We start from the raw sequence: 71,815 nt of genomic DNA, 5'->3' as shown, positions 1-71,815 counted from the left end.
TGCATTCTAACCTAAGAGGGTGACTGCACAAAATGTTGCCAGAGAACAAACTAAAATGCCTTAGTTACTACCTGTGTATAGAGTTATCCTGTGTAAGATAACTGTGAGACAGGTTATTCTACTTTCCTTCACAGGAGGCTGGGAGTTTGTACATTGGCAGTTAGTGTGGGAGATTTTACATGTTATTAATCTTCATGTTTTAATTGATCTACTAAGAATTTAGATGTGTAACTAGGTAGTTTGTTTTCTTGACCATGGTAGCCTTTAAAAAAAATAATCTTTCAAATCTGGAGAATTTGATAATTTGGACAGAGTGTTTGTAGGACACAAACTGCGTTGTATGGCTTCTGATTGGAAATAAGACCTGTGTCAGAATGATCCCAAGATGCAGTTTTATGTAGTTCTAACCTCCTTGGGATGTTTGCCTGCATTCTCACGAACTGTTCATTATTGTTAATTCTTTTTTATGTTGATACCTATGGATGGAAGGGTAGGCAGCAGTCATTTTTACCCACCTGCTCTTTCTGTTTAAAAATCCCAAGACTTTTTTTACAAGGTAGTAACCAGAGGGGAAGCACTCTCCTTGCAATATTGCTAAACATAGCTTTTGGTTATGAGTTGTTTAAAAAAAAAAAAAGGCATTTCAAAACTGTAAGGTTCATCTTTCACTTGCTGTATGAATTTTGATCTATTTTTGGCCAAAGTTGAGTTTTTACCTCTGCGGTCAAGTGCTGAAAGCTTTGTTTAAAATGTAATATTGTGATTTAGTGGCCATTAAAAATGTCTGCTATCGTTAATATTCTGATAAAGCACTAACCTTGTGAGCCAGCGGGCTAAATCATTCTTATAACTTCCTTCCTGTCTTAATGGAGCAGTCAGCAAACTTTTAAGCACTTCCTTTAGGCCTGTGACTTATCTCTTTACATATATTTCCCTATAATGAAATACTAATTTTAGATTTTATTTACATATATTTCCCTATAATGAAATATTAATTTTAGATTTAGCACACTAAATAAAGGGATATATGGCTAAGATCATATGCTATGCTTCTGGAATACTCCATATGGTTTTGTGTTGCTGCAGTTAACCTTGGTTTGTACTTACCTATAGCTTGCTTGTGCAAGAGGCTCGTTTCTCAACAAGAACTGCACAGCCTTCTCAAAGTAGGAGTACTGACACAAATGTCTACTCTTACTGATGAGCTTCCTGGCTTTTCTTTTGTTTGACTTCTTCCAGAATGAGAATGTACCTTTTTTTATTTGGGATTTCTCAACCTGGACTTACCATGCGGTCTGAGCTTCTCGATGTGTTGTCCACTGAATCATCCCTATTCCTCAGACTGACCTCCTCTTGATGGTTTCTGTAGGTCACAGAAGGGCAAACTGATGAAGTCCCTCAGGTGCTTGGAGGAGGAGCAGTCAGTCATCCGGCCAAGCACTGCTTCCTCTGTAACAGGGCAGGACTGGACCCCTGCTCCAGTCTGTGTCAGCTCTGGGGAGCTCACACAGGGCTGTGGTCGGAGTCTCTTGGGACTGGGGAAGGGGCTCTGCCTGCACAGTATAACCTGTGGGAAGTAGCAGCATTTTTTCACACAGTTATGATTTTTGGATGTTGCTTTTTGTTTAAATGATACATTTATAAACACATTTTTGTGCTAGCTTCCAGGCTTCATCTCAGTCAAGGGAGGAAACTTTAGGGGAAATTTATCATCAGATAACACTTAAAAGAATTGATGTATTAATTATTATATTTGCTGTCATGAATATAATTTCCTGTAAATCTTAATATTTGTTTATTGTGGGTGGCTTGAATCCCTGCTTTATATTCACAGTACAGATTGTTTTCCAGCCGTGATGTTGATAAAGCAGACAACTAAGTTTCGTAGTACACATAAACTCTCTCTTGTACTTGGGTTGCTTGATTTGCAGCTTTGATTTTACTTTATTGTACTACTTTTGTGTGTCATCCTAAGAATTCAGGATTTCATAAATCAGGATTTCATAAATCAGTATTTTGGGAGGAGAGTTCAGTGAATGTTTCTATGTTCATTGTCCTTAGCTATTGTCTAAATATAAAAACTTTCTTAACGCTTGCTTTATTTATTTGTGCTTGGTATGCTACTGACAGTGTACAATTTGGTTCCCAAAGGGATGCTATTTCCTTTACCTTGGTGACTTTTGTTTGAACATCACTTGAACTGTTAGTACATCTGCTATGTCTCCCCCACACACCTTTTCTTAAACTCCATCTAAAGCTGAGAGTTTGTGTGAAATACAGTCTTTTTGTATGCTTGTTACTGAACATATTCAAGCAGTTGTGTCTTTTTGTAAAAACACTGTGGAGCAACTATAATGTTTTGAATTTTAAGTGTTGACTGCTTGCTTGTATTTAATTTCAACTTATTGTCTCTTTTTGTGTGTGTGTGTGTGTGTGTGTGTGTCCTTGTATATGCTTACAGGTATACTTAACAAAGAGATGGTGATTAAATTATTTGTATAGTCCAACGTCTATGTGCCTGAATACGTATGTCATCAAGCAGTAACAGCTTACAGTCATTATAAGGAGTTGATCAGAAATTTTAAACAAAAATACATACCAGACATTTTCACTTACATTTTGTCCTTTTCCTTCCTCATTTCTGGCTTCCTGTGGTGTCTGAATGCCTTGGCTTAACATGGTGATAAAGGCTGGGTGTAAACCAGTGTGTTATGATTTAAATAAATGTTACAGCATTTTTATGTCAGTGTGTAATACATAGAGTAGCTAAAAATGTAGATGTGCCTGTTTCATGCGAGGTTTAGGTCACTCAAGGTTTGCATATGGCTTATGTTTTTCCTTACCCTGACACATTTGGATGTTAGCCCGTGGATGAAGTGGGCTGATTCAGTGACAGATATGAATACAGGATTTGTCATATTGTGCATTCTGTTGTATTTCAGTGGTTTCTGCTTCACTTGTTAAATTTTTGCCTTTGAGATACTTTCTCTTTCAAGTGTTATGGTATCTCACAGTGAAAGTTTGTGAAAGTCAGTTAAATGACTTAATTTAAAGCTAACAGAAATGTCGGAGGGAAGTGTTAGTGTAAAAGTGGGTTTGGGATCTGTAAATATTTGGGGAGCGTGTTACTTCAGAAACATTCTATACATAGGTAGAAGTTTGTGGTTTTTCTTTTCTTACTGGGAACTTGTATGCCTTTCTTGACTGGTAATGAAATGCAAAAATACTTGGCGTTGAGATTTTGCCTAGAAAAGGTGTGTAAGATACATAAAATATTTATTATGAAATGGTATTTTTTGAGTCTGCGTGCTTAACTGTCTTTTGACTAAAAGTGTGAGCTAAGCTTTTTGAATGGTTCTCTTTAACTTGAAACTCCTTTGATTAATCCTCCCCCCTTTCCTGCGCACTTGTGCACCAAAGGCGTCTGTACTCATCTTGCCATGCACCAGTTGCAAGTTGGAAGTAAAGAGCACCGTTTTCCCCACCCTCCCCAACATGAAATTACCGGTTTTTAGGCAGCAAACTTGAAGTGTGATTTAGTGGTGGAAGCATAAATGTGGCAGTCAAAAGGTGTGAATAGTATTTGTAGGGTTATTTTAGCAAGTCCGACTTTTTTCTGGCTTTTTCTTTCTGCAAAATCTTGATAGAAGTAAGAGTACATGAGGTTTTATTTACTCGTCTTGGAGGCCACAAACAAAAGCGAAAAGTGTTCTGGACATTAATAGCAATTTGGCTGCTGGAAGTTGCCCAAAGTACTGGCCATGTGTTCTTGTTCTTAGTGAAAAATAAAGTAGCAGTTTTATTTATTTATTTTTTTAAATAAGCATAAGTTGGCTTGGCTGCTGCCCAGCAGCCTGCTGTGAAAGTCATCACTTCTAATAGCACGGTGCCCCAGGGACGGCCGCGGGGCATTGACTGGCTCAGTTCTGACTCACAGCCTAAATCCTTGACACTGCTCATCTTGAAAGATGATGCAATTATGTCTCTCCTCCCTTGTCTGGGAAAGCATCTTGGATGTCCTCATTCATGGCTCTGGTTTTCAGAGATGGAGTGAGCCGGTCTGACTGGGGTGAGTCTTCCCTGCTTGCATATATTTATCGCTCTCTGTTCTTTAAATTCTTGATTATTTCCCAGAGATTGTGGACTGGATATAACTAAACAATTAATGGTTTTTGTCAGGTATTAAAATAGAGAATTACAGAGTATCTTGACTGCTTGTTTAGCAGAGTCATTTAGAGGTTGTTTTTCCCCCTGAGAAGTTGATCTTTTCTGTTGCTGGCTCTAGCACCTCTGGGCTGTCCTGTGTCTTGGGGCCCATGTGGGAGCACAGCTCCTGCCTGTGATGGCTGCAGCAGCATTTTCAGGTTAAGGAACACCCTCCTGCCGTCACCTCCTCATCCTGCCTCTGCTCCGCAGTCGGCTGCTCCAGGCTGTGCTGCCCACAAGCACTGATCCTGTCTGCCTCTCAGGCAAAAAGAACCAAAATCTAGGGGAGACAAATGATTATTTTTGAGCTGCTCTGCCTGCCTGTGGGCCTAGAAATGAACGAATCATGTGATGACAAGATAGGAGCAAGTGGTGGGGAGGAAAAGGAGGAGAAACTCGTTGAGCAAATATTACTGGAGATGTCCCTGTTGCAGAGCCAAAGCCAAGACCTGTGGGTTTAGTAGTTTAAAATGAGCAGCAAAAGTTTTTCCTCTCTAGATTTCTGTTCATTAAACTAATTTAAACTCTGTGTGTAGGGAGTGGAGGGTGGTGACATTAATAACATGCATTTGCTGCAGTAGTTACTTGTATTTGCATACATACCTGGTAGTGATGCTTCTCGCTTCACATGTAGGCCCTTCCCCCGTTATACTGGGGTTTGTTAGCTTCAGTGGTGAGTTGTACATCAGAAATAAGGAAGTGATGATGATGAGGCATGTATCAGCTTGAACAGTACGTAGAAAAAGTAGTGGTCATGTTCCAACCGTGCAAAAGGAATGCAGGGAACTTCATGATTTCATCCACTGTTTTGTCTTGCCTTTGCTCAGAGATACTGAATTCATTTGCTACTGAAAAAACTGGTGTTAAATGAAAGCTCCACCTGCTTCTGTAGCTGAATTTACAGCATTGATTCACTGTGTTTTTGTAACTGCCGTGCCTGTCAGTGGAAGTTGAAGGACTGATATTCTGCTATCCTTAACATCATGTGTTCTTATTTAATTTTTTTTTTAAAAAATATAATAATATTACACAATAAATTATTATTTCATGTGATATTTAAAACCCAGCATTGTGCTTCCTGCCACAGCTGAACAGAAATTCTCCTCTAGGGATTATATCAGTTTCTGGAAGCGTGAGTTTAGAGTCCAACAAAATACTTAAGTGCCAACAAAGATGTTTACTGTAATGCATTGTTATAGTCCAAAATTACTTGTATCTTACAAGCCTGGGACTACTATATTCCTAAAATGTTTTGTGAGTATTCATTTATTTTGCTGGCACCTTTTGTAGGTAGATGATGGTACTAGATCAGCTCCTTTGGGAGAGGAAAAAGGGATATCACACACTCGGAGCCAGACAGCAGGAAATCTGTGGGAGAACCAAAAGCCAGAAAATGGGTTTTGAGTTCTTTGCTTTAACCAACATGGTCATCCTTCTCATGCGGGCTTCAAAAGGTTTTTGAGGATTTGTATGTGCGCAGGATGGGAAGACAGGATTACAGGCGAGAAAAATACCTCTGGAATTTGTTATGCTTTGACCACAGGATGTGGTCATTGAAATAATGTTCTTGAGTTTTTGGCAATATTTGGATCTCAGGCCTGCTCTTAAACTGTGCTGAACAACTTCAGTGAAAGTTAAAAGTGATCAGAATTTTGAAAAGCAAGGAAATGGCTGTCACGCCAATGAAATGGGTGATCTGTGCTTCTCCAGGAGCTCCCTGATCTACCTGGTGTGTGGCCAGTCAACTGTCAAACCTGGGTTCTCTTCCCAGATGTGCTCCCGAGGTGCTTCGTGGCAAGGACTTTGGTTTTGCAGTGTGTAACTGCTTGCTTTTTCCTTGGCTTTCTATGCATAATGGGAAGTCTTTGAATTGTGGGTTAACTTTTAGGAAACTACCAGCAGGTCAAATCTGAAGACTATGGCTTAAGTCCATAATTAGTTTTTTGCTGGGCTCTAGTGTTCATAAAAAAACTTACTACCTCTGTCAACATCAAAAGATAAACTCAGGGATTTTATGGATGTTGTATAGTTTAATTACAGTTTCATTAAAAGATACTGCTTTTTCTCAGTTTTGAATGGTTACTTTCTAGATTGCAATTCCTGAATTTCTGTCACTTTTATCTTCTTTATCACTTTTCTTTTTCATCTTATTATGGCATTTGATCTGCTAATAGGCGAATAGTTGAAGTCCACTGTGGCATTATTAGTTTGGCATGTTTTCTGTCTCCTTTATAGGGTTCCAACTCCATGGTGCTTTTTACTCGGACTAGTTTTGGTGTAAATCTCTGTCACAACCAACCCCATCCAGGTAGCCATGTGAACCTGAGGGCAGTTTGAATGTGCTGAGCTTTGGCAAACAGCTTCCACTGGAGCTGGACAGCTGCAGCAATGGATGCTTTGAAACAGCCTTGTAGTAATGATATTGTTGTGTTTGCTTATTAAAAAATGTTGCAGTTTTAGATGTGAAATAGTTTAAAGAATAACTACAGTTTCCAAAGTTCTTAATTAACTTCTTGTATCAGGTAGAAAAACCCTAATTACTGAAACTGAAAAACACTCCAGCAGTGCTACATCACCTTTAGACTTGTTGGAGCAGGCAAGATTGTACCAGTCACTCTTGGAGACCTTAGCTTAAGGCTGGCTTCTGCACTTATGTGTTCTCACTTCAGACTTCTTGCGTTCAGAAGTAGTTCCTGCGTTAATTAAATATTGCTTCCAAGAGACCAGAAACCAGTCTGTGGTAGAAATCCCATTTTCTAGGTGTATCTGGAGGAGGATCTCATTTAAATTTTTAAGACAGTGGTAGCCAAGTTCAAATACAACAAGAGGTAAAATGAGGAAGGGAACTGAAGGCTGTTCAGTGAGTTGTAACATGTACAGTCAAAATGCTTCTTCATGTTGTAGTTTAGGAATTTTAAAATCCCTTTTATGGGAAACATTGATACATTTTCTATTTCTCTTGTGGTTTTCAATGTAATTTTGGAGGTGGTGTGGGAGAGGAAGTAGTGCCAGCCTTATCTAATGCTATTTGCTTTTTTTCTGACTTTCTTTTTTGTTCCCGAGCATTTATATTGTTTCTACAATAAACTGTCTTGGATGTTTCTAAATTCAGTAAACTTTAAGCTAAGCATCAGTTCAATTTATATTTTCTTATAGTATCATTTAGGATAACATGGAAGTGATTTTTAGAAGATCTGTAACTCTAAAGTAGAAAGAAGCATCTTAGTATTTGTAACAATTTTAGTTTGATTTGTGATTGTTTATTAAAAAACCCCATAATTTTAATAATTTCTGAAAAGTACCGAGAGTTGTTAAATATGGACTATATGTAGCTGAGCAGGAAATAACTTCAGCAGTGTTATAAAATGGTGTCTGAAGGATCTCCCTTTCAGGATACAGTTGAAGTATAGCATGGTATTTTAATAATACAAATCACATTTTTGTTTTAAAATACTTCAGGTACACATACCACTCTATTTTGCCCAAAAATAGTTCAAATGAATGTCAGTATTTCAGTTCAAAATATTTATTAGTGAAGTCGTTCAAAAATTAAACAATAGATATCTTGTAAAATTTACACTTCTCGGTGTAAATGTGGTTAATTTGAACTAAATTAAGGTATTTCCACAGTTGTGGACATTCGGGATAAGCATTCAAATTAGGGCTTCAGCAGTATTGGTGTTGCTGTTACACCTACAAGCAGGGTAGAATCTTGAGACTTGTGGCAACTTTATACTTTTAAGTTAATAAATAAACTAAGCAGATAACCAGAAACCCTTGGTGCACTGCAGTGTTTCTGTATGGTGCTTTGTGCAGGTGTCCACTGAACCAGTCTGAAAGTCTGAGTAAGGATAGTGGGAAAATAGCAGTCAAAGCTGTTATTAATAACTTTTACTTGTGTTTAAAAAATAAAGCTACTGGTCATAATACGAAGTATATCTCATAATGGGGTCAAAAGAAAAAAGTGAAGGGGGCTGCTTTTTCTGAGGGGGGGGAGTCAAACAAAAGCGATGTTTTGTTAACTTCTGTATAATTTCATAACCACAATGAAATCAGGATTTCCACAGTTTGTTTAATTATACTGGTGAATGACAAGTGAACAGATGTCTTGAATAGAACTGGGAATAATCAGACAATTTTGGAAGTCTTTGCTCTAAACAAGTGTACATTTGGTAAAGCATGATAAATCTGGGATTTCATAATACAAAAATAATCTGTCCTTCCATTCTGGAGTTTTTGTTGTGAAATGTTGTTTCTTGAAACTAATGAAGTCTCCCTAAAATTAATCAAAACTTTTGTCATGTCCTCATCTGCTTTGTGCTCTGATACTCCAAACCTAAACCAAAGGCAAAATCATAGAATCATAGAATGGTTTAGGTTGGAAGGGACCTTAAAGCTCCCCCAGTCCAACCCCCCTGCCATGGATAGACCAGGCTGCTCAAAGCCCTGTCCAACCTGGCCTTGAACACTGCCAGGGAGGGGGCATCCACAGCTTCTCTGGGCAACCTGTGCCAGTGCCTCACCACCCTCACAGTAAAGAATTTCCTCCTAATATCCAGTCTAAATCTCCCCTCTTTCAGTTTAAAACCATTCCTCCTTGTTCTATCACTACCTGCCCTTGTAAGAAGTCTCTCTTCAGTTTTCCTGTAGGAGCCCTTCAGGAACTGGAAGGCTGCAATAAGGTCCTCCCGGAGCTGCCTTTTCTCCACACCGAACAGCCCCAACTCTCTCAGTCGGTCCTCGCAGGGGAGGTGCTCCAGCCTCTGATCATCTTTGTGGCCTCCTCTGCACCCGCTCCAACAGATCCATGTCCTTATGTTGGAGGCCCCAGAACTGGACACAGAATCCCCTCCCTCGCCCTGCTGGCCACATTTCTTTTGATGCAGCCCAGGATGCTGTTGGTCTTCTGGGCTGCAAGTGCCCATTGCCGGCTCATGTTGAGTTTTTCATTGACCAACACCCCCAGGCCCTTCTCCTTGGGACTGCTCTCTTGAAAATAGTAATAGCCAGAGGTGTTACTAAGGAAGACTCTTTTTTATTTTTTTTTTTAATACTGTAGGGGATTTTATTCACCTTTGACCAGTTTTAGCTTGATAAAGTTTAGATACTCTTTTAAAAAAGCATGATAAAGGAGCTCTGTGCTGCAGGTGCGCATCGATCCACCAGCTCAATACTATGCAAATAACAATTTGGTAGGTGTGAAACGCAACCGCTGTTACAGCAGCAAGATGCAGTGCTCATAATGAAACTGCTAAAATGTTCTTCAGTCAAAATGAAAATGCCCTGCAAGCTGTTGCTACGGAAATAGGCGCCTGTGGTTAGTGCTGAATGCAGAGAGGTTTGTCTGTCTTACAGGTAAAAAATGGCTCAAAGTCTGCGTATCCCTTCACTTCCGGAAATGTGCTGCTTATCAGCAGACTGATCTCTGTGCCTCTGAGAAACTTCAGTTACATATATAGAGAGACTATTTCTCCCCATCCCTTTACATTTTGATGTAAAGCATTTCTCTCACTTGTTATCTTTGTTTATAATGCCTGCGTGTGACAGGAATACACTGTCCTCAGCACCTGATGCTGACAGCACTTCTGGGAGAGCAGCAGCTTGATCCCTCTGCAATAAAAGTGAATCTCGCATGTAACTATTTATCAGGGACTCTGGCAAAAGTTGTGTTTTTAGGCCCATCTTTAAAAAATAAAATATTTTTGAAAAAAATCAGTGAAACTTTGTGAATTTGCTGTAGTCTTTAATTGAATTTTCTAAAAGCTAGCTAGGTGCATTGCAAGTACACTTTGCTACAATTAAGCACCTTCAGAAACATTGAAAACAATTCTAGGACCTTCTAAAATCTCTAAAGTATGTTTATGGGATTATTCTTAAAACCTGTCACAGTACATTCTTCTAAAATGCATTGTGAAATCTCTGGGACACTCTAACTATTTGGGCATGCTCCTCATTTCGCAGGTGAATACCAGTGAACTGCTGCCTGGTATTGCTCTCCAGACAGCAGAGGTCTGTTTCAGAGGAACATGAGGCATCCCTTTGCTGCTTACCAGGTACTCATCCTTAATATTGGCTACGTAATAAGGCAAAAGTAAAGCAGCAAGTTGCTTAGGCAGTCCAGATTGGACGTGTAACAGAGGTTAAACAAAGTCTTGTTTTTATCTGCTTTTACACACGCACAGATATAGCAGATTTGTATCTGCCTTTTCAGATGAACTCTGTGAGATATCTTATTGTTTTTTCCTCTCATTTATCTCAAAGGCTGTCAGAAGACTTTGTCAGGATCTTGAACTTTTTCTTAAGAATCATCTCCAGTTTCCACTTCATTTTTATAAATACTGATGCCTGTTAGGCTTGGTAGTTGGAGCTAACTTGAGCTAACTCCTGGCGAAAAGGTAATGGGAATTGGTCACAACTGTCCCAGGGCTTAGGTATGAACTGGTCATTTAAGCCCCTGTGACAGAATGGAATGCCTGCTTTGAGTGGTGATTAAAGCAGCTTGTAGATCCTAGGAAAAAATTAACAGAAAATTACTGTAGGTTTCCGTTGAATCTTTCTGCATTTAAATACTTTGCATCCACTCTGATTTTGTGCCAGATTATTTGACAGTTTTGTTTGCCTTCCAGTTTCCAAAGTGAGTCTCTAGTGACAGGACTTTGGGGTGAACAGCGAAGTAGATGTTGGTATGTTCCTTTCCCAGCACAGCTACTTAACTTGTATCAGGTTTCCCACTGACATCTTAATTCCAATTTCCTGCTCTGGGCCTCTTCTCGTCTCAGCCATTATTTCAACACTGCTGTATAACCACTTACTCCTTTTCTTGGTTCCTGTCCCTAGTGAGTGTGTACTGGGTTCCAACAATGAATAGGGATGAACCATGCCTCCTGCCAGTGCCTGGTACCTGCAAAGATGTTGGACATATCTGAGCAGTTGTTCCCATAATGCACGTGAAGATGACAAAGCAGGAAGAGAGGAAGACAAAGCCAAGAGCTTGGTCTTCTTTTTAAGTTTGCGGCTGAAAACCTGACCATGTCTTCTCATCATCTCCCTACCTGGAGATACAGCTTTCTGTTCACAACATCCTTTCTGCTCTTGTGCTCCAAGACTAGTAAACCTAATGGGCAGAATCTCTTCATTTCCACACTAGCAGTAGACCAGTCTTTATACAGAGCCGCAAGGTGCAGAAAGAGAAGGTTTGGGTTTTTTTTTTTTTTAAATCTGCTTTTCCTGCTGTATTGTCATATTTGCTGATCTGTCATCCAAAATCAAACAGTATTTTATGCTGATTGAATTTGTTGTTTTATTTAAGTTTTTCTTCTTGCGGTGTTTTTTTAATTGTTGAGATTTGATCTTGTGTTTAATAAAACTTATTGAAAAACTTTGGGTTTTCATGATCAAGAATGCTGTAAAAGTTAGTAAAATGTTATTCTGTTTTTAGCAGAGTATCCTTTGCTATCACACAGGCCTTGCTTGAAAAGCATTGGGATCAGTTAGCATAAAGAGGATACCTCTCATCAGTCTTCAGCCTTCTCAGACATTTCCGTCTATCATTAAGTATTTCAGTCAAGTTACATTCATGCTGCAGCTTGCCGCAGTATAGTTAAGTACTTTTTCTTCTATTGATTATCTGGGTAAAAGTTTTATATTATATGGAGGCAGAGATTGAGTCACTTTTTCTTCCTTGAACGACAAGGGGAAGAAATAGAAGCACTGTTAATGCTTACAGCGGTCCTCGGAGTAAAGATTCCCTGTCTTGTTGCAGGTTGCAGGACACATCAAAAGATTTAGCATCAAGGATCATACCCGTGTGGACTGCACGCGCTCTACTGCAGGAATTTCAGAATGATTGAACAGACCGTAGTGGAGTGGAGAAATGCGGTTTTTGCTGATGAGTCCTGTGGCCTGTAATGGTAAGCATGTGTTTTTTATCAGTTGTCTCAGATTTAGGACTGTAAAACCCCAGAGTAATCTGTTATGCACAGCTTGGCTTTATAGTGCAGGTAAAAAGTGCTTTTTCAATGGCTGTGCAGTGCCCTGGAGATTGGTGATACTGATCAGTGATAACCTTCACTAGGGTACTGGCTGCATAGCTCGCTATTTTAGAAAGTGGTTTTGTGGACTTTGTTATTGCTCTAAGGCAGTAACTGCATAGATTTTTAGAAAAGTGGCTTTTGCCACATCCTGAAGTTTTGCTGTGACTATTGTATTAATTCAGGGTTTTGATCTTAACTAGTTCTGTTTTGATACTAGTTAACTGGATTCAGTATCAGCAATTCCAAAGGATAAAACTTAAGGAGAACTTAATTTAAAAGCATCTGCTTCATTTTTGGCTGCTGCCAAGTGAGATGCCCATGTTTCCCTTGGCGAGTCAGTGCTTTATATGGTGTGGGTTTCCAGAAGCCTGTTGGAGTTGGGAACCGTAGGGCTGGCTTTCAAGGAAAGCTTTGAAAATGGTTGAGATGAAATGAGAAGTGACTGGACAGGTGTTCAGACATTCTGTTATCTTAGCAGACAATCAAAACTTAGTGTGGAAAAAAAGGGAGCTCACCCAGGCACTCATGAATGCTTGGCTCAGGTGGCATGTTACCTGGATCAGTGAAAAGTATGTATACAACTTCTGACAGTTTTGAAGTGTGTGTCGTTATCAAGTGGGAATGAAAAGACAAAATTTCAGAGTTTTGCATCCCATTATCATTGTCTTATTTCAGAATGGGTCCTCAGAGGACCTTTCCTAAACCCAAAGTTATGTTTTAAAAATCGTTGTCTGTTTGACTGCTTTTGTGTGCCAAGGTAGGGTATGACTGTAGAAATAACATTGCTATTAGAAGTGTAGGTATGTCTACTTGGTGTTTTTAATACTTAACCTCTGAGGGAGGGAACTTCCTTATTGCAAGTGTTAGTTTTAGTTTTTTTGGCTGTGAAGTACAGATGTGGTAGTGTAACAAATAGTGCATGGTTGACATGAGAAGAAGTTTGGGGAAGTTGGGAAATTGTATATAGAAATAAAATCTTTAAAACATGTACATGATAGGACTTACTCTTGAAGTACTAGTCATTAAGTTAAGGGAGGACTGGATTCAGTGTCTCCTTCCTTTCCCCCTTGTTTCATAAATAGTGTGAAGGCATTGCTTTCTTAAACTTAAAGGACATTTTATAGCTAAAATAAATATTTGTACTTTAATGTCACACTGCAGTACACTGCTCCACGTACTGATGCACAGCTGTGTTTTTTGTTGTCCATCCCTTGGCCTTGGGCTGAGGCTTATTTCCAAAGTGGGATTGCCAGTAGGGCTGACCTGCTTCAGGAGAAATACTAATCTGAAGAAAGATACAGGTGATGCTGTTGAGTAAGCAGAAATTCAGATAGAAACAACTGGTTTGGCCTTTGGCAGCAGTCACAAGTGATGTTGTTCCTGCATTATGGTTAACAATTGTATTTTGGTTATGATGTTTGGCAAAATTGCTTTAAAAAAATACTTGGTTCTGTAATACAACTCTGTACTGATAACAGAGTACAGTAGGAACATAGTGCTGATTTGTGCTTTAAGTAGCCGTAAAGGTCTGTTGCCAACTATTCGGTGTACATATTGCTGTTAGTTCATCTGAAAAATTAGAGACTGGGGGGGGGAATACAAAGCCAAAGAAACTGAAGTAGTTGTTGATGTCAGTGCATTGGTTGAATTTCAGCTGCCTGTATGTATTTCTAGTCACCTCAGTAGTGTGGGAGTATTGTAGTTAGGAGAGGGGGGGATTTACCTTTTGCCTCCTCTTTTTCACTGTTTTTAGTTGGTCTGAACCTAAATAGCAAATGATTTCTTATCTTGCTCAGGCCAGGTTTTATCTTTGTGGCCCTTATCCCTTTCTGTGTTAGGATTGCACATGTCCTGTGCAAATACACTATTTACTCTAGAGGTGGGAAAGATGCATTTCTATGTTGAACTGTAACACTCCCCCTATATAACTAGGGAGACAGGGCAAAAATAAGAGTAATGTGTGATGCCCATTACGCTCCTGTTCACAGTGATTTTTTTTTTGTCCTTTTTGAACATTTGTTGGCGTATCTTGCCATAGTCAGAAGAATCAAGTTACATCTGTGTACTCTGGCTTCGTCACATCAGCAGTCTGTGCTTCTTGATTGCTTAAGTGAGATAGAAAAGTTAAGGCATATTTAAAATATTGCTACACAAATGAGAGATTTCATTCTAGATGTAATTAAGTAATTATATTGAGCTTAGTAAGTTTGTCAGCGTGAGAACTTTTGTTTGCCATATGCTTATAATTCTGTATCCTAAATTATAATGTCTGGAAAAACTCTTGACAGTTTAAAGATGTCCTTCTTGAAGTGATTTTTTTCCTTATCACTTATTTCAATATAGGCTCATATAATATTCATACTTAAAAATACTTGAAAAAAATCCAACTTCTGAAAAGATCAGGGATTTTAACTTCTTTAAAAATCAGGGTGTTCTAGTAGAAATTTTTGAGCCTTACACACATACTCCATTCCTGTTCCTGTCTCAGCTGAAAACTCTATTTTTTCTCGATAGTGGTCAAGTTAAATATTCTGTGTTTCAGGGTTTTTCTTCTCCAGTTTATATAGTTTAATATTGCAGGTTTTATTGCTATAAATAATTGCACAAGCATTATCCTTTTTATATAATTAAACTGAAATTACGTAATGAAAAGCTATCCTGACTTCTGAGGCTGCTGTGCTCAAAGACATGAGTTTTAAATAGGTCACTGAAAACTTAGTGTAAGTGGAATATTGACTTTTGTAGCAGTAAGATCAATTTTAAACCAGTTAAAGTCAGAAAAATCTATCTGTAAGATGTGACAGAGTCTGGAAATCATGAAATAATCACACAGCTTGGACTTTGGAAGATGCAAAACACAGCTCAATTTTCCTTCTGATGTAATATATCTTTTTACACCCCAGAGTTTGCTGCTTATGAAAACCAGTATTATAAAAGCACATTTACTTTTTTCCTTCCTCCCTGCTGAGGCAGACCCAGCAGTTAATTATAAGGCTTAGCAGAACTGTTGGTTGAGCCATCATGTGTTTTTACAATAAACTACTTTAGAACAGTAGTTTGCCCTCCCATGTAATTCAGTGGCACCAATCTGGTTATATGGATTCTTTTTTACTAACTTAGCTTGTGAGCTGGCCTTAAATTACAAATCTTCAGTTTCCTTAGCAATCTTCTGTCACCATTTCTCTGTCTTACCTGGATCAGTAGTGTAGAGGTTTCTTTCTGTGTCTGTAATCTTTCCTGAAAGCACATTCTGTAGTAATGGTAATATTTAAAAACAAGCAACAACCCCCCCAACTCTAGAAGCAGTATCTTGCTATTCTTTTTCTTAGGCTCTGGATCCACAAGAAGCGATGAGTGGATTTAACGCTTACTGCTGCCCTTGCTTTCCTGCTTTAGCTTTGCCTTCCCTTTCCAAAGCTGGGCCAGCTCCGGAGCTCCTCTGTACCCTCGCTGGCTGTGACACTCCATTGCCCTGACGAGAAGTGACCTGCCAAGAGCAGGTTTCTGCTGTTGTATCTGGTGAGTGGGCTCCAGGGAGAGCCCAGCAGGCGCAGGAGCTGGATGCCTGGGCAGGCCATGCAGCTGGCGTGGGACTGGGGTCCCAGTAGGTGAGATCTTCTCCTTTGGGTGGTCTGAGCTGGCTGATGGGCTCGATGTTTGTCAAACCACAGCCTCTGATACTTCACATCTTCCATTTATACCAGTGACTGAAAAACTGGTTTTGAACTACGAAACTTGTTATTCCTATTTTAAACGCTATTGTGGAACAAATGTCATGAGAAGCAGCAATGTACTGAAACAAGAATATGAATTTTAAAAGCTCAGTTTCAATAGTTTCTTCACAGTATATTTAGCACTATCATTGCCATGGCTCTCAGTGTTCAAGGGGACAATCTAGGTGATGTACTGTCATATTTTACTCTTGATTTTTCTTGCACATGGTGGGATTTCTTTTATCTCCTGGTTTTGTTCCAAATGACAGACTACTTTTTTGTGTGGATTTGTCTTTTTTTAAAATGTAAATAGTTTTGAGTGATGATGTGTTGAAGTGAGTATGCTCCCTTTTTGTAAATAAAATAGAAGGCAAATATAAGTAAGAATTTTCTGTATTGCAGGAGCCCTTCAGAAATTAAACATAGGAAGGTGAAATTTCACATGAGAACCTTCAAAGTATATATATTAAAAAAAAAGTTTTACCATTGTAAAGAAACTTAACTGTGCAAGAAATGCTTCCCACTGGTTGCAGATTGGTCATTAAAAATGCATCTGTTCTCCATTTAGTATTTTTGTATGAATATAAAAAGCTAAGGTGACTGCAGGCTAGGATTTTTTAAAAAAAAAAAAAGTCTAAAAGGAAGAAGTGTTGTCTTTAATGTGAATGGTATTTCCTGTGGTGTACATTTGGATTGCTAACATTCATTTCCTAGACTGAATTAGTTGCGGAGTCCCCTAGACTGGAGATTATTTTTCCCTGAGATTCATAATTCATTTACTCATCTCCTTCAATTATTCTACTAATGTTTATAGATTCCTGATTCCCTTTTAATATCTGCTAATGGCTAATTACTGTCAGCAGTCATTCTTGGCATGGAAATTGCTAAAGTCATTTCAGAAAAACTGTAGTCATTTCTGTGAAACAAAAGATGGAATGGGAATCACAATTGTACCCTCTGTCTTTGGTGCTCTAGTAGTTAAAGACTGAAGACCTGGTTGTGCTTCCTTCTGTGCAAAAGTTATTGAGAGGAATAAGGCAATGTGTATCACTTCACTTGGCTCTTGCTATTAGGGTTTGTTTTAATATTTTGTGGGTGAGACTGCTTTTTAGTAAACAGACAGCTCTAGGTGAGCAAGACTTGAGTCCTTGGCAAATGAATAGCCAAGTGAAAAAAGGTGTCCAGGCAGTAACTATGGATGTGTTTCTGAATACAGCAGTAGTTTTGAAATAATGAACTGAACTTTAACGTGCTCTGATCCCACTTGGAAAGGCATAAACGTGGTCAGTAACTGCTGTGAATAATTCTTCCAAGAGGAGGGAGAAAGGACGAGATTATGGCCTGTCTGCACATCCTGTTGTGTGGGTGGGAGAGGCCAGGAGGGTGCAGTGTTACCAGATCCACTGCCCAGCCTAGGACTGAGCTTCACTGAAAATGGTTCATGCTCTGCAAATAGAGAGGACAAAGAAGGGCTGTCCCTAGAACGGCTCTGTTGTTATCAGTCCGATTTTTGTATCGGGTAGCAAGCACATCATTCTTCCTGTTGCTCCACCTTGCATTGCTGGGGTGAGAATGCTCTTTGTGCCACAGTTTGGGAGAAGCCACTGTGATGGGTGGCTTTCTGCTCCCTCAATGCCTTCAGTGTTCTCCTGTCTCTCCCTCCTCCATCTGCTCTCACATGGCTCCTTGCAGACAGTTGCTGGGGAGGAAGGCGCTGATGTTATCCCATGCAACAACACCTTTGGGCAGTGCTTTAAAAAAGGAGGAAAAAAAAATCGGCCCAATGCAGTATGCCTGAAACAAATGCATCTGCACATTGTGGGGGAAACTGATGGGCCTGTGCTGCTTACTTGAGCTCTAGATGGAAAGCAGGGTGACCAAGAGAGAATTGGCATGGATGCGTGTAGAAAAGTGGCTGCTATCTTTGACTTTCAGCAGGCAGTGGGGACTAGGGACTTTCTGGAGGTGAGGCAGTTGTCCAGCCAGCAGGAAAAGTTGCTGAAACTGAAACAAATTGGTGCTGAGTAGCGATCACTGACTATTGCTGGTACAAATTGCTGGGGCCCATGGACAAGACCCTTTGGTTATTACCAGGACAAAGACTCAAGCCAAACTTCTAATATATTTTGCGAGGCAGCTTGAGAAGCCTGGATCTTCATGGCACTTGCCCATTCAGTATTGTTTCAGAGAAATAAAACCTTTGCAGCCAGAAGCTTCAAGGGGCTTATGAAATGCAAGAATTTGATGTGATTCTATTTCAAGTGGAGAGAATTATTGACTTGGTTTTTCCTGGCTGTTCAGTGCTTGCTTCATCTATGCTGTTTGGAGTATGCTCAGGTAGGGCTGAATGAATTGCTGGGAGGCAAAAATCACCTCTATCTACCAAAAATTTACATTAATTTACAGATAGTCACCTAACCAGAGAATGCAGCGTGAGGTGCTAAGTTATTTGGGCAACAGTTGGCTATTAGACTGGAAAACACGGTGCTGATGTGCCTTGGAAAGTAGTAATAACCTATTTAGAAAATAAGATGGGAGGAAGAATGTTCTGTTTAGTAATGAGCCATATTATGAAAATATAATACAAAAACATGCCTGCAATGCAAGTGGACGTGGGAAAGGCTGTTACCTAGTGATACATTGCATGTGGGCCTTGACAAGGCTGGAGATGGGGAAATGAGGGAAGTCCTTGCTGCTTTGGAGGCACAAAGAAGTGTGTTCTCACCCCATCAACTCGTTTGCTTCATCTGCCCTGAACTTTCTGCTTTGCCTAGGTAAAGGTTTGGTTTGTGTGATGCATGTTACCAGATTAGTTTTCCTTGTGAAGAGACTTGCTTCTTTGTAGCTATTTATCTTGAGCAAGCTGCAAAAGAGGCTTCTAGGTCTTTTGTAATAGGACTCGTTAGTGTAGCCCATGGTATTGTGTTGCAGTTGGTTTTCTGTAAAGCCCTTGGTCTCTTCAGGCTCTGTAGTACGGTCGTGTCTGTTCTGCTACTATGGAGTCCCTGCCAGTTCTTAAGAAAAGGTTGTGTAATGTCACAAAGCACTGTGGACAGTTTTTTGACTAGCCCAGGAGAAAAGAGGTTCAGTCCAAGCCTGGTAGCCTTGTGAAATGTTTGCTTTCATATTTTTGTAACAAAATCCTATGGCTTTGTCAGTCGGAGACCAGAGAGTTTAGTGATGCTTGAAAATGTCCATCTACGGGAGGGAAAGCATAGAGTGGTCAAAAACATCCAGATCTGGGGAAGACAGAAATGTCTTTTTCGCTTGCTCTGTGTGTGTGTGTGCAGGTCTTGCCTAGTGCTGACCTTAGATAAGCTGCTGTTGCTGAACCTAAACACAACCTTGTGGCTTGAAACAGTGGATTTGGAAGGCTGTAGCTTTTCTGTTTAATCTTCTGGAAGGAATTCTATAGTACAATTTTTGATGCCATTCAATGTCCAGTGTTGTTTCTTTCATAGTTGTTTGATCAGATAAAACTGCCCAATGTTTTTAATGTTAATTGGCATGCAGACGACTGTGGAGTTCACTCAAGTCTGACTAAATCATATTCATTTGGTTGATAGATGTTCCTGTAGGTTCTCAGTGCACTTTCCAATCCATACTGCTCAGGTTATTTCTTATATATGCTAATCTGGTTGACAGATTGTACCTTCTGCTTTCTAATTTTTCAGAACACAGTGCAGGCTTCTAAAGAAATGAGGCTTTTTCTTGATAAACTGATTATCAGAGCCCTAGCTCAGCCCCAGTCCCCATTTGGCTCGATGTGTTTGTCACTGGTGCTTCTGGAAGTGCGGTTTGGTTTTGTGGGCTGTTGCTGTTTCAGGGTTACACCTCTCTTGTGGTGCCAAAATTGCAAATCTCCAAGAAACAATGACCAAAGAAAAGCAAAAGTGATGCCATGGTGCACAGTGCTCACATGATCCTTACCTATAAACAGGAGTGTGTTAAACTGATGATTTTACTCGAGTGTAATGCCATCCATGAGGCAGAATCTCTTTCTCTCTCACAAGTCTGTCTTCTGTGTTTTCAGAAAGTTGCTGGAAATATTCAGAGAAAGAGGAAGGGTCCAAAAAGTAGAGACTTTCAGCTAAGTCTGTGAAAGTTTCTGAAACAAAAGATTATCATTGTTAATGGAAAGAGGTAATGCCAGTAATGTTGGAGGGGGGGGGAAAAGCTCTTTAAATGTTTGCAGTGGTTTTGAAGCTGAAGTACAATTCCTGTGCTAATATACATGTGCCCGTCTATTTCTGTTTTGGATTGTAAGATTGGCAGATGTTTGTCACATGTAAAAATGTATTTATGTAGGTAATGCATAATTGCATGATTCTCAACTAGCTAATTTTGTGTGTTGCAAGTAACTTACAATTTGAAAAAAATCCTTAACTTGTACAGAAGGAGTGCCAGTTGCTCTGTATTACTTTTTAAAAAAGGTAATGGCAGTGGGATGTGGGGTGAAAATTGAAGCCAATTCAGAGTTGAATTATTTATCTCAAAGTGGCATTTATGCAGTGCATTATAGATTCTTGCTAAATCAAGAAAGTAGTGTTTGAGGGTTTCTTTACCTAATAGAGTTTTGAGAAGAAAATGCTATGATCCAGAAGTCATTCATAATTACTTGTAATGTGTATCTGCAAAAATCAGTGGAGGACTAAACAAATCAATAAGGTAGCAATTTCTTTTTTTATTAAAATGGATTAAACCATTGGTGTCCTGTAATACCCTTAAATAATATTCAGAGATGGTTCCAAGCTGACATTTGACCTTTTTTTCTTTTTTCATTTTTTGAACACTAGATAACTGAACACAGCCACACAGTATAGCTCTGTAGAACAGAGATTGTCCCTGGTATTGCTTTTTCACTGATGTAGCCAGGAAAATTAATTACAGAAAGCAAGATGTGAAGTAATTTTTCTTGGATTTCAATATTAAGTAGCCCAAGACAATTACTTGTCTCTGATAATTGCAAATGTATTGTCGCTTAGCAATTAATTGTTATTTTTAGAAAATGGATTTAGTTCTGCTAACTAGAAAAATAAAGCTGCCTCTCAAAATAACTACTATCATAAAAATTACCGTGAAAATGGTATTTTCTACAAGTGTATTAATGAACTTTTTTGTTCTTTTTGTTCTGAAGGTACACTTTTAGAGGGAGCTGGGACAACAAGCCATTGTGTCTCATATATAATGGCTCACATCAAGGCAGAGTGCATTCCCACAGCCCACGCTCATGGTAAAGGAGTTCCTTGGGCTGTGTAGTGAGTTGTCTGCCTCTGCATCACAGCCATAGCCTGCCCACTGCCCAGGGTGAACTCAGATTAAAGTACTTGCCCCAGTGCACACATTCTGATAGGTTCCTCTGCAGAAAAACTGCCCTGTACTCAAGTGAAGTAATTCTGTAGTCACCTGCATGACTTGGAAAATGCACTAGGGTGTGATTTGAATGTTTCAGTTTTTTCTTGGAATTTCCTTTGTCAGTGATTTCTAAGAGGCATTCACATAGCTTTGCTCCTTTGCAAGAGCATTATTATGCTGTTATGCCACAAGATTTTTTCAGATGAAACAGGAGGCCTTATATTATGAAGAAAAGCTCGGTAGTAACAGTACAGGTGAGATATTAAATGTAACATTAACTGTACAAGGGAAAAATGTACTGAAAGATATCTTCAATTTTATTTCAGTTTTCAATACACATGTGAGTTTATTCTGGGTGTTACTGAATAGAAGTGATGCAGTATGGCCTCTTCTCTTTTTGTAATTAAGAGAAGTTTGTTATACATGCTGGGCAAGGAGTTGTAGTTAGTAATTTTGCTGCAAAAGTTCACTTCCCCTTTCCCCCCCCCCCAGTCTCAGTGTTGGTATCTCTTTGCTTGGTTGTTAATGATTGAGTAGTATGCTAGTGTTTGGCTCTATTTACATAGGCTAAATCACTCAGTATAGTTTCTGAAACTTTTTTCCTTAACACCACCTCTGGTTGTAGTGTGAATGCAGCCTAAACACATGTGTCGTCAAGCATTTTGGCTTTTGAAAGTAACTGACCAGGATTTAGCTTTTCTACAAGTCTCTCAGTGGGCTCTTTCTCCCCAGAGCAATGGCCTCGGGCACCATGGTGACGGCAGTCAAGTGGCAAAGAAGCTGTTGTCCTGTTATCAAGTTTTAATAAGACTTCTTCTGAAATCCTGTTTTTTCATGTTTCCCTCCATGGATCCCCCTGGTTTTTTGTTTTACGTCTCTTGGCATTGAGCAAACTATGTCCATGAAGCTATTTGAAAAATATTAGTCATTAGTAATTAACAATACGTTTCACTCCTTATTGTTCATTGTTAATAGAACACACCTATTGCCTTGGAAACACTACTAATTAGAGTTGAATGAAATATATAGATGTAGATGTTATGTATCTTTTAAAAAAGTGTAATGAATTTTGGGTTGGACAGCTGTAATCTCTTCTCATTTTCTATGCTTTTTAATTAAAGTGTGAAGGAATAGGAAAAGGATTTCTGAAAAATTAAGATTAATGTTTTGAAAAACAATACAAACTATGTTTATTGTGATTGAAGATTTTATGTATCTGTGTATACACACACACCCCCCGGTGTGCACATCACTTGAAAATAGTTGTTAGTATCCAGTTACACAGCATGCTCATGGAAACTATGTCATTTGCTCAGAAGGAAACAAAATATTTAGTACATTTTTCATCTGAGAATGTTTCAGTTGCTGGAGAAAGGTGCGGTTGGTGTGCACAGAGCAGCTGCTGGCAAGCACTGCCTGGGGCTGCCTCTGCGGCTGCTGGGCAGCAGTGCCCATGCACTGGGCTCCTGGGCTTCCACCCTGCCAGCAAGAAGCAGCTTCTGCTCACTGGTTGCACCGGTTAGAGCGTGCGGATGGGAAGCTTAAGGAATGTGCTTTTTTTTTTTCCCTCCTTGGACAACACTGTGTACACTTCACTGAATATGTTAATTTAATAATACGGTCTCTTTGCAGAGCTCATCCCAGGAAGAGAGATTCAAGCTTATGGAAAGGAGTTAGAGACTTGCAAAATAATAATTAAAAAAAACCCAACAAAACCACCCCAAAAGCTCCTGTCTGCACAAATGCACGTTGATCTAGAGATTCACGTGTAGAGCTGCTGATGAATTGCCTGTGGTTCTGGGGAGGCTAACTCATTTGCGTTTGGTTGCATTGGAAACCTGAAGTTCATGCTCATGAGAAGTAAAATCAGAGAGCCTGGATTACTTGGTGTGCCTAAAGATTACAGAGGCAGCAGTGAAAAGACAAAACTTCTCTTTGAAGCAGTAGCTTCAGCTGTGTCTTATTGTGTGCACTGGGAACTGAGAGAAATAGCAGCCAAGCTGGGAGAAAATGCCTGCTAAAGGTAAATACTTCTTCAATGAGAAGGATGACTGCAGGATATCAGACCCGCTCTATGAGAAGTACCGCTACACGAGTCAGCAGCATCCACTCCTGCTACTGCTGCTCTTCATTGCAATCGTCCTCTGGACTGCTCTAATTATAATATTTTTTGTCATTAATGTGAGTATACTTTTTTCTTTGTTTGATGTTTTCACAGATGATGAATAATCACTATTACAGCACACAGAACATTTCTGGCTACATAATCTTTTGAGCCAAATGGTATCAAAGTTGCAATGTTGAAAGAAATCAAGTAATTGTGTATGTAATGCTGTGTACATTTCCAGTGTTATCAGACACATGTACAGTTACTGTGAGGATTGTTCTTTCCTTCTTATGTTATGAGCACATTATAGTCTATGCTAAATCGTAGCTACAGTAGTAAATAAGTAATAAAAGAGCCAAAGAAGGAACAGGAATGTAAGATAAAATGTCCTGCATTTCTTGTATTTTCTTTTTGGAGTCCTCTAAGAAATGTAAAATAATAGTGATTCATTGATTATGACTTCTTGAGGTGATTTTTTAAAAATTATTTGTAGATATTATTTCCTTTTTTTTTTTGGTAATAAAAATACAATGGCAATCTCCCAGTACAATGGCTGGTCAGAATCAGAAGTTGGTTAGCAAAGAGCAGAGTCCTATAGACACAGGAAAGATGCAGCATAGTATGGTTTTCTGTAGAGAAATAAGGTGTTCTTCAAGCCAGATCAGTTGTGACAGCTGGTAAAAAGGGGAGTTGATTTAAAGATAACATTGTAAAAAGGTAATGAGGAAGCTGTTATAATCCTTCATGATGAGATATCTTTTAAGTCTCTCTTTAGCAACAAATCTAATCTTACCGGTTTGCAATCTTTTAGATTTTATTCCTTAAAAAAGGAAAGTAGCAACACACTTCTATGTTACAAGTAATCTGGTAAAATTTAGGAAAAGAGCTGGTACGCTCCTTTTTAGCAAAGCTTGAACTCCTTAAATGCATTTCTTTGGGTACATCTGCATTGCACAATATAGTGTAGTTAGAGCTTAGCTTAAAAGACACAACCAACCCCATTATTTTGGGAAATAATAATGATGGAGACTCATACCATACCAAGACTGGGTATCTGTAATAGTATTTATTATATTATCTCTGTATGCGTGAATATCAGAAAGTGTTAATGCTGCCACAGGTAGCCTACTTAAGAACTCAGGTTGGCGTATTTTAAAGCTAAGCTGTTTCCAGAACAGTATAGAAGCATTTTCCATGTTTTCGAAGGGGACCCTTAGACCAAATAAAACACTTTGTTTTGCTTTTGCAGGAAGCACGTTATCATCTTCCCTTCATCATTGCAGTATGTGCTGCTCTTGTCGTATTTGCAGTCATGTACTTACTTCTATGCATTGAATCCCTGTTTCGGAGGTGGCTGACATTATTTGGAGTTATGATTTGGATTTGTTTCTTAATTGTGGGATATGTGTCACTTTTTGGAAAAGGAAATGATTATCAACTATGGGAACAGGTATGTATATCTCGTTCATTCAGATGTTTACATAGGACTGGTAGTTAGTGTGGATGAAAGTGTTTGCGCTTTATTTTTTCTGAATGTTTTAAGTGCATAATAATTTTTTCTCGATATTTAAGTTCACTTTCCTCAATTGGTTCTATTGATTTATTATACTCAATTTTAGTTTGTATGCTTTATTATAATGAAAATACAGGTCAGCTGAGAAAAATGGGATAGCCACACAAATCTATGTGGGAATTGCATCTTTAAATTGTAATTGAATTGTGTTTTTATTTAAGATTTTTACTAAATGTTAATTACTATGAATTAATCTTTAAGAGATGTTTTCATTAATAATACTTGCTTTGTTAATTTACATGGGCCAGAGTAGTGCTCAAGAAAAGCATAAAGGTCTCCAGAGCTGGGTGTGCCCTAGGGAGCATGTTTTCAAATCAGTGGGAGAGGTGAAGTGAACAATAAGAATTAATGACACATCCTGGCATTGCTGGGTGTGGCTAAAGTTCATTGCTTACTATCTCTGATCAGAAGACAGGCGATTTCATGATGCCAAAAATATCATAATCTGTAGGAAACTCCTCCTAAGTTCTCATACTTTAAACAGAAGAGGTTTTAATGAAACAAAAATTACTTTTTATTTTGTTTTACTGACTCTTCCCCTTCCCCTCTTTATTTCAAATAAAGAAAGATATAAATTATCAGTTGAACAACCAGAATCTGATTTGTATTATGGCCTGGATCCAGCACCATGTGTTTGCAGATGCTATTCAGTATTTTATAACTTAAGGAAGAAGCTATTACCTTAGGAAAAAACCAGAATTTACTGTTCTTAAGTACAAACAAGTAATGAAGCAAGATTTGGTTTTGCTGCTTTCAGTGCTGCAAGGCAATGTCTTTTGTTGTGGTCAAGTGGTAATAATTCATTAATGTTGTCATAAGGCCTAAAATATAAGGAGACCCTAGATTAGAAAGTAGAAGTGAATAGGTTCATTTCATACTTTTATTTCAAGTTATGAATTTATCACTAATTAAAGCTCCTATTTCAGTTCAATTATGACCTTTGCTTGTCCATGCTCGTAAAGCTATTACAGCAGAGCGTTGTGTGATAGGGGTTGTACGTGTGGCTTAAAGGGTAAAGATGAACATGAAAAGATTACTTTTGTTGAATTAAAGCTTTTTTATTTGCTCGTTTGTCTACTCTTGTCCCAACCAACCTATCTATTCTGGCAAAGCATTTAAGTACAGTCTGGGCCTTGACACTTCCTTGAAAGAAGCTCATGTCTGGAACAGCACAGGTTGAGTTGCAGTGATGAGACGGAGCTGAGCCAGGAATGCTGCAATGTTTTCCTCTGCTCAGGGTTGTTAATTTCCATATATATGAGCTAAACACTACAACAAATCTATAAATATGGATTTAAGTTTTATAGACCTTCCTTTGGATCCCTAGCAGTTCAGTGGACCATTGTGCATTTTGTAAAATCTGAGCAGCTAAATATGTAGTTAGTGGCAATAGTGACTGTTCTCTTGTCAGCACCAGGAAGCATTGGTTGGATTTTTGGTTTGTTATCAGAAATGGAGTAAACATAAATGTGATCTGGTGGTGTTAAAGTTATTATTCTAACTTGGAGAAGGTGAGAGCTCTGTTTCTATTCAATATTGCTATCATTGCAACACACTGTTCCTGATATGTGATGTACAAAGTGCATCTTCAGATGTAATGGATAAGTTAAGGATGCAGGGCAAGGACAACTGAAAAAATTAAAGGTGATATTTTATGTTAAACTTTATCTAGGAATCTATAGCTGCTAATTCCCTCAAAGCTTTTAGGACTACCACTCTCCTTATGTTTTAAGTTGTGCTTTTAAACCTTCAATGTGTAATTGTTCAGCTTGAAAATGAGCAAGAATCGCGCTACTTTCCTTGTCGTTTTCATAGTGATTTTTGGCAGGCACCTAATAACATGTATGTGTGACGACTTTCTGTTTTGTTTTGTTCTTTCTTTCCAAAGGTGCCATTCTTTCTATTCATAATCTTCACGGTTTATACCATGCTACCCTTTGAGATGAGAGGTGCTGTCATAATTAGTGTTCTTTCTGCTCTCTCCCATATTATTGTTCTAAGCATTGTGGTAAGCATGACTTCTGAGGAAAATAAGGAGTCCTTTCTATTTCAGGTAAGGAAATACTGCTTGGTTAAGTAATTAAATATCCTAGTCCTACTACCATTAGATACCGGCATAACTGTCCTGTTTAGATAAGTTCCGAACTCCCACATGGATGTTCCAAATTCATGGATTTGGAGCTTGGGCCCAATAAGTTTTGCATGTTTTTCATATAATTGCAATTCTTTTACTCTAGAATGTGTTTTGGGTTTTTGATCTAAGTAGAAGCAGCAGGATTATTATTTAAATTTTTAAACTAACTTACTCAGAATATGACAGACTTTGTCACAACCGATCTTCCCAACGTGTGCTGTTTCAGATGGATTCTATCGAACTTCATCTGACACTGCCTACAGGGTGGATCAAAAGGGCCACTGCTGCACTGGGGGGTCAGCAGGGCTGGGAGTGCTACTGGGTGCCTTCAGGGTTCCCAGCACTTATTAACGGGGTGTGTGCGAAGGAGCACCACAGCCCTTTGGATTCAGGTGTGTGTCAGACTTCACACAACGTGCTGATGCATGAGTTTGAAGACTGGTTTCTCCCTGAATCAAACACTGGTGCATGCAAATAAATGTTAAGTGACATAGCAGATTTTTCCGTTTCATTATACAACTGTGTGTATACAAGAATGCCCATGACTATGAAAGTTAGCTTATATTTTTCCCAGGTACATCCTAGCTGATTGCAATACTATGATTTGGTGTGTGACAGGGTAAGAGTGATGAATGTGGCCTGGCATAGATTGGTTTTAAGGGCCTAGTAGGTCTATTAGTGAAATATCATTGACCATTCTGCAGTAGGTAATTTTTGTTTTTCTCTTGTGCAGCTACTCGCCAATGCTGTCATTTTTCTTTGTGGTAACTTGATGGGTGCATTTCACAAACGCCAAATGCAGGTTGCTTCGTGGGATTTGTATAGATACACATTAAAGTGCGTTCAGGTCCGAATGAAGTTGAAGATTGAAAAGAGGCAACAAGTGAGTGAACTAATTAATGTTATGAATTGTTTGTTTTAATTTCTAAAGTCTGTACAATTTTATAAGGTTGGTGACTAATGCACATTGAAATGCTTGGTCCAATCTTTGTGCTACCCACCTAGCATCCAAAACAAAAGCTGTGCCATTTGTAACAAAAGAAGGAAGTTAAAGGGAGGATGCTGTTCTCTGTGGCTTGTCTATATGAAAATCACAGTATCTGTAACGGGAATGTAGTTGCCAGTTATTTTAGTTACTTTTTTCCTAGTTTAAAATGTTACTGGGATTGGCTCAAGGTAACTTAAAAGAGCGTGTTCTTAATGCCCTGGAAAGTACTTGTGAGGTAACTTTAACAGTTAGTGTCTTGCTTGCCTTGGTTGAATTTCTTTGTTTTGAATTTCAAAGTATTATTTGGTTTTGTATTTTCTTGCCTCTCAACCTATTTTCGTTTTGCTAGAAAGAGAAAATTGGAGCCTAAGGGAGAAAAATAATCGTATAATAGATTATAGTGTTCAAGTGTGACACTTTTTTATTGCCATTAACTCCAGTGGTATTTAAAGAATAAGCAAGGAACATTAAGTTCTTACCGAGGAAGAAAGGTAAAGAAGTATCAAAGCTGAAAGTAGGGTGTTTTTCCTCTCTCATCTTGGTATAAGTATGGTTAAGAACAACAGCTCTAGAAGGCTGATGTGTACTGAGTGCTCTGCCCACCAGTTATTAGATAAAAGGAAGGGGCTGAAAAGTGACTGACTTGATCAAATTGAAAAGAAGAAAATGCCACACTGCTAGTGTGATCTGTCCTGTGATGCTAGTCTTGTGAGATGAGATGACAAATCTGCATCAATGTCCTGGCAGAATGTCCCCATGCAGGAGCCAGGGAAGCATCTAATCAGCTTACACAGGCAGTGTGCTCTTATTCTTTGGGTGATGTAACTTGCATGAGGTTTTTTGATGATTTTTTTTTTATGGTTGGTTGTTTGAACTGTAGATCCATTTAAGTCTATGGAGAAATTTCTTTTCCTTTCATCTGTGTTTTAATTTGTTATGCAATTTTGAGTCTCCTTTTTGCCACCCACTTTTTCTCTGTGAAAACGATGTGAGAAATGCTGTTCAGGGTTTATCATCACTTCCCTGAAAACTGTTTAATGTGTCAGCCTCAAACGGCCCCCTTACATTCCCTGGGGCTTTGCTCTCAGTTTAAATTGGTCCCCAAGGTTCCTGTATTAAAGTGCTGGAGGAGGGGAGGGAGGTATTTCTGTTTCTGGGGCAGTCTCACTCTAAATGCCTGTCTATACTTAGTGTAGGCCAGCACTTTGATGCTCAAGGACCCTTCCCACTGTGATTCCAAGGCATTTCTTTTTGGTGGCAGGCACTGGTTAAGTAACCCTGGCAGCTTACTGCCACCTCTGTACCCTGAATCGGTTATTCAGGAAAATGGGACAAAGATTTGGTCCAAAGGGACAGCATTTTACGCAGTCACACAATGTGTTGACTTTGCTGGTGGTGTCATCTGAAAAAGTTCCTGCTTGCAGCTGCTCCACACAACATTTCTTCTTCTGTGGTGACTCTGTGGGGTGGTAGAGCCTTTCCTGGGTTAAAAGTACTCTCTTTTTGTCTTCCTCTTCTCCCCAGCAACTTTACTGGGTCTTCTTTGGAGAATGGGCTTTTAAGTCAAAGCCAGTGTAAAACAGTACACTGGGCAGTCCAACACTGGGAGTGGTTTTTGAAGAGTCTGTATTCTCACTTGGTTCAAAAGACTGTATTTCAGTGGCATCAGTTCCTGGTCCACTTAAGCTATAGCAGCATGTTATTGGCACTTTTGTATCTGTTGCAGCTTTTCCAGCATTTGAGAATTCACAATGGTTTTTAATACTGTAGAGACTGTTCTTTATAGACTATAAGCTTTTACAGAAGCTTTATCAGGTGATGCTAACATAACACTGAGATTGTTGGACAAAATCAGTTTTCATTTATCCAGAAATTGAAATACTGAACGATGAACTCTTGTGGTTTTTTTCATGGTTACAGAGATGTCATATCTGGGTCACAACAAAAACAAGGAAAAAATATGCAGCACCTTTCCTTAACTGTAAAACTGGTGATTTTGCGAACAGAAATGCAGAAGTCTTTTCTGGAAAACCTGACATGCGTTACTCAAACAGCTTGAATAAAAGGCGGCTTATTTTTTTTTAATTCCATCTTGGCATCACTAAAGTCCTGCAGTTTCAAATTTACCGTGTTAAGAATTTAGCATCATTAACTTTTTCTCTCTCCTTTTAGGAAAATTTGCTTTTATCCATACTGCCAGCTCATATCTCTATGGAAATGAAGCTATCAATCATAGAGCGACTGAAGGATACTAATGATAACAGGCAAATGCATGACAACAACTTCCACAGTCTGTATGTAAAAAGGCACCAAAATGTTAGGTAAGTGGAAACTCTAAAGTAATTGCATTAATATAAGCTGCCGATTCTTAAAGGTTTATATGATCCAGTGCAATTAAAATCTGGAGGTAGACTTTTGGGCTGAAGTGAGCTTCTTCCCTGGTGCAGAAGGATAATGTGTCTTGAACTGATGTGACGTCTTCTGAGTCAGTCGAGATACTTGAACCCTTTTTGCTGGAGTTCTTTTCCAAAGAGAGAGATGCTTTCTATTAAGTGCAATTCAGTATTTAAGCTGACTGCAGACCAGACGTATCTTCATATGTCAGTTATGTTGTTTTTTACTCTTGTTCTTGTCTAGCATTCTTTATGCAGACATTGTTGGATTTACTCGCCTTGCCAGCGACTGCTCTCCAAAGGAACTAGTAGTGATGCTGAATGAACTTTTTGGAAAGTTTGATCAGATTGCAAAGGTAGGTGTTGTAGTTTGTTCAATAAAGGCCGCCATTGGAAAAACAAGAAGTCTTTTCCACAAGACAGAAAGCAGTTGATGTTATTGCTTCTGAAGTCAGGAAAGAGAGACTGCTTTAGCTTTAAAGCTGACTCGCAAAATCACATTAGAACAAAAAAGGGAAATTTAGAAAATTGTTACTGTAACTCCAGTTCTTGAGTCTGGAGGCTTGTCTGCATCGTTCAGGGAATTGTCTGATGGCAACAAATGGTTGCAATAGGGCTGTAAGAGGTATTGCATAACAAGCTTTATTGGGGAGCTTCACTGTCTTCAGTTTGACTGTTGGTTTTACAAATAGGGAACTCTCAGGCAGATACTTAAATTCATAAATTCAGTCATACTGCATCAGACCAAGGAGTTCTTTATCTCAAGAGTGATAATTAGTAATGAGTACTGACAGAAAAGTGTAAGAACGGGAAGTAGATTAAAATGGTCCTTAGTAAGACACACCCTCACTACTGACCCTTCAGGCTGGCAGTTCTTACCACTTCCAAGTGCTGCTTGAGGTTAATTTTTTTTGCCACTGTAATAACAAACTCTGAGTTCTCGGATGTTAGGGACTGTATCATATACATGTTTGTACGATTCCCTCTGTGGTGATTTCTGTTATCCTCTAAAACTGACCCTAATCTTGGACACATGTTCTGTCCTGTACACTGATTTTTCTGTCAGTATTACGAGGCAAATATGGCTTTAGGAAAATAATTGCTATGTTTTGTTGCATCCTTTGTAACACAAAAAACCCCAAATACCAACTCAAATTCTGGTTCTAGAGATGTAGCATTGTTAACGCATGAGTCAAGACTACCTTTTGGTTTAAAGCTTTTGGTTTGATTTCGTAATCGACTATATTTGAGTATACTGAATGCAGACTAGAAAACTAATGGACTTGGAAAAGCTTGGTTTTGTGTAATTCTAAAAATTCTTCAGAAAAAGTAGAAAACCTAAAATTATTAATATAGCAGAGGAGTGAAATTGCTTTAATTAAACCTTTGTGGATGTCATTGAATAAATTACTAAATATATCACTGATTAAAATCTGGCTAAAATCCTAGTCAAACTTTTTGATTAAATGGCATTGCTGATCTTTGTATTTATATTAAGTAGGTTGCTCTTAAAATGTCAAGTACTGGTAAATAAGAGTCATACTAACGGTACTGTAGTTGTATTGTTGCGAAGCAGCTCGTGAGAACACACAGAATAAGTCACTTTGTCTTAGTTGCCATGAGCCACGGTAGAAGCTGAGGTTAAAGATATTTGGTCATTTTTTGCAAATGTTTCTCAGACACAAAAATAGAGAAGATTTCAGGTTCTGAGCGGTATGTTTTAACTTCTCACTCCTGTCTGCAAATTGCACTGTTTAAAAAATGTCTGGATTTAGTGAGTCAAAGTCTTTTGCAACATTGTGGTTGAGCTGTAAGAAGAGATCCTGTTTTTTAGGCTGTTTTTGTTCTGCCAGGCAGTATTCTCGGTCATTGTTTCCATAATGTAAAAACATTGTAGGCTCCAGTTTACCTAATAAAAGTTGATGGCTGACCTGGACACCGAAGCCTAACAGCTCTAATCTAAAGCCAGGTTCTCCTGTTGATCCCTGAAGCTGAAGCATGTGGCTATCAAAGCTCATCACTTGCTGCAATGCTCAGAACCTGCGGGATGGCTTTAGATAGTGGAGGATGATGGATGTTCGCTTAGGGCTTTGGCTGGTGAAGGAGGAAAGCTTAGTTTGGTAAAGTGCCACTAATTTGGGAGCTGATGGAGGAATTGCTGGGCTGTTCCCACAGCAGGAAGGGTTGGGCAGCTGAAGGTGTCACCTGGCCCAAATTAAGCCAACCCTACCCACCAGTCAAACACTATACAGCCTCACAGAATTAGCCCTAGCTTGCGTGCAACCTTTGTAGTTAAAGTTCTTCAGTATTGTTTTTACGAAAGTCAGTTTGAAGAGCTCTTTGCTCTTTCTCTTTTGACTCTCCAGCCAGTAATAGACAGCAGTATCCTCTGTTGCACAGTAAGGAAAAAGTTTTCAGCTGCCAGAGAGTATTCTGGTTTTTTTAATTAGTGATAGCAAACTGTAGTGTGTGCAGGCTTCCTCTTCAGTCATTCTTGAAACAGAAAAACCCATCTTGCTTCTGCAAAGCTACCAGGTTGGGCGTCTTAATTCATAACTTCTCCCTAAATTCTGTGGAGGTTTTACAACACTACAGTGTTACTTAGGAGGCTGTCATGCAAAAATTGAGGAAGAGGTGAACAAACTGCTTATAATTCAGGTGTTAATAAAGCCAAAGTTTAAAAGATAAATCAGTACATTTCATCCTTTTAGATGCTAAATTCTGTGATAGTTCTGGTTTTATTTATAGTTTCCTAATTGCAAACAGTTCCAAGAATAAAGTCAGAAACGAGTAAGATTATTTAATTTCAGAAATGCTTGAAGTGGTCATTTCTGTTACCCACCAGTGAGCAATGGCCAGGCATTTGGATGCAGGAAAGGAGAAGTAAGATTTGCTTCAGCAAGGATTGAATGAAGCCTGACTTTCCCAAAATGATACAGACAAGTCCTAGTTTTAGTGGCATTAGCCTACTTGTAGTGCACTTTTTCCTGTTAAATATGTTTGCCATAATTTCACAGGAGAATGAATGCATGAGAATAAAAATCCTGGGAGACTGTTACTACTGTGTCTCAGGCCTACCTGTGTCCTTGCCGGTTCATGCCAGGAACTGTGTCAAAATGGGACTCGACATGTGTGAAGCAATAAAGTAAGTATAGCACAGAAGACCTTTTAATATACCCAGGCTATGAAGATACTGAATAAAGTAATTATTAGTTTTCTTGTCAACATTCAGAATTTATTTATTAGCTGTAGTTGGATAGTTATGAATCAGGTCATAAATCTGTCTCTTGTCTTTGCAATCATTAACGGATCTGCAGGAGTAGGAGAGAAAATCAAAAGTGTAATTTATGCTGTGATACCTTCCACTCCCTCCGCAGGCAGGTGAGAGAAGCCACAGGAGTGGATATCAACATGAGGGTTGGTATTCACTCTGGGAACGTGCTGTGCGGTGTGATCGGCCTCCGGAAGTGGCAGTATGACGTCTGGTCGCACGATGTGTCCTTAGCAAACCGCATGGAGTCTGCAGGCGTACCTGGGTGAGGATCTTCCCTGCTGGTGCTGATTCAGTCTGGCATCATGGTTTTCGTAGTCCTGGTTTATGAGTCTGGAATTTGTAACTGTGCCATGACACAAATCCTCATAGTGGGCTGATGAAAATAGGACAAATGTGTACTTACCAGAGCTATGAAATGTTGATATTTTCTCATTCTGTTTTCAGTGAGCTATAAAATTCTATTCTTAGGCAAGTGAGTGCTGTTTGACCTTCCCTTCATTGGACAAACCTGTGCATCTTCAGCAGTCCACTACGTTGACTTAGTTAATTTGTGCTGTGCACAAGGCTAATACTGCATTTGTAAGTTTAGCTAAAGAATGGATACGCTACTTATCTTGACAAGGCAAAGCTGTATACTTACTTACTGTTTCTGTTAATATATTGATCAGTCCCACTTGATTTATATTAGCTATATATTCACCACCACCGCCCCCCAAGAAAACACAGCTCAGAAATAAGGGTGCAGCCTGATGAAGAGCATCCAAGCAAGGAGAGTTTAGAGCTGTTGGTTGTTGGGTCCATAGGAGGGCCCTGAAGATGATCAGAGGGCTGGAGCACCTCCTCTATGAAGACAGGCTGAGAGGGTTGGGGCTGTTCAGCATAGAGAAGAGAAGGCCCTGGGAGGACCTTATTGCAGGCTTCCAGTTCCTGAAGGGCTCCTACAGGAAAGCTGGGGAGGGACTTTTTACAAGGGCTGGTAGCGACAGAAGAAGGGGGAATGGTTTTAAACTGGAAGAGAGGAGATTTAGACTGGATATTAGGAGGAAATTCTTTACTGTGAGGGTGGTGAGACACTGGCACAGATTGCCCAGGGAAGCTGTGGATGTCCCCTCCCTGGAAGTGTTCAAGGCCAGGTTGGACAGGGCTTTGAGCAGCCTGGGCTGGTGGGAGATGTCCCTGCCCAAGGCAGGGGGGTTGGCCTGGGGAGCTTTAAGGTCCCTTCCAACCCAAACTATTCTATGATTTGAATGTCAAATTATTTTCTTGCATTGGTGACTGAAACAGAAAGAGAACTGATTGGAGCTTGGTTAACAGTTACAATACCATCCAGGCTGTGTGTTGACTCAGCATGAATTCAAAAGAATATACGGCGTTATAAAGTTTCTTTTGTTGGTAAAGCAAACAACATGACTCTGAATATGGCATGAAAACATTTTTCTTAGTTGTGTTTAGGACCGTTGCCAAATGTTGAGAACTGATTATTTAATTACGTTCTTCATGCTTATATTTGATAATCTGTTAAAAAAAAAAGCTGGTTTAGATTGGCTTGCTGATTCTGAAGCATGACACTTAATACTTCCTGTATCTATACGTGTCTAGCACTCGCTTATCGGATATTTCAAAACTAGCCAGAGGAAGGCTTCAGTTCGTGGAAGACTGAGACTTACAGGGAGGATGGGTTTCTATTTGTTATGCAAATACTATGTTACATTTGTTTCTCCTTCTGCAGAAAAGTGATGTTTCTGGGATTACCCATGCCAGTGTTAGATAGTTCTGCTCCTTTGGAAGCAGAAGTTTTGTCATTAGGAACAGTCTGACGTTTTAATTTAAAATATGAAGGATGTATGTTTTGGGTTTCTGTAAATGAAGGCATTCTAAAGACTTTCAAAAGGATGCAGGAAAACTTCTGGCTTTATAAATATTTTATTTCCATTGACAGAGTATCCTTGTTCATCTTCTTCCTGATTTTAAAAATTATTTGCATTCATAACAACGTCATACACTTGTAAAGCAGAAAGGACTAGCATAAAACCAAAATTAAAAACACATTTATGACCAATTCTCGCTGGTATGTGTGTGCCTGCAAGATCGGAATACGTTATTCTCAGGCTTGTTAATCTGGGAACTAGAGTGCAGCACGTTAGGTACTCTGTGCTAGCATAGTGAGGGCAGTAGTGCGTGTTACAGCTTGCCTTCGGGAGGCAGCTTTAGCAGTAGCAGCGTCTGGTTGTGTGCTGATCCTGGAATCCAGTGAGCATTAGTAACTGCTGCAGAATCATCGGCGTAGTAATTTAAATGGAAAATCTGAATGTGTGGCAGTGTGTGACTGGGGAAGAGGAAGCTTGGTAAACTGGTGGATAATGAGCAAATCCTTTTGAGGTAAGTGAAAACCCACAGAAGACTTGCTGCAGTACATGACTGTTTTAAGGCTCAGGTAATACAGACGTAACGAATATGCCTCGGTCCTTATGGCAGAAAATTGTGCTTCAAAGCAAGCTTTAAAATTTCAGATCTGAAGGTTTGCCTCAATTACAAAAATGCATAATCAAGGTAACAATTAAAAAAAGAGTTTTTGAGACACTTACCAGTAAACAACTAAAAACATGTGTCCTCTGCATTCCAAAACTCTTACCTTTGGGCCCCAAAAGGATTGAGGAATTTTTTTATTCGTCCTCGTGAGAAGCCACAGCCAGTGGTCTCTGGCTCTTGGCTTAATCCTCTTTAGGCAAACCTACACGCAGCATCAGGAAGGAGAGGCGAGTGGAACGGTGATCCCCTTGCTCTCTGCAGTGAGACAGGAGTGTTGTGCACTGTCACCTCCCACTCTGGAAATGTTCTGTTCCCAGCTCTCTGCTGAGGGATTGTAGGACTGACAGCACAGCGTTTAACCCCTCTGTGCCAAAGAGAAGTAAGAAAAGCTGTGGGAAGATGAACAATGAGAAAAGAGAATATAAGAAATGCTCCTTTATGAACACACTAGAGTCTCTTGTTGATAAATTCTATGGAAAGATATTACTTGTAATTTATATAAAAATATGCAATTTGGGATACTGAATTAAATTATGTTTAAGGGAAAGTGTGACGAGCTACAGTGAAATCCTAGATCTTTCCCTTTAGAAGTGAGTTACTGCTGTTGCTGTGTCATGCTCTGTTTAGAGTCAGAGAAGACACTTTCAGAATTATCCTCCTAGCTGACAAGAAAACCTTTTTTTTTTTTTCTTCCCAGACTCTGTAGCCACATCTTCCTCTCCTCATGCATTTCCAGCATGAGACAGCCCTCACTTGTGTTTTATTTGTGAGCTTTCCCTGCAGCTCTTGCCATCTGAAATGGCCTGCCTATGAGTCTGTCTGTCGTGTCAGTCATTGGGTCTCCTTTGATTGCTTTTCATAGATGTCTCTGCTTATTTCAGTTTTAATTTTATACTGATAGCATCTCATTCTGGGAAGTGTTTTTCAGCATACTTGCTATGAAAGATGTGCGACAAAGAATTGCAGTAAAGGGTTGCAAATACAGTTTTCAAGTACTGGCAAGACTTTGCAGTTGGCTGCCAAAGCACAAGATAGCTGAAAAGCAGATATGTCAGCAGTAGCCATTGAAATGTAAATTAAATGCTTAATGTGACCTTTCTGTAAGTGTTTGGGCCTCTTGTTCTTTCTCCCCTTCTCAGCCGTGTACACATCACTGAAGCAACATTAAATCACCTAGGAAAAGCTTATGAAGTAGAGGAAGGGAATGGACACCTGAGGGATCCTTACCTTGAATCCATGAATATCAAAACCTACTTAGTGGTTGATCCAAGGGTATGTGTATGTTTTTAAACATGTCTATTCAAATATATGCGTAAGTTTTAAGTACATAGGTGTCTGTGGTGCACCTTTTTAATTCAGGAATGGAATTAAAGCATGGCACGAGTGATCCGAGTAGCTTGGGTTTGGGACTTAAGATCTGAAAGCACGTCCTACTGTTCTATGATGGGACTGTTAACTTGAAGGTAATAAGTGTTATGCTGAAACCTCTTATGGAGGTCCACATAGAGTGAAAATACAGATCTGATTATGTATTTGCGTGAAGTCTCTCACAAATCCAGGTCAAAAGGTGAGATGAAGTCATGAAAGAATACCTATACAATGTGGCCACTTTCAGATAAGATATTCCCTGTAAAATGGCTTCTGACATCATTTTCCTCACTATCTTAGATGTGAAATTTGCCCTTTCTTTCCAGGTGTAAAGTTGTTTTTTTGCAGCCATTGGTTGCCCTGTTAGAGCCTGGTAACTGCAAACACTTGGAGTATTGCTATTTTGAATTGGCTTGTGGTTGATGAGTAAAAGATTTCAAAAAATAAAGAAGGAAAATCACAAACTTCTTTCCTTCGGGATCTTTACAGAAAGGAACAGTATAGAGCCACTTATAATTAGCAAGAACTCAATTGTATTTTTGTTGCATGCTTTATGTGCTCAACACTGCAACCTCCCCACGTGTACACAGCACATACTCTCAGAATGACGATCTAAACCTATTAAAATGATTCCTGCTCACTTGAAGATATCTGTGAAATGTTAGAGAATAACGAGTCATTGCTGTATCAGTTTATTCTGACCTTTTAGCTTCCTCTTAAGACCCACAAGGGTATCGCTGTGCACCCTGCGTATACTGCCTGACTCTTAACCTGTGATGTAGGGATATAATCTAATGCCGAGTCTGTAATTTGTGGGATCTTCTCCCAGCTACTGTTTTGTTACGCCTTGGTTCAGGAATTGGAAATTGTTTTCCCCTGCTGTTGTGCTGACTCTGAGGAAATTGTATCTGTTTCTAAGATCCTGCGATCTCTCGCATAATCGTAAACAGGAATTTTGAATCTTGCAGTGTTACAAGTGAAGGCTTGTAAAGTCAGCTGAAGCAAATTCATTATGTCATGATTTACTTTAGTTCACATTAATTAAATGAGATAAAGGAATTGAGGTTGGCTGACTCATTGCTGACATATGCTTTAGTCCTACTAAATAGCTTGATTTTTATAGTGCTAAACTACTCCAAGTACATTGAGCTTCATTTCTTTGTAATTTGTATAATTTTCTGTTTTCTAAATGAGTGTGTTTTTTCTGTTAGTCCAAACAGCGCCTATCAAATAATCATCTTCCTAAAACAAGAGTTAATGATGGATTGAAGATGCGAGCATCCGTTCGGATGACCCGATATTTAGAGTCCTGGGGAGCAGCCAGGCCCTTTGCCCACCTGAACCACAGAGAAAGTGTGAGCAGTGACTCTTCAAGTTCACAGGGAAGGCGAAGAAAGGTGAGGTTTGAAGTAATGCTGGTCAGCCTACAACTGCAAACGCTCTATGGTGTGAAACTTGAAATCTGACGTGGGTTTTATGGCTGAATTTCTGCTACTGCTCTTGGTAACAGACCTAAGAAAGTATCTGTGCAGCAACTATTCCTGTCACAACACTGTTCAAACTCTGCTTAATCTCTAGCACGCTACTCATAGTAAACCTTCAAAGTAAAACTATCCTTTTTTTTCCGTTATATTTTTCCATCTTGCGGTCCTGCTTGCTACAGGTAGTTTTGGAGAAAAGATAATTTATTCCAGCCTCCCGATGCATTCAACATTGACTTAAAATGTATAGAAAATAAACAGTCTCTCCACATGCTCTGCCTGCAACAGGATTTTATCAGTAAAGAATTGTTAAGATTAAGAATTCTTCAGATTTGAAAATTTAAGGAAACTCATTTTTCCTTCCATCTGTCTTTCTTGAAAGCTGAAAGGAGGAGATGTGCATGCTTTTAGGTCTGCTCCTGGAGGCACAGCAAAATGTGCTACAGTATCTGTAGACAGCTGTAGTGAGTTTTCAATTAAGTATCCATCCATTCAGGTCTGTGGAAGTGGTTTCCAGTCTACTTGCCTCTGCTGATATTTCAGTGTGTGGAGAAAAATAACTGGGAAGATCTGTTCAATTATTTTCTAACTTTTTTTTTAATCAGAAAATGCTTATGTGCAAAAGCAGAAAACATTGCTGAAAAGGTTTGATTTTGTAGGCTTTTATTTGAGAATAGTTCTTGATTTTTATTTGTGAATAAAAATGTTTTTGACAGCTTCCTCAAGTTTATTTTCAGTAGCTGTTTGCCATTAACTGTGTAACTTCTCAATTCCTTATTTGATTTAGGAAATACCTTTGTGTTCCACTGGGCGCCAGAGAACTTCTGATAGGTTTGTCAAGTACTTTTTTTTTAAACAAAAATGTGATCCTGTGCTCCTTTTGCAGTTCCATGTGGTGTAAGCATGGGATCTTTTGTTGATTAATCACTATGTGTATGGTATTCCTGGATTAGAATGTCAAGGTAAATCGTTGGCCTTTAAAAGGCTCCTCGATGGATGTTTTTAATTGTTAGCAGACTCTAAAAGGAGCTCCCCTGTCCCCTTCATCGTACTGGCTCCCCCGTCAGTCAGGCTGCGTTCTGCTTCATGGGCTGTAGCAGGATGGAGGAGAGGAGGGAAGTGAGAAAAGAACAGTGGGAAACAAATGAAAACACCTCATATATTGTATACATGGATGGATTGTAACTGCTTGTGCTACCTCAGCTTTTAGTTTTCTTACAGATGCTAGGTTTGCTTGTAAATGTTATGTACAAAATAAATACAGTTTAACATAATGTTATAAGTAAATATATATTATATTTTACTAGATATGTCTTTGATTAGTAGTACTAATGTATGCCATTGTAGTGTAATAAAATACTGGCACTGTATGTAGAAATGGCTTACAATGGTACCTGTACCACTGAGTTAACTAAAGAGATGATTTTCACTTGTGAAACGTTCTCTCAGTTTATCAGAGTACTGTCCTGAAAAATGTATCATTTGAGTAACCAGAGAAACACTTAGTAAAGTGCTTATGGGTGTGTACGTTCGTCAGCTCGGAGCATTCCTGTTTAACTTCTCCCTGGTAGCTTTCCCCACTTGAGTACTGAGGAAGCACGGCCCTCTGTAGCCATTGCTTCTGAACTGTGTTTGTGACATGGACTTCATTTTGTTCTCAGAAATTCATCTCAGAAGGGAAGGATAGAGGAAGATATTTATGATGAAATGATGTCAACGATTGAGGGTCTCAGTTCAACTAAGTATGCAATTTTAATTTTTCTTCATCTTTGAGAATAATCAGCATTCTCAATTTTAAGTCTAGATATGAAATTTACTTCTCAAAAATGAAAAGTTACCGGAATTTTGTCTTGCCTTTTTTTGGTCTTCATTTTTTACTTATTTTAGTTTCTTTTTGGTTTTTAATTTGAATATGATGAGAGTATTACTGCGTCGTTGTAGCAAGAAGCCAGTAGTTAGTCTGTCTGTTCAATGTAGTGTAGCACTATGAAGATCAAAATTATTGCTTGTTTCTTATGACTCTGCAGTAACGAGCTGAACTGCAGTGTTGGATGTGTAGGAAGTGAATGTTGGTGTTCTGTTTATTAAAATAAGAAGTGTTAGGAAATGGGGTGCAGTCCTGAACAAAGCCCATGTATAAAATCAAAACACGGTTTTGGGGGTAATAATTTAGTTGTAGTGCCTGGTTCACTGAAGGTAAATGGTCTGTCAGTAGCAGGTGGTGCATTTGCATTATATTTTGCATTTATAGATATTTATATATCTATATTTGCATTTCAAAGTGGACAAACACAGGCAATGTTGGTGGTGGTTGTGTTTAGTTTTTTTAAATACAGTATTTAGATTCCTGTTGAATGTAAAACAGTGAATTTGAGAAGAAAAACGCTTTCGTCTAAATTATAGCAAGGCTGTTACCACTGTGCCTCAGCTACTCCTGATAGGGGCCTGATATTATTTACGGGAAGTTTCTGGAGGCTGTGAGCCATCTCTGACATCTGCTATTGTACTTCCCCTTTTTAAGCCTCGGGGAAGGTCTGGGGTTGCGTTTCACGTGTAAGTGGCAGCCGCTGCTGTCTGGAGAGCGTTCTGGGCCTGTCAGCTATGTAGAAATGTGACCGCTCAGGGTGTGCTGTGAAAGTAAAGACCTCACAGAACTGCCGAATGTGTGTAAAGCAGTGCCGCTCTCCCCCCCGTGCCCTGGGGCATCTCGATTACGATGCTTTTGCTTGCTCTCCTTGGTCTGTTGCTCGTGTTTTGTAACTGGTGTCTCTCTGAATGCAGTCCGTGGTGTGGCAAGTCTGATGGCTTCTGTGGACTTTCACTGATCTTTAAAGAACCCGGTCTTGAAAAAGAGGTTGGTAAGAGCAAAATAATCCGTTTGGGTCTTTGATTTGCACTTCCCAGCAGCATGAGGATGTATCAGAAACTCAGTTTTCCTTCTGAAACTGGATTCTGGAGGTGACTGCACATCCAAAGAGATTTTTGGTAGTTAATGGAAAGTGGACGACATGATTTGCTCGAGTTGGTCATTCTTCCTTGATAATGTTAATTCTGTAGATTCAAGGAGATTGCCTCTAATCTGTGGTAAAATTCTTGCTAAAAGGGAGTTACTAGAAGTTTGGCAACTCTGCTACATGAAAAACTTCTCTCAAAAGTAAGGAAATTTAAAAAAAAGTATTTCTGCATCCATAATGAAAATACTTTGCTCTCTGTGGTTTTTTTCATTGCAAGTGTAATACTGTTGTTTGTTAGGTGCAGTGTACTTTGAATAACTGTTCTTTAATTTCCTGTGCTCTGGTGTACTGTATGGAGTTACTGGGGTGTGTATGTATAGCTATACACAGATTTACTTCTGTGCGTGTCTCATAAGGGTTTTGAATACGTGCATCATTGAAGTGCTTATTTACACACTTAGTGGATTTCTCACTAGGTTTGAAATGATGCTTTGGACTGGGCTATTTTTCTTGACAGATGTTCAAGTGACTTTTATTTGGTGGTTTTCTTTTGTTCTCTTTTATTTCTGTGCATGCTTTTAGTAGTACAGTGTACATTTGCATGTATGTGTCATCACAAAAATGTAACAGAGTTTAAAAAAACCCCTCGCATTCTCCTTAAGTTTATTATGATCTGTGTTTCAGTATCGCACCATTCCTATTCTAAAACTGAAGAGTTACTTCGCATGTGCCAGTTTCGTGTTCCTCTGTATATTTCTGATACAGATGTTTATAATGCCAAAGTAAGTGTATTTTAATAATTTATAATTCAAATTAACCAACAGCTAAAGTGAACGCCATGTACATAGAACTCTTTCACGTCTTCTGGAGTTCCTGAGGGTGTACGTTTAATAAACATATACCTCTTAGGACTAATTTACCTCTTACTGAAGGAGTGCATTCCTGTTGTTGGGGTAAGAGCCTACATATCGCTCTGAAAATAAAATAGAAAGATTTCTTTAATATTGTGTTTGCTCAGTACACACAGGGAGATCATCAGTTAAGTGAGAAATACTATTTTATAAGAATAGTTGGCCGCAAGCACATTGAGTGAGCAACAGAAACAGGATTGGATGATTAAAATGTGCTCAGTGATCTTTCTGCCTGTAGAGATACAGGGAGGGAGCTTTGTGCTTCTCATTCCTCTGCCAAAGCAGATGTTGGATAATTCTGAAGTTTATGGCATATTAGTGTTTTATGGCTGTTGGAGTGCAGTTTCCATGTAGTTTGTGTGAGGTAGTGGTTCAGGCTGTCAATGAGGAGTAGAATATCTTAAAGTAGCATTTGTGCAACAGAGCAACAATAACCTGTGCAATGTTATGGCCATCCAGTGCTATTAGAAGAAAAACTATTTAAATTTAGAGAAGCACTGTTAGCAAACATTAGTCTGTTTGGGTATTTTTTGTTTGGTGGTTTTTGGTTGTTTTTTTTCATTTATCACCGGTTTGTTTAATGCTTTCTCTTCTGTTTAGAACTGCAAAACTAGGAATTTCCTTTGGCATTGTTGCAGTCATCATTGTCCTCATTTTGTTTGTGTGCTTTGCTGAGAAATGTATGGTAAGTAGTTTGTTTTGTTTTGTTTTGTTTTTTAAATAATGTTTCCTGTTTTCAAAAGTGGGTGGATGTAATTCAGCAAGTTGGTCCAGCATTTAGGATGATGAATTAAGCTGTTCATTTCAGTTGGAGTTACAGGACTCTTGAACCTCAGGTTATCAGAAAATCTGCCTGAAACAGATTTTCATGTCTGAAAGTTCTCACTGTAATTCAGAATTATTTGGGTGCCAGAATAGATCGGTAGGAGGGAAGAGGAGGATATTAACACTTGCTGAGTGAGGTTGGGTTTTTAACATTTATTTTTCTCCTTAATAGTAATTTTGGTTGCAAATCCTGATATTTTCTATACTGGAAACAATATTACAATCACAATAAGTTTGAATGCAAGATTTCATAGTTTTCATAATCATTTATAGAGCCCTATGAACTTTATAAATATATGAATAATTTATTGGCAACACTTTCATAGCTGTTAAAATTCCAAATTCACTGTTTCATCGTGACATAGAGATAGCCCGTAGTGACAGAGTTCAGTGATACAAAAATAATAATAAAAAATCCTTCTCCATTCCAAGAACCGTCTGGAGACAGGGGTGGGAGAGGGAAAGGAATTGAGAGGTACTTACGCTCATCAAAGCTGTGCTGTGCCAGACCCAGGGTGAAGGAGCTCTGCAACTAAAACGTACAACATAGGTTGTCACTGTATTTTTTCTAATATTTCTGTAGGACTTTCAATCAGATCATAATTTTGTAGCTTTTAAAGAAGAAATTCAGCAAATCTTAGCACCCAGTCCGTTTGGAATAAGGAAGCATTTTCCCTGCTTTTGGTTGTGGAAAGGCATGAGGCATTTATTCTGAATTTAATCTGAATGCTTAGAGTCAGAGTTCTGGATTAGGATCCCAGTGAAGACTCTTGGCTCTCTCCTGTGGTGAAAATTTTAAATTTAGAAAGATTTCTTCCCATGCATCAAAGTGTTATCCATGTTACTGACACAAACAAATTCGTTTACAGAGGTGCTGCTCAGAACAGTGGCCTTTCCTGCGCCCTCTTTGTGCTATCTCAGAAAAGGTGGAAACGATGCCTTTACTTAGGCTTCCTTTAGCAGTCATCACTATAGGTGCCTTGCTGACTATAGCCATATTTAATTTGGTAAGTAACTGCGTTATCTTTTTTCTGTGAACTTATTGTAACAGCCACATTTTAAGTAACTTCCTGTATTCTTTTCCTAGTACCTTGCTTTTTGCTGCTTTCCTAATGTCGATTCGCAACATGGGTGGATTTACACAAGGATAACACATGATGCCGTGTAAAAGGATTGAAAGTAAAAATTCCCAGTTTGCAGAACTACAAGTTCATGTGATAGACTTGAGTTCTATTTTACATCACCTTTAATTGCTTTTAAGATAGCATTCATAGTTACTGTTGATTGTAACCATCATCACTAAGAGTGTCTTCCTTTTTTTTGATGTGGGTTTAAATGTATGGCTGCAGTGGGTAGAAGTTTTGGGCAGTTTACTGTACTATTTGCAGTAGTTCATAATAATAATGCAGATGGGAAAGGGGAGAATATAGCTTGACTCTCCGAAAACCAAAGACATGACAGGTAGTTACTGCTAAACTAAGGTGTAAATGGACTCAGTCTTTTAACTTTAGTTGGAGTACTGTGTTGCACCTGGGGTAGGTATATTTTAAATAGAACCCTTTGGAGTAACCTCATGCTCAAGACCACTCTGCTGTGTTTTGTTTTGTTTTTAATCAAGCTTTATGTGACATGCCATGTTGACAGTGAAACCTCTCTGATAGCTAGCTACGAAAAGGGAAGTCCTTCTGATCCCGTGTGCTTGGTCTGCCACTCTTCTGATTCCACGGGGAGTTTATTCTGAAAGCTGTACTGCAGAAAATGCTTGGCTTTCTTTTGTAGGGCTCTTTTTCTGCTGGCTTAGGTCCTTGAATTGCCTCACAGTGGTGTCATGTGAACACCACCAGAGACAGCCTGAAGGAAAACAGGAACAGCAGCGGTGAAACGGGGGGGTGAGTCAGCGCCGCAGGTTTGTGGCAGTTAGCTGTTAGATCAGCATAGCCATAGTGTGAAACTCTATCCCAAAGAAAAAACTAAGTAACTACTTAGCAATTTTAACCTTCTTTCTCCTTGTGTGTGCGTATATGTTTAATAAAACTGTTTGGGATATCATTATATTTAAACACTTATATTGCAATAGCACTGAAAGGGCAACCAGATCAGGATTTGTTGTATAATATATGAAGGAAAAAAAACCTTAAAATTACCTGCTAACAAGGTTGTTTTGTTGTTTTCTTTTGTTTTGTTTTTCTGTTCTCCCCAATAAATAAGGCTACTGAAAAAAACAAACCTGCAAACTTTACTGGATCAAATGACCTGTGTGCTACCACCTATGTGAGTACTCTCTTAATTTCTAAGATTAAAATGAAATGAGTCTTGGATGGTGTGTGTAATGTGGGTGAATGACAACATTTTGATATCTTTTGATAAAGATAGAACTTTTAAATCATTGAACAGAAAGATTTACTCTGCCACAAGGCAGTTCTAAGGGTAGTTTCTAGCATTAACTTTGTCTCTACTGTGCATCTTTTAGGGACTTCCAAATGTCTGGAGTACTCATGGGTAAAGCTGAAGTCTTGGCTTATTTTGGTTACTCAAGGCCTTTTAAAGGTGTTCTCTAGGATTTCTATAAGAATAGATTCAGCATTTACTAACTACACAAAAGGATTATTTTTGAGGCCTCCATTTTTTTATATCTTTAATTCTAAAGTAGCATTCGATTTTGAGATTATCCAAATGTTTGGGATGCTCCTTTGTCGCCTGGCTGTCCCTCAGACGATGGACATGTTTTTGCACGACGTGCTCAGGCTGTGCGAGGACCCTTTCATTCAAGTCCTTGTGACCAATGTGAAGTGACACACATCTATTGACATTGTACTTACCTGGTAAATTTCTGTTCTTCCATGTCTGTAAATCAGCCTTTTGGAAACACAACTCAATCCTGCGTTGAGGAAACTGTAAGTAGTGAATAAGTGTTACTTTAAAACCCAGATCTCTGAATATTGTGTATATTACTGACAACTGGCAGGTTCTTTTGCTGTATAAAACACAGTTTTTTTAGGTATCCAACAACAGAAATGTTCTTCATAAAATCAAGATTTATTTCAGCTGCTGTTGATGTGCTGAATAAAGTATGGCTTTGCAGTTTTTAGAAATTTCAGGCTTAAAAGGAGACCTAAAACTCTGAGGAAAAAGCAATGAAACAGGATGATAGTTATGTTTGAATCGGAGATGAGAGCTGTATTTGCCAATGTCCCAGGTGTTTTGGTATAGTGAAAGGACTTAAATGGCCAACAGAGCTGTGTCAGTGTTCTCTTTTTCAGAGGTTTGGCTTCAGGGTTGTAATTGTGGTAGATGTGTGCATCTCTGATGTAACGCACCCAGCTGCACCACTGACCTGGGACTGCTCTGGGAGATCTCTCAGTAATTCCTTGGAGTAAAGGCCCTGGCTTGATAATGCTTATCTGCATCGAAGTTCTTAGGAAGGAGCTGTGTCTAGGGTTGGGTGATGGATCGTGGTCTTCATGTGCTACAGCTGTGGGAGATGGGAATGTGGTATCTGCTGAAGGTAACCAAGGAGGAGCACTGTCAGAAATAGGACCAGAATGCTGGAGTTGCTGGTTCAGAGCCTGTTCTCTGGATAATGAACTTACTTTAAGTTAGTCTTGAACTTTAAGTAAATAATTGCTTAAAGTAATAGACTTCAGAAGATAAATTCTCAACACTTCAGTTTTGATCTGACACTGCCTATGTTGCTGTGATGTTTTTAGTTTAAATTTGTTGTCTAGCAAATTCAAAAAGTAAATTAAAGTGTGAAGTGCAGCCTTTTAGTGCAATTAAAAAAAAGTTTTAAGTGTATTTACCAAGTGATTGTTACTTTTGTTTTAATTACAATTACTATGAACTTTGCTAGTGTTTGCTATGGTTTGAAAGTCTTTTATGCATAAAGCCCAAATAATGCAACTGTTCTTTAAATTCTTCTTTTACAGTATTATGCTTACTGCTGCATTTTGGGGTTCATTGCTTGCTCAGTGTTTCTTCAAATGAGCTTCGAACTCAAAGTTCTCCTCCTGTCCGTTGCTGTGACCGTATATCTCGTCATTTTTAATACCCTTCAGCATGGAACCAGGAGCATCTATGACAACAGTACCAGTGCAGTGTAACGTTCCTTATAATTAAAATCATGTTTCATTAAAGGAGGGCTTAGATTTTTGTACACTTACTGGAACACTGAAATATCAAAATAATGCAAGTCAGACATTGTAAACCTTTCTGTAAAGTTAATGACATGGAAATCAGACCATAATCACAGTTCAGTTTTTTTTATAGTGTGTGTTTTCTGAAAAATATGGCTTCTAAGATCTCTGGAAGCTCAGTTTACATTAAAGACTAGGGGACAGACTATTAATCTCATAATAAGGCTGATCTTCTGTTAAACTACAAAGAAAAGCCTTGCTTAGAAATCTGATGCTCAAGCTGTGCTTGTGAGACCTTGCTAGTCAATAGTACAGTGAACTTCATTTATTTACCTCACTAACTGCACGTATTTTGTAAAGTAGCAGCAATTTACCTGATCTAGTTGAAGAAATCATGAAAGTTCTTAAGAGAAATCATACATGGAAGCGTTTTACTGTTCTTTTTTAAGTCTGTTTCTCAGATTCTCAGTTCAGTCTCATAGGTGAAGATTAGGATCAATTTATTTTGCAGAGGTAACTGAGCTGTCAGCACAGCTTAAAAAAACCCCTAAATGAGCTCTTAATCCCAGGCTGCTCATATAATGAGAATTTAGGTTGATGCATTTGTTAGAATTGATAGGTGTAAGATGGACTGATCTTACTGTGAAATCGAGTGGTCTTTCAGATTCGTGTGGAACTAAATACGTGTGTGATTTGATGGCTGTCTTTGCTTTAGCAGTTCAGGTTTTCATTTGTTATCATCTTTCTTTCCACAAATAAGAAAGTTTCTTTTCCTGCTTCAAGGTTCTGTTGGCTGTGTATTTGTGGGGCAGCTAGGGGAGGAAAGATGCAACTCGGTGCAGTGGAAATTAAGGTGGCTCCATTAACATAAGGCCAAGTTTACTCGAACGTCTCACTACAATAGCTACTTAACAAGGTTTCAGCACCCATTTTGTCATGATGGAAATGCAGTTCATGCACTGAACTGTATGGTAATCCCTGCTCATTATTAGGGTAGGACCTATGAGCAGACAGCCACGGGCACAAACCAACAGTGGCACTGGTGGGATGTCTGAACAGAGACACCCTCTTCTGCTGTGCTCTTCTTCCCTTCCCCATCCCTCCCACCTTTCCTTATACAGATTGTCTTAGAGGATAGAGATGACTTTGTATTCCTTGCTTGTTTTCAGGCTTTTCATCAAACAGCCATGGATAATGACTAATTTGTATCTGGTGCTGTTTTACATAACCCTAATTTTACTTGCAAAACAGGTATGTGTTTAAAAAGCAATAGGTTAGTTTTTACTTGCAGCAAGTTGATTTAAATAAAATGCAGAAGTATTGTTCATTGAAATTGTGCACTAAATCAGTATATATTTTTCTCTTCTTAAAATATTTTTGTACTTAGCTGTAGATAATGTACCTGCACGTACAGATAATGCAAAAATTTTTACTGCAAAAGTATTCAACAGTGTTTGTATTGTAGAAGTCAGAACTTTCAAATTCTTCCAGTTTGGCTCTAGCTGTATTTATATGTCAATATTAATCTTAAATCAAGGCAGTGATTCAAGACAAAAGTAATCACCATATTATTAAAATGTCATTTTGGTAAATACACCTGGTGATACCCAAATGGCATTAGTTCATACTGACTGCTTCATATTTTTCTGACCTTCATTCTCAAAGCATATTTTTCATAACTATAGGCTCAAAAGGCCTTGAATAAACTTTATTGCTACTACACTTTTTGAATAAATTGACTAATATTTTTCAGTGAGATATTGTATGGATTTAATTTGTCATATTTGATCCCTTTGCAGATTGACTATTACTGTCGACTGGATTGTCTGTGGAAGAATAAGTTTAAAAAAGAACATGAGCAGTTTGAAACGATGGAGAACGTTAACAGGCTTTTGCTGGAAAATGTACTTCCAGCACACGTCGCTGCCTATTTCATTGGTGAAAAACGAAATGAGGTATGTTTGATCTCTCCTGTGGGAAGGACGGTGAATTGGACTTCTGTGATGTAGGACGTCATGCCAACAAGCACACGGGACTATAAGGTTCTGCACTCTTTGCCACTTGTTTGTATCCCAAGACCTTTGTAAACCCATGAATCTGCTATCCAGACGGCCTCAAAAAAATGCAGACTTTTAGTGTCAGTCTCTGAAACCTGTTTTCAGAATTGGTAGTTCAGCCTGGGGACACAGTTTGAGTTTGGTAAATATTTAATAAGGATTTACTGCTTTCTGAAGACCATGTTTTACCAGAGAAGATAGGCTGCCTTCTTAAAGAAGTTAGTTGAGGAACAGGTAGTATCTCCTCGGTAACAACCCAGTGGGAAGTTCATTGATAATGGTATTTATTTTAAGACATCCATCTTATTCAGCCTGCATGTCATCAGAATAGATATTGCTGGTTTCCCGTGGTAAGTGGCAGAATGCTGGCACTGTCCAGAATAGATGGGAATCTTTAGGATACGTAGATTTCTTAGCTTTTCCTTGGTCAAGTCAACTTTGTTAATGTTCCTGACAAAATAAGAGATGCCTGTAAAGCGCTGTTGTTGACTTCACAGGAAAACTGTAATTTGATTGCTGGTTACAGTCAATGATGATGGTTTTGATTACCTGTGGTGGAAGGTGACTGCTGACAATGTGTGAACATATTGTTTTCCTGTAGGACTGGTACCATCAATCTTATGACTGTGTCTGTGTCATGTTTGCATCGGTACCAGATTTTAAGGTGTTTTATACTGAATGTGATGTCAATAAAGAAGGCCTGGAATGCTTGCGGCTGTTAAATGAAATCATTGCTGATTTTGATGAGGTAATTAAGCTTCTCGCAAAAATGGACTGGATTACGTATTTACTGAAAAAAACCAAAGTTTCACTAGATCTGTGAGCATTAGAGGGGGAAACAGCTGTTACACTGGAGTCATAACCTGAGCTCAGCCTTGCAATCTTGAAAAATGTATTCCCACCTGATGAGGCTTTTCGGTTATACCATCTAATGCATTAGTAGCATGGTTTGAAAGTCCTGAATTTCAGTGCTTAAAGTGCTGAAGTAATGAGAGAATTTCTGCCATGAGCACGTTGGGCAAAACTCAGTGCTTTTTTTCTAAGCTTCGTGTGATTGACAGTATTCCTAAAGATGCATAATGCTCATTGTAGACAGTGTACGATTTCTGGTTAAACCCCACACTGAAATATGGTATTAAAAGTCTCAAGTCTCTGTTTTCCTTCCCTTCAAACAGCTCTTGTTAAAACCTAAATTTAGTGGTGTTGAAAAAATAAAAACCATTGGAAGCACCTACATGGCAGCAGCCGGTCTCAGTGTTACGCCAGGCCAAGAGAACCACCAGGTACGTTGTCTCTGAAATCTGCCTTCGGTGGTCGGTGCCTGCAGGCGTGTTTGAGAGCAACAGAATGAAATGTGATATGAAAGAGAAGGTAAATCACTGAAAGTGACTTTCTGAAGTGTGGAAAAAGATTATGAAAGTGTATCGTCTCTGTTAAATGCACTGTGTATCTCCTAGTTCCATTTTCTTTTCCTAAGTAGCTATTAGGTCTGTAACCCCAACACACTTTTTTCATCTTTCCTATTTGATACCAGTAGCTTAAAATTTCTACAAGCAAACCAGAATAGTCCTAATAATGGGGAAGTCAAAGAGTAGCTGCCAGAGAAGAGGCCGTCTCAGAACTGGACAGTAAGCTTTTTGTGAACTGGCACAAAAGGCGAATCCTCAAGGGCTGTGTTAGATCCGAGTCTCAAACTGTTTGTCACCCAGAAGAGTGAAGGCCAGTTTCTGTTGCCAGGCTCACTTTCACTGCAGCAGGTTTGTGTATGACATTAGGATGCATGTACATATGTATGTCATGTGTACAAAACATGTACAGTTACATCGGGAATGCTAAAGGATGTAAATCAGTTCTAAAATTCAGTCATGTCGTGCTTGTGTCCTCCTGGCCATTCCAATTGAATTTAATGTGGTTTCTGAAATTCAGACTGAATGTTTGCTGAACTGTGCAGTCCTGTACAGTTCCGAGGATGAGTGATCCATCCTCACAGAAATGTAATTTTATTCTCTAATGGTACTGGTTTGGATGGGCAGCCTGACACAACCTGCTGTGCTGTAATTTGATCACTAATATGTTGCGAATTGTGCAGGATAAGGAAAGACAGCATGCTCACATTGGGATTATGGTGGAATATGGAATTGCCTTGATGAGTAAACTGGATGGCATCAACCGACATTCCTTTAACAATTTCCGCTTGCGTATCGGTAAGTTCAGGAGGTGAAGACTCTGAGCTCTGCAGCTCTGTAAAAATTAAACATGAGGTAGGATGACTTAGGTCAAATTGCTGAGTGCATGGAGCTCCCCCCAGCACTGAACGTGGTGTCTGGGTTATTATAAAATGCTGGAGGTAGCGTTGTCTACTCGAGCTTTTAAAATACACCAAGCTCCTTCACCGATGGGCTTTTCTAATGGAGGGAGCAGTACAAAGGCTGCAGCTGGATGAGTCTGGAGAAAATGACAGGTATAGATGAAGAGTGAAGTACCCTGTTAACTGTTGACTAAAGATGCTATTGTCATTACACAAATGTTTTTATGTTAAAAGCAGAAAAGGAGGAATTTTGCTTTGGCATGAACTTTGCCCTAGCTCTTTCTCGGACTTCCCATTTTACAACAAATGAGTCACCTCACATCTCCTGAGCCTCAGTACCAGTATTTATAGAACAGTGGGAGCACTGGTAGCTAGAAAAGTGTTGCCAGGTTAAGTTTTTGTCTTTCTTTTGTTCCCCTGAAGCGCATGGCTTATTGCTAATAAGTAAGCTAGATACTACAACTTCCAACTTGGTAATGACACCTGCTTTTGTTTATACTAAGGGATAAATCATGGCCCTGTGATTGCTGGTGTGATCGGTGCCCGGAAACCTCAGTATGATATTTGGGGCAACACTGTTAATGTTGCGAGCCGAATGGAGAGTACGGGGGAGCTGGGGAAAATCCAGGTAAATGGATCAGCTTTGGAATGGCTGAGAAATTATTTCTAATTGGTTATGGATTTTTCACAAGTGTGAATAATCTGAATTTGACGAGTTTCTGATTCTTTTCACACAAAGGTTACAGAAGAAACAAGTAAAATCCTACAGGAGTTGGGATACTTATGTGAATGTAGGGGACTCATTAATGTCAAAGGCAAGGGAGAACTGAGGACTTACTTTGTTTGCACGGAGACTGCCAAATTCCAAGCTGTGAGTCTGAACTGAGGCTGTGACAAAGTTGATCAAAACAGACTTAGAACTGCCTCCCTTCTGTGAAGACTTAGAATTTCCCTCCTTATGTGAAGGACTTTATTAAAAAAAAAAAGTATGTACTATTCCTATTTCTTCTACATATCAAGATAAGATGAAGATTTTGTTTTAGAAGGACGTTCTGCAAAGTTCCTAGAAGACAGTAACCACCAGTCTGAACAAGACTACCTTTTCTTGAAGCAAGGTGAGGATTTACTTGGAATTGCCATGAAGCATTTTCAGTCGGGTCCTTTCCTTACCTGCACTGTGGGAGTCTTTTCAGCTCCAGGACTGACATGTGTGGATGCACTGCAGAACTCGGTGTGCGTTCAGACGTTCCACGGCTGCGTTTGGACACACGCCCGCTTCCAGTATTGCGTTTGTCACGGACACCGTGGTGATACTTCAGGCACTGCACGCCCTGCTTTGTGTCCTGAACCGACTTCACAGCAGGAGGAGGCTGAATAATGGGAAGAGGAACTCAAGTAAACTCCAGTATTTCATGAGAGAACTGTGCTGAGCGCCTTTGGGAAAACTGCACAGTACTGGATCACTTTTTTGTTATCCTTGCCTCCTCCATAGCAGTGCCTTGTATCTCACAAATGTTTTCATGACCAACAGCTGTTCAGAAATAACTTCCATCTCGTTCAGAGTGTTTACATTGTATTACGTGTTCACCTTTGTATTTCTGTGCCTCTGTATTTAGTATCTGCGTGCACATTTTGTACAGTCACAGGAGAGAATGTCTTTAAAACTCTGGCTTTAAACTCACACAAAGACTCTTGAGGTGCACTGAGCATGTGCAGTTTGTCCTGCACGCTTGGTTCGACAGGCTCTGGGAACAGCTCGTGTTGCTGACACCTGGGCAGGAATCCTGCCTGCTGCCTGCAGCCCTGCGGGCACTGGTGGAAGGAAAAATCATCGTTTTTGAATTGTGTGGAAACTGAAGAATGGAACCAATAGGATCGCTTTAGAAACAGCAGGTACTGTATATATAGAACTGCAACTGAGGTGGGGGTTTGGTTTTTTCCTGTTTCTTCAGTGTGAATAGCCACTGCCTGGTTCATGTACCTTTTGAAGGCAATGCAGGTTACAAAAGGATGTATGGAAAAACACACTCACAATGGCAGCGTTTCAGCAGAGCCTCCCTACTGAAAGTTCGCGTTGAGCATTACAAAGATCATGGAAGTTGACTTGCTGTATGTTAGTTTAGTTTGTAAAGTTTTTAAACTGCTAATGGCTTTTGCTAATTTCTAAATTAGCATTTTCCTACTTACTGCAATCACTTAATCTGTGTCCATTGGTGACAATAGCATTTTGTAAGGCTAACATCTCGTGCCCAGTTGTGTGGATTCAGGAAGGATTCCACTCCTCCGCTATCCCACATGCAGTCTGACTGAACAGCACAGCCATTAATGAGTTCAGCATCTGTTTTGCTAAGCCTTACTCTTCTACAAAGCAAGCAGCATTTACTGGAGAAGTGTTTAACAAGCAGTCCTATGCATCACTGCCGCTTTCTAATTACTGTGTAATTTCTTCAGAGGATGAAGTGACTATGTTTCAAGACAGGAACAAATCTAAACGTTGTCCAACTGTGGATTAAAAGTTGTGCTTACAGCCTTTGTCAATTTGGTAGGTCAAAACTGTGTGTGTAGTAAGTTCCCAACAGCAGATAGCACATTAAAATACCTGAGTTTGAGGCTGTCTGGTTCAGGTATGGACACAGCTGAAGAAGGAAGTTCATACTCGGTGTCAGGACAAGGTTAGTGTCGTAGTTGACTAGACTTCCAAACGGCTTTTGCTGCTCTTGTATGTTGTATATTTTAGTAACAGATGCTCAGCAAGCATTTGTTTTGAGATATTTATTTATTGTTTTATAAGGACCATGCACGTGTCAAAGGCTCCTTTCAGCAGTCTTTGAGGTCACGTTAGGTAGGGTGACTGTTTGCCTCGGGAATAGATTCTGACAAGTGCATTATGCCTATAGATGGAGCTGGCTCTGAAGTGTTCCTGTTCACGGAACTCGTAGAATGGAGATGTAAGTTATCTGTGGAAGAAGATTTGCTGTGACAGCATTTTGAAATGCTTTTGTTTACATGGTGTTGCCTGTCAGGCTAATAATTCACTTGGGTGTAACTTCAACTTAACCTCATTTACAGAAGTGGTGTCGAGAGCTTTCAAACTGGAAGGAGGAGGGGTTGGTTGCACTTGTACAAGGACTTTGTGCACTTCTGCTGCTCACTCGGTGTTAGTGGGCTGTGCAAGGCACGCTTGGAGAAGTTAGAAACTGTGTGGAATGAAAAAGGGAGGATGACATTCTCATTTTTCATCAGAACTGGAACTGTATGAGAGCTGTATTCAAACACAGAGGTTCCATTTAAAAGCAACTGTATTTAAATAACTTTTTAGCAGTCCTTTGGAGAGCGAACTGTGAAATTTATGATTGAGGAAATAACCTTGTTAGAAAAATCTTCCTTACAGCATTAGTTTCCTTAAACTGAAAAAATGGCACTGTATCTAATTTGAAGAGCTAATAACATCTTGACTTAGCAATGCATTTTAAAGAACAAACTTTTGTTTTTACCATTAAATAAAACACTTCCTGAAACTTGTTTGGTTTTGCAATTATTTTGAAGATTCCCATGAAAAGAAGGTGTATTCCTTACATCCCTATAGAGTTAATAAGGTGGTTTTTATTTATAAACCCGTTATTTTTAAAGAAAATCGTGTAAGTGGAAAATATGTAGAGTGACAGACTCGCATTCAACAGCTGAAGGGTAATTTCAACAGTTTTCCATCATCTGTGGCTCTCTACTGCACTGCATGGAAGGCGAGTGATGGGAAACGGGATTCTATCGGGTGAGCCAAGCAGCATTTGGCTGGGATGATCGTTGTTGTGCGTTGTCGTCTCTTGTAGCATGAGTTCACTATTAATGGGACAAACGCTTCCCTGGAGTAAGACTGGGGCAGAAGGTGGAGCTCACAATTACACTTGGCCTTCAAGTTACCTCTTAGTTTCAATTCCGTGCTGCTGCACACATGAGCAGATGGAGCTGAAGCCCTGCCTGTCCTTCCTCCCGAGTCCAAGGTTCTACTGGAACCACAGGGTAAAAGGGAGCAACACTTACAACTCCCAATGGATGCCTAAGCGTGGCACTGCCTGACTGTGTGGCAGTCACTGATGGGCACAGGGAAAAGCCTCCTGCTGCAAGAATCACTGCCCCCATACCGAGGGCTGTGACGGCACTTGAAAGCCCCATTGTCAGTCTGCAGTTCTGGTGAGCAGGGAAATGATTTCAGTGCTTGGAGTTTTTGAAATCTGCTCTCTCTTCCCTTTAGCAAGCCTAGAATCATTATCCAGAAGGTGTTTAGCAATACCTCTAAGTCATAGGAAGAACTGTCTATGTGGATGCCCCCGAGCTGGCTAAATGGTATTAAAGTGGTGTTTTTAATTACTGGCAGCAAGTAGGTTCATTAGTCTCACCTTACCGTCATGGAGAGTCATCTGTGTTCAAAGTCTGGCCAAGCTGATCTTTTGTTAATTCATCAGGCTTTAAAAAGTTTCTTTCTCTTACTCAAGATTGTAAGAGTTGCACAGTGATTTTAAAAAAGGAGATGTGTACGTTCAGATAAAAATGATTACCACAACCAGATTCAGGCAGTCTGCACACTGCTTTCAGAAACTTTTGGTTGAGTACCTGCACCATAAATGGGCACATTTTTACCTACACTTTGCCTTTTCCAGACACTTCCCATTCTAGGAAAACTTTAATGCTGCAGAGGTGCTTTAAAATAATGAGGAATGCAAAAAGAATAATTTAGTACACTTATGTGGCAGAAGCAACTCCAATACAAACAATTTCAAATGTCATCAGCTCCAAAATTGAATTAAAAAAAAGTAGTTTAACACACAATAGACACCTGCCTGGTGAATGCACCTGAAGGAAGTTTATCTGGTTCTTAAGCAGAATCAAACAAACAGCTGTAAACTTAAGCCCAGCTTCACCCCATGACTGGACCACACTCTTTTTCAGGGATGGTGACAGTCTTCTTAGGTTCTTGAAAGTCTGAAAGTTGACAACAGACACCAGGTCAGTCAGCGTATGTAACTTCTAAATGAAAAAATGCACATGCAGTAGAGTACTCCTGAAGACATCTGCTGTTTGTGCAGCTAGTCCTGAGTTAGCTGTTATGGTCTGTCACAGTCCAAGAAAATCCTGTTTCAGTGGGTTCTCTACCATAGCCGCCCTTGTTCAGTGCTATGAAAACCAAATTGCTCACTAATGCTGAAACAGAAACTTCCTGAGCAGTTTCCTTGAAAAGATCAGTTCCTGAAGTAATCCTGCTCTTTTCATTAAATAACATCTTAATGGAAACTTTATATAAACCACTGATTGAGTAAATTTGTTGTGTGAATTATGTTTCTTGAAAAGCAAGTCTCACCTGCCTCAGAAGTTGGGGACAAACACAAACTCTGGATATGCTTTTACAACTTATGTGCCACAAGGAGGAGAGCTGCTCTGGCACTTAGATTTTCTTTCCCTTGACTCCACTCCTCTATCCTGCAAGAACAGCAGTTACTCTTGGCTGGCCAAGTTGAGCTGAAGCGATGCTGTCAACTTACAAAGCACTACAGTGGCCCCGTGAAGCAGAGGTGGGGCACAGCCAAAAGCCTGCAGCAGAAGGCAGCGCGCTGTCCGTGCTTCAGCAAGCGAGAAATTTTAACTCTTCTCTTGTAACTTCACGCCAAATGGAAACACTAAAATAGAATGGATTGCCAAGCTTTTACATTTGGCAATGCTGGGAGCTGAATGGTAAAATAACCACTCATGTAGTTGAACCAAAGTTCCCTACATCCCAAAGATTAATTTGGGATCGAGACCAAACACAGCAACTTTCCATCAGAGAATTTTCAAAAGGGGAGAACTGGACGTTGGAACTCAGTTGCTGCAAGTTCTACCACAAGCCAGTCTAACGATTTGCAGATGTGGTTCTGTTGTAGTTGAACAGATGCTAGCTACAATGTGTTTTTGTATACTCACCCTCTGTCAAATCAACCCAGCTGTCTTCTGTATCAGGTGAAGGAACTGAAATTCCCATGGCTTTGCGGATTCCATAGGTACTGACAATGTCACCCGGAGTCACTTGTTGTGCAAGTTCTTTCAGGTTACTGGTCACTCTCTCCGCTAGAAAAAAGAAGTGGATGTATTTATATGCGGTACAGGCACACAAAAATCGCTGAAATGAGCCCTTCACCCATGAACAGGTCAATTATGGCAGTACACATGGAACTATGTTAAATAATGTTCCTGCCACAAGAGTTTTGTTGTGTTGTGTGCAGTCACGCAGGAATACTGGGGACTGCAAAGGAGATGGTTAAGAAGAACAAGGTATGAAATAGCTGCACCAAGGCTTGCTGCCATCAAGCAGCACCGACAGGTAAAAAGTAATCTCCTGACGCGTGGGTCACTCTAAGGCAGCAGCTGGGAGAGAGGTGGTGGCAGCCCCAGAGCAGCTCGGTCAGTAACATCTGGCTTTCTGGATCCAGCATTTAGTTTTGCATGTAAACCAGAGACTGTTCTCGTTGCTACAAGAGTGGTTTTCTTTCAAGAGGGAAGCTGTAAGTACTTAAACTTTTTAAGAAAGGGGTAATATTTGATCTGGTTAGACTTGGTGCAATACCAACTTGGTACTATTTCTGCAATAACAGAGAATTTATCTTTTATCACATCACAGTGGTGATTTCAGACCACATATGCTGGAGTTGATACTGCACATGTTGGTTTAACTTGCAAAACAGACCTCCGCTGCACCCGGTCCTATCTGGGCTCTGTAACCATCCTGTGAGACAAGAAGTTTTGCTCCAATAACTAAAGAATGAATGATTGGTAGTGATGGGTATAATAAAACAGACTGATAACAAGATCAAACCAAGCGACTCCTGCTCAAGGACACTGTAAACTCACAGAGTTAGAGGCATTTGGCTATTGGCTGCCTCATGGCATAGAGAAGGCTTCCAATCAGTTCTGGGGAAATCAATTAATAAAGAGGAAATACTTGTAATTATTGTTCAAAACTTTCACCTGGCTTTACACACACACACAATTAAATCACTCGTCTAGGCCTATTGAGGCGTGTATTCTGCACTGGAACTGTTAAACCTTTGTCTGTCTGGGAGTTGATACAAGTTGGGTCTTGATCAAGTCTGCAGACGTTATCAGGAAAAGTGCATTTACCCAAGTGCATCTCTCTGTAAGATGGACCCAGGAGACAAATCATATTAGGAGGTGGTTTTGTACTTAGTCGTTCGTTTTGCGCATCCTGGAGTTCTCTCAGAAGCTTCGTTGTTTCATCAAGTTTCCTCTGGAAAATTTCAGCCTCTGTTTAACGAAGAAAAGAAAGTTCGAACTAGTAAGGGAGTGTATTTACTTACATTACGCTACAAAATGTGGTAAGGCTGCCTATGCGAAGGGATTGAGAAACCAAGACAGTGACAGATACACTGGAAGTGTGAGTACTAAGAAAACTCACCCTCAGAATCAAACTCTTCTATAGGCATGCCAAAGCTTGTCACTGCTTTCAGTGCCGTGAGTCTGTCGTTATGAGCAGAGTCCAGCCTGGCAGCAAGATCCATTTCCATAATCTTAAAAAAAATTAAAATAAAAAAAAAGGCAGCAAGTAATAATTTAGATAATACTTAGATCAGCCTTAAAACAACAGAATTCTTTGGGGAAAATCACTACAAAGTTAGTTAAGATTCAGAGGGAAAGCTGAAACTTGCACTGTTCTGTAGTTACTCAGTTCACTGCTCAATTTCAAACTCAAATAGAAAATGGCATCTGCCAAAACCACTGGACACACACAAATGATGTTGGAACTTAAGACCAGCATCCCAATTAAAAAAAAATAAATTAAAAAATGCCTTAACTTGCCCCCTAAACCACAGTTTAGCGAAGATTCCAGGCCAAAATTCAAAGCCAACCTGGCACCTGGCTGGAGATGAAGGCTTCAGGAGAGCAGCCCTTTCCCTAGAACAGCTGCTGTGCTTTTCCAACTGAACAAAGTCTGGGTGGACTGATTAGACAGAGCACATGCCTGCGGGGGCAGAAGGCACTTGAGAAAACTTCTCAAAGAGAGCTTTTTATCATGTGCTACTTTACACTTATATTACACGTTCACGATAAACCAAATCAGATTAAGACAGGCAAAAAGCAACTATAGCTGCCCACCAGAAGATCTAACCCATGGTTAAACAATCACAAATGAAAATATATAAGTATTTTCTTCCAGCTCCCTTGACACACAGTCTCATTTAGGACTTGACTTTTTGGAGGTTTTTACTTTCCAACTGCCTATGAAACAGGATGCCACTGTCACCAGTCACAGAGGGTGTATTTACAGCTTGGCACAGTCGTGGTGTAGCTGCCCAGGCCTATGGGTGTAGGCAGGTTGGTCAGAGTACTCAATTGGTATAGAATAAATTTACCTTTGCATCTTTTAGTGCATCACTTCTTTCATGTTGGCCTTCAGCTTCCTCCAATGGCTGAACAGAGAAATGATTTTTAAAGAAGGTATTAAAGTAAAATCTTTTAAGTTCAAAGTAAAACCTTACAAAAATGCAATATTTTTAGCATAGTAAGGTAAATATGCAATGTCATAATGAGCTTTCTCTGTAAACCACATTACAAAGTAGCTATTTTTCAAGGGCTTTCTGCAATTATTAGTGTTTACTAAAACACAATTGTACAGCACATATTTCACTCCTCTTTGCAAAGCCCACATGCTTTTCCCCAGTGTTGTCACATCAGAGGTTGTTTACTGGGAGGGCAGGAAGAAAAGGATGATTATTAGAGGCTGAGAGGTATCTGTTTCTATACATAACTATTTCTCTTAATACATGTAGCAGTAGTGGTTGAGCCCTGTAAGTCAGTGTCGCTACTGGGTACTACAAAAGAGCCAACCTAGTAGTGTTACAGGGACTGAACTGGGGCTGATCTTTGATCCATGATCTATTTCTAGTATTAATTCAGCTAATATTTGACCCATTAGGAGAAGGCCGTGAGCTGTTTATTTCAATAGTTTACACTGATGTGAAAATCACATCAGGACTTTTGGTTAGCAGGAGCTGTCTTGTGGGGACTCATTCTTGGATTGTCAATGAAGTTCCAATCAGCCCCTTTGATTCCAGTCATGTTTGGCAGACACAGGGACTGAAATCTCCTCAGAATGTGAAGAGCAACTGTTGAGTATATATACATGGAGTACTTCCAGTACAGTACTCACAGTATTATACATTGAGTATTTATACAGCACATATGTGAGTTTGAAAGCATTGCACCAAGTAAAAGGAAAAACGAGTTACGACTTCTCCTGAACGTCTCACTTAACACAGTGGCCGCAAGGAACAGGATGAACTTTTCATGGAAACAAGAAAGCCCGTCCATGATCACCCACCTCATTTCAAAACAACTGCTTATTGGTGTTTTCTTACTAAATGGAACAGGAGCAAGTGGTAATGGGAGTGGGAAAGCTGACACAGGAAGAATGTGTGACTCTGTCTCTATCTGTAACATGTTGTTAATGTTCATGGTTCACTAATGAACAAGTCAGAAGACTCCCTTTCCAGAAAATCCACCCCCTGGAGACAAAGATCAGTCTTCACCTTCAAATTTTATCAATTAAAAGGGAGCCCATTGATAGGGTCAGCATCATTCTTCTCCAACTTTATAGCTGGTGTGCTAAAACCAACGCCCAGTCAGTGCCCGAACCCGCTCGTACCGTTTCTAGTTCTCGGAGAGCTCTGGAATGTCCTCCTTTAGTCAGCACATCAAGCAAACTATCAGCCATTAAGAAAGGATAATCTTGTGATTTCATCAAAAAATCATGAATGCTGGAAGATGAAAAGATAGTAAAGGTAACTACTTTCATACCAAACATTCAGTGGAGAAAACTAGTTATGTAAAGTCAACCCAATATGTACAGCACAGGAAACAGAAAAAGCAGCACAGGATCTGATCTGAATGGCTGCTTTAGTTTAACTCGCCTTGCCTTCTGTAGCTGAGGAACCCATTCAGATGCCTAACAAAAACTGAGTAACTAGGAAAAGCATCCTCTCTCAGGCTGCTGCATTGAGCTGAAGGCAGACTTGCAGACACTTAAATCTGCACTGCACTTACCGAAGGATTCCACTTCATATGAACTTACACCAGTGTATTCTGAGATTCTCATAAAACAAAAGTACTTTGAAGATTTTATAATAAAGCACAATAAAAACAATGAGAACTATTTCTACTGTAGTAAATACAAAAATCAAGCAGTATACATACTCTTTAAGAATGAAACTGGGAATCAGTATCTTTGGACCCAGCTCTCCCACTATGACCATATTAGCTTGGTCAGTATTTGACATTACACAGCTGTGTCTCACTCAAGGCAGCAATTAAGTTAACATTTAAAAAATCCAGTTTGTATAAACATTGATACCACTCACCATTTTTCTGGCTTTGAACACAAGTCCTTCAGAGTTAGTCATAAATCTACTTAAATTTTAGACTGCGTGTTCGTATGTATCAGTAGCATCAAAATCCTTCAATCTTGGCTAATTTCACTTTACAGGCAAATTCTCTTACTAAAATTGTTTCTTAAAACAAACAAACAAAACCCAGTAGCCTCTAAAGACAGCAGTGACACCATTCAACACCAAAGCCATCGCCCACACTGCAGAGTGCAGCACGTAACTTTGTTTGTGAAAGCTGTAATACTCATCTGAGTTGCTTGATTACCTAAAAGATCCTTGGTTAGAGTCTTCCCCATATGTTGAATAGATTAAGTCAGAATCTTCTTTGCTTATGTTGGCAAATGTAGAATCATATGTCGGAGCATAGGAACTATAGGGTCCATAATTCAAGTACGTCACTGATGAGTAACAACAGCACTGATTATTACCTCTGGAGTGTGTACCAGATAAAAATGAGACAGGATTGTAAAACAATCTCCAAAACCAAACTTTTAGGAAAGTATTTCTTATGGTGGAAACCAATTTCACATAACACCATCTGTTCACACTTTAACATCTTTTAGTAACATCTACATCAAATGCATTTCTATATACAAAGGTGTTATTAACAATACTGAATGCCTTAACACAGTATGAAAATTCAGTCTGGGGCCAGAAACAGGTTCTCAGGCTCCCCACTGTGCTCTCTCGAAGCAGGTAACTATTGAATGTATCATTACAAACACTAGTTCCTAACTATTTGTGTGCAAGTAACGAAGATCAAGATGCTTCGTTTACATAAGGAGGAGGATTTATGTTGTTTTTTAAAACATCAGCACTTGCCTGGAGTAACCTTGTTTCTTTTATCTTCTTTGAACCCTTGTAACGTATTAACTCCCGACTGAAGTCTTCCTGCTGTCATACCCAGCTTTACAGGGCAGTAACCTGGTTCTACCATAGGAGATATCAAAATGCCGAAACAACGAGGGCATGGTTAAGTGACATACGAAGATGTCCAAACACATTTAATGCTCATAGCCAGAAACATCAGAATAAACAGAATACAACTCTCAAAGTGTTTTCCTCTCCAAACGCTTCATACTGAAGACTTTGTGTAGTCTTAAACATGACTCCAGACCACGTAAGTGGTAATACTAAGTTAAGCAAAGAAGATTTAACTTAAACATTTCACTATCAGTCTTCTTCCTTCCTGTCTTCCCCTAACAGAGGCTGCATCATTAAAGAGGATCTGATTCTTATCATGAAAGACCACACTGAATTTATTCTTGCTGATGTTTCCTACTGTATGAATAGGGGGAAAGGAGAAGTTTTCAGCTTGGTTTCTGTCTATTCTAGACCCAGTCAGTTCAGCTCTGTAAGGACTTTGCAGTTAAACAGTTAAGCACCTGTGTTCTTTTAGTGAGTGGCACTACACAGATAGCACTGACATGACACAACGATTTGGGACCCGGACAGTTCCCAGTGGCCAATTCTGGAACACCTGTGAGCTCCTGGGTCAGGAGACGCTGCACTCTGTACATGGACCAGACTTAAGGGCAGTCCAGGAATGAAATGTGCCCAACCATATCCAGGCAATCTCTCCTCCACTGGCAAAAGCTTTCTCCTGCAGCTCCCACAAACAGCTGACACAAAAAGGACAGGCAACAGCCACTGAGCGCTCCCTCCAGCTGCGCCTGACAACAGCCACAGCTGGTCCCCATCTATGTGCTCCCTCAGCTGCAGCTTTTAAAATCCAGATCTCTATCAGACTAGAAAGAAGCATTCAGTTTGTAGCCAGTATTTGCTGATCTGTGCCAGCAAAAAAAGCAGCAGTAGGTGGAAGTGGCTTGTTATCCAAACTATGCCAACATACCTCCTGCAGTAAGGTCAACCGGGTTAAGAAGGCCCAAAGTTGTTGTACCATCTGGTTTTCTTCTTTCAAATTCACACTGAAATAAGAACAGACTATTCTAATTTACATATTAGTTGAAATTCTTCGTTGTTAAACTAACAAAGACATCTAATTAAACTGCAGGAATCAGAAAAGGACATGGAAAGATCGGTCTGACTCGGGAGCAAGTGCTGCTCTAATGTTTTTATTTTCACTTGGTAACTTTATTGCTGGTATAGGCGCAGGGAACTAAGAAATTATGATAAATAGTAATGTTTTGGCAGAGGCCAAGAGATAAAAGATGTAATTAATGTAGAAAACTTAATGTGCCTGGTATTACCAAACTGGGTTCCTATCTCCTAGCCTTTCATCAGATACGCGGCTGTTTCAGAACTATGGGGTTTTCTGCAGGTCAGATTTGAGATATTTTCTTGACGTTTCTACTATTCATCCTCTTCTACTACTTTATCTAAAATTTCTGAGAATTTAAGCTGAACTTGCTCTGCTGATGAAATTCAGCATGCACTCAACTGATACACCTTGTTTTTTTTAAGGTCACCGTGCTACACAGACGGTCAGTCATGTGTAAAATGGTGTGAGCTGTAGTAAAGCATACCTGGAGTTCCAGCTGACGAAAGATGCTAAGTAAGCCTCGTTTATGAAAAAGTGAAAGGAGTTTCCAAACACATGAAGATTTACCTGGCTGTTTGCGAGTCGTCTTGTTAACTTTCCCCCAGATTCTCTAACAATACGATCAATCTGCTCTTGTTCTCTTTCCAAGCTATGGCTTCGTAATTTGTCTTCAAGTACATCTTTGTCCTTCCTGTGAATAAAACCAACACAACTCGGTTACTAGCTTTAACAGACAGGTTTAACAGACACCAAATGGCAAAATATCACAAAAGGATACAGTGAAGAAATTGCTTTTGCCAAAGATGCAAACAGTTTCTGTAGACAAAACTAACAAAAAGTGCCATTTAATATTACTCTATCTCATATAGTTGGGGGAAATATGTCACAAAGATTTTTATCAGCAAATGCTTTTTATATTAGTAACTGTAAAGGTCCCTGTGTTTAGCTTACTTCAGCCATATAGATGTCCTAGTTTAGCATGTAGCCAGATTTTGTCATGAGTCCTGCAAAACTAACAAGCCTATTTTTTGCTAAAATATTAGCTACTCGGAATTTCAGTATCAGTTTAGTATCAGTATTTTAGTACATTTTACTATCTGCAAAAATAAAGTCACCAGTATTTCAGAACAATGAAAGGGATACTTCGAGATATTAATAGATATTTCAGGAAATAGCTGTTCTGCAGCTATGCATTCACATGTTTCAAATACAACAAAACTGAAACTGGCTGTACCAAAATGTTTAAAAGATCACGTTTGCCAACTTTCTCCAAAACACTACTACTTACGTGAAACAGACACTAAAACAGAAAATAAACAACGGAATGCAGCTGATGAGCAGTGTGGGGTTACCTACATTAAAAATGGTATCATAAAAGATTCTAAACTTTGTTGTTTTGGGTATACGAGGACACTTTACATAAAAAGCTATCTTGTTTCAGTAGCATTTAAGGGCTGTATCCTATAATTGTTACTGAGATAATACTTCACTTTTTGTGTTCTTTGCTAGGTGTTTTGAATGCTTTGGTGTCACCATCCACAGGTTCTCCCTTGCCTTTCCCAGGACCATTTTCATCTTCCCCAGCTTGCTGCAGTTCCATCTTGTCCTTCTGCTTCCTTGTCTTCTGCAGATCAGCCATGAATTCTATACTTTGTTTCAGGCTCTGAATTCTCTCCTAAAAAACACCAGAATCCATTTATGTGCTGCTTCAATGTATCTTCTCCTAAGTGACCCATAGAGGATGATTTTATTTCACTTCTTTCTTTCTTATACTAGCAAGTATGAAGGCAGTTTAGAAATGAAATATTAAATGGAAACATTTATTCAGTAACTGATCTGGTAGCAGTACTAAAACATGAGCCTTAAAACTATTTAAATTCTAATATGCAAGCATGTGACACAGATTAAGCAAATTTCTATTAATTTTCAGGACATCCCTGTAAGAAAAGTAGAATGAAACAGGGATAAAAAAAGGAAGCAGCATACTTTTTAATATTTTGTTTTGTATTTTCTATTACCTGGCTAAGTATCTTCATCCCTGAGTGCAGGAGTTTTTTTGCAGCTTTGTAGTAAATGGTGTCTGGTTTGTTGTAAATCATCGCGTTAGTACACATCAGTTTGAAGTTATCCTGTACAGGCATTAATAGTTTTGGAATGAAAGTTACAATTTGATAGCATACTGTATTAAAATCCTTGTTGCAAATGCAGTGTCTTAAGCTTTAGGGAAAAGAAACTTCAAAGAGCATTTTCAATTAATGAATTTAAGAAAAATATTTAATTAAAAGTTTAAAGAGAAATAAATGTAAATAATGTGTTAATGTAAAACTAGCACCCCAATAAACGTCCCAAAAGTATTCTTAAGTGTTCTGTATTGTTTGTAGTTTTTTAAAGTTTTAATGGAAGTCCTCTTAGCTAAAATTACCCACTTCCCTGACAAATCAGCAGTCATTAAAAGAAAAATAAAGTGAAGCAACGTGAAAAAGACGTAAAAAAGATCATAGAATGGTCTGGGTTGGAAGGAACCTTAAAGATCATCTTGTTCTAATCCCCTTAAACAGAAAAGTGGCAATTCAAAGTCAAATCATCATAAGGAATACGCCAGAGTCTCAGTTACAATGAAGAAAAGAAATGCATGCTTGTTTGAAGTTCATTTCTAGAACGGCTGAGCTAGAAACTTCTCTTCCATACTCATCGCAGAGCCCTGCAGACAGATACATTTTATCATGTTTTCCGTTACTTACAAAGACAAAAATTTAAAATGAAAATCTAACCAGAAACAGCTGAAACAACAGGGAATATTCTTCTTAAGTTTTGGGGCTCTAAAGAAGAATGTACAAGAAAATACAACCAATACTATTAACTAACATCTGCCTAAGTTCAACTGTTAATTACACACAAATTTCCTTTCTCAGGTCCTCATCTAGCCCAGTAAAGAACCAGAGATCATTTCTGCGGAAGCAAAGAAAACGAAACAAGTTCCTGCAACTTTTAAAAGCTTTAGGGGTGTTCAAAACAGGCCCTCAGATCCACTAGAAACACTGCGGCACAGGGTGAAGCGGTTGCTGCCAACAGGACTGCTCTTGCCTTCGCTACTTGTGAATCTACACAACTAGGTAAGCCTGGCTAGCGCAGCGGTGACAGGAGCAAGTGATGAAGCAGGGACAGGCAAAGCCAAGAAATTCACAGAACTCCTTGTTTCCAAGAGGCACTGCACCTCAGCAAGCAGTCCCGTAGGAATGCAAACATTTTCATTCTTAAGATCTAAAATGACATGTGAAGGACAAACCACCAGGTTTTATTTAATCCTATGTAAAACTTGAAACCATCTACATCTTTTTGAGATGCAAGTTTACAAACCAGAAGTGTTTTCTCTTTCACTTCCAGAACTTATTTGCTTACAAAAATTCAACGAGAAACATTTCTCCAGGCAGAAGTACTGTTTCTTTTGGCATCTTTATGCTCTCATAAAATACCAGAGTTCAACTCAGTTGAGCATAATACATCTCTGCAGTCAAAATAAAATGTACACAATTACCTTTAATTCTTCTATGGACTGGTACCCATTGTTCTTGATCTTCTCTTTCATGGTGCTAAAATCCATTGGGTTTTTAATGATCATGGAATAGCCAGGGGCAATAAAGTCAGTCACAGGAAATGAAAAGAAAGAACTTGGATCTTTTCTGTTAAGAAATGAAAAGACAGGTTTTTTATGTTTCAACTCATAACAAAAAACATATTGAGCCTGGAATTAAATAGAAAGGAAAGGACTAAGCTGAAAAGGAATCAAAAATATAAAACTAGAAAAGGCTTGTGTCAGCATCATCTTCCACTTCTGAAGGCTGAAAAGATCCCACACACAAACCCAAACACCAAAAAAGTGCTACAAACATATTTTAGAAGTTAGTTCTACATTTTGATAACTACCGGAGTTTCCAAGAAGACTAAAAAGGACTCAAAACACCCCACCCTTTTTTTTAAGGTTTTGAATTTCTGAAAACTGGTTTTACGATAATTAAGTCTCTGAAAAATAAAGGGAACAAATGTCATGTGAATGTCTACTTGCCATTCATTGCTTACACTGAAATGAACAGAAGGGAAAGCTTGTTGCTAAAAGTTGTGATAGAACATGTGTATTTAAATTATGTTAATTTTCAAGTTATGTGATGTTAATAGTTTTTTGCATTAAAATTTCCTAAGACTTTCCATGATCTCTGACGTACACTGATGCTCCTGGGTGCTTCTAATAGCACTAAAATCAAACACGGTTGGTATTTTTTTCCTTAGGACCAGGCTTAGTTGATACGCTGGCAAGAATCTCTCCTCCAGAACCACTGTTAGTTTGCTCCGCACTAAACTCTGCAGCTTGAGACCTGCCTCCCACGTCAATGCTGATACGTTCCTCACTGTTACTACACACACTGGTGAAACCCCTGGCATTTCAAGTCTTTTTCCTGAGACTTACTTATGATTTACGGATTTCTACTCCAAGGTGCAAAGTTGCTACAGAGCAGTGAAAAAGTGTTTTGCCGTTCTGCAACACCTGTGGAACACCCGCACAGAAGCCACCAACTAAGACACAGGATTCAAAAGCAAAAGTGGCTGCTTTTTTCTGCATGCAAAGGTAGCCAAAACACACACACTTGCTGATAGTTGGTTGGTAGTCTCTTGAAAACACCACCAAGGTCTTGAAAATTTAAGGGCAGTAGAAAATTCATGAACAAAGTTGCAAGCTTAATCTAGAGAGACAGGTAAAGATCTTTTAACCAGTCTCGTACAAGATACAGAGATTTTCTCAACACTTAAAGTTGAGTGAGAATATCTTATACCAGTAACTACTTGAAAGAACTGCAAATTCTGCCAATCTGATTGTTTTAATCAAAAGACATTTGGTTAATAAGACAACATGGTGTAAGTTTTCAAGTGTGTACTTGTAAATAGTGCTAAAAATAGGAGAACACAAGGTAAAAGAAATTTTGGCAAGTTCACGACAAACTCTTGTGCCTCTCGGAAAAAAGGTTCTTACAAAGCAACCATCACATTATTGGAGAATTGTCCTATTTTTGAAAGATTTTCTTAAAAGGACTTTTAACTTGAAACTGGAGCTGTTTACAAGAGGCCTAAGCTAAGGAGAAATTGTAAGTATGCATTCTTATTCTAGTACTTACATTTCAAAAATAGTCCTGTTAGCAAGATATTTAGGAATAATATTTTTACTCTGCTTATTATATACGTGTCATCCCTTTATGTATGCCATTTCCATTTCATAGCTCTGAAAGCCTGTAGCACAGACATTTACCTCTGCAGCTGTCGCATGAGTTGATTCAGAGCCTCCTGGAGAGGGGTCTGCTCCACCTCTAGACCAAAAAGAAGTGGAGGAAAGAGGGTGTGAAACAGAACTGACTGCAAGAGGTACTAAACTTCCAAGATATTAGAAATCAGCTAAACAAAACTGATGCAACTTGAGAATTCATCACAAATGAAAAGAATACAGTGGCCAAAGTCACAACAGATACAGGAGATCTGCTTTTGTCATTGGCCTCACTTGACATTCTGCTCAATCTGCCATAGGTACCAGATACCAGTCTGCAAGAGAGGTACACAGTAACAGAATTTCAAATATCTGAATGAGATCGGGAAAAACACTGACATGGAAAAAAATCTCAAGTCTTGCTATAGAAACAAAGAGCAAAGAAATGTGAGTCAATTCCAGACAACTGGAATTAGTAAAAGAAATTTCATTTTTTTTCTTCCTACCTTCCTGTTTTGATAAAGTACTCGCCAATGGTTTCTCTGGTGACAATTCCAATCTGATGGGGGTCTGACATTTCAGTTCCTGTTCTCCCTCGCTGTCCACATGGTCTCGATCTCGTTTCCTTTTATCCTCCTAGAAAAGTTGTTGTAGAAACTTAGTGAACTTGTAAAAGCAGCATTATTGCTATACATGATGCTCTCTGGATTTTTCAAAACAACTGCACATAGTTAAAAAAAAAAGTTTGGAAGTCTTGAAAAAGCTTGTATTCTTTAGGTACTGTCTCCATCTGCTGGACAACAAAGTCATTCACCTTCACAATGCAGTCTATCACAGGATGATGTTTTTTAAAAATGTGTCAGGCAGCCACTTACAGCATGACAGGAGCGACTCTGCACTGTTCTCTACATAAAGAATTGTCTTCAGTGAAGTCCCTAATATGATTTTTAAAGATTTTAGAAAAAGAAGTAACGAATAGTCAGGAAATTTAAAATTAGAGGTACCCATAGTGCTTCAAATAAATGTGTTATAATTACATACCACGCTAAGAACCCCGAGAGGGAAATGCATTTTTAAATTTCTTTTTAATTAAGAACTTGTAAGGTCTTCATTCTGGTTTATATAAATCGATTTATTTAAAGACAGAATTCCATCCCCCCTTTTTAATTTTCTGTATTCTTATACTTGACAATATTTTTTTAAAGATGAGAAATTTCAGATGACTTCACTCATCTTTTTCTAATAAAAGTACCTGGAGAAAAGGAATCAGCAAAACTCATATACTGAGCGTGAATGTATTCCAATATAAAGATACAAGTTACAGTAATATCTATTCATTTTTAAACGTGAAAAATAGAGAAAGTCAAAGCCTTTTTTCTACAAAAATGCACTCTCAACAATACATACCTTAACCTTTCTCTTTCTTTTCTCCTTTTCTTCTCCAGGAACCTGTTTTTCTCCTTTCTTTCTCTTTTTCCTTTTCCTGTCCTTGTGCTTTTCATGTTCAGATTTGTCTTCGTACAGGCTCGAATCGAGCCCTGCGTTTCCAGTGGAGAGTTCAGCAACTTCGCTTCCTCCAACTTTCAGCACCAGCTTCAGCGGTTTTTCCACATACTCTGGGAAGAGCAGACGCCAGCTGGATGAGCGCGGCCGAGCCCGGGCGCAACCTCTCCGCTCCCTGGCACCAAACCCACTCCCGTTTTCTTTCCACCCCTCGCAGCCGCTTCCGGGCCGACCCCGGCGCCCCCATGCAGCACCTCAGGGCCGCTCCCGCCCCACACGGCCTCGGCTTCACC

The 71,815-nt window shown here is 39.2% G+C and overlaps 2 protein-coding genes across 2 annotated transcripts; one reads left to right on the top strand and one right to left on the bottom strand.

The window, feature by feature from the left end:
• Window positions 1–23,317: 23,317 nt before the first annotated feature.
• Window positions 23,318–53,228, top strand: ADCY7 (adenylate cyclase 7). Its single transcript, XM_010192421.1, has 24 exons — window positions 23,318–23,488; window positions 24,664–24,864; window positions 26,876–27,040; window positions 27,855–28,004; window positions 30,282–30,430; window positions 30,747–30,858; window positions 33,520–33,647; window positions 33,880–34,038; window positions 37,445–37,577; window positions 38,885–39,070; window positions 39,942–39,985; window positions 40,816–40,896; window positions 41,936–42,008; window positions 42,793–42,890; window positions 43,620–43,704; window positions 44,714–44,851; window positions 47,771–47,940; window positions 49,147–49,228; window positions 49,777–49,932; window positions 50,636–50,782; window positions 51,210–51,317; window positions 52,124–52,238; window positions 52,846–52,970; window positions 53,082–53,228. The coding sequence occupies exons 1-24, from the start codon at window positions 23,318–23,320 to the stop codon at window positions 53,226–53,228; spliced, it is 3,123 nt and encodes a 1,040-aa protein (XP_010190723.1).
• Window positions 53,229–57,125: 3,897 nt separating this feature from the next.
• Window positions 57,126–71,697, bottom strand: BRD7 (bromodomain containing 7; the record flags this gene model as incomplete). Its single annotated transcript, XM_010192420.1, has 16 exons — window positions 57,126–57,319; window positions 58,295–58,438; window positions 59,489–59,632; window positions 59,784–59,895; window positions 60,739–60,795; window positions 62,031–62,142; window positions 63,035–63,167; window positions 63,592–63,699; window positions 64,622–64,697; window positions 65,339–65,462; window positions 66,262–66,446; window positions 66,790–66,900; window positions 68,307–68,451; window positions 70,068–70,125; window positions 70,526–70,655; window positions 71,427–71,697. Coding segments are annotated over 16 exons (1,975 nt in total), but the record flags the coding sequence as incomplete, so codon positions are not given.
• Window positions 71,698–71,815: the final 118 nt, after the last annotated feature.

The sequence above is a fragment of the Mesitornis unicolor genome, unplaced genomic scaffold (assembly GCF_000695765.1).
Source record: "Mesitornis unicolor isolate BGI_N332 unplaced genomic scaffold, ASM69576v1 scaffold20409, whole genome shotgun sequence".
In the NCBI taxonomy this organism is placed as follows: domain Eukaryota; kingdom Metazoa; phylum Chordata; class Aves; order Mesitornithiformes; family Mesitornithidae; genus Mesitornis; species Mesitornis unicolor.
The sequence above is the reverse complement of the archived record's forward strand: the minus strand, read 5'-3'. Positions and strand labels throughout refer to the sequence as shown.

Bases quoted from the DNA above. Each gene is read 5' to 3' on its own strand.
- ADCY7 (XM_010192421.1), top strand. From the start codon at position 23,318: ATGCCTGCTAAAGGTAAATACTTCTTCAATGAGAAGGATGACTGCAGG. The intron at 27,041-27,854 runs GTAAGGAAATAC...TCTCTTGTGCAG, and splicing joins AGGAGTCCTTTCTATTTCAG to CTACTCGCCAATGCTGTCAT. The intron at 28,005-30,281 runs GTGAGTGAACTA...CTCTCCTTTTAG, and splicing joins AGATTGAAAAGAGGCAACAA to GAAAATTTGCTTTTATCCAT.